Here is a 72,089-nt window from a genome sequence, read left to right on the forward strand (position 1 = left end):
TGTTAATATTTCATATGTGCTTGAAAAGAATGCATTCTATATATGATGCATTTCATATGTGCTTGAAAAGAATGCATTCTATATATGATGCTTACAACAAATTTGCTAATTCTGTGATTCATCTTCAATATCCCCAGTAATTTTGTACCTTTCTGATTTGTCAGTTTCTGAGAGATGTTAAGACCTCCCTCAGTCATTGTGGATTTTTTCACTTCCATGGAAATAAAAGGGTAGTTGGTCCGTGTCTTGCTGTTTTGTCTGTGAAGTGATTTATTTGGTTGAAGGCAAATTGTATGAGCTATTATTGTGTAAGGCGCCTCATATGTTCCATACTATGGGTTAAATTGTGTCTCCCAAAAATGGATTTGTTGAAGTCACAAAGCCTAGTCATCTCTGAAGGTGAAATCAAACATGACAACACCTTGATCATGGACTTCTAGCTTCCAGAACTGTGAGAAAATACAATTCTGTTGTTAAAGCCATCCAGTCTTTTGTTATGACAGCTCTAGCAAACCAATGTAAGCTATAAGAGGAAGAATGAGTGTGGATGGTAAATCCAAATTAAAATCTATATTTATGGACAAAGTCTTGTCCCCTCCACAATAGAAGAAGTACAATACATCAACTTTTGACCCATGACCAGGTAGTTTGTTAACTCCTAATCAGGTAACCAAGACTGGTTGTTCCTGCTGGAATATTGGTTAAGCTATGGTGGTATGTACTATGTCTGCTTAGGTGAAAGATATCGCCTGTTGTTAAGATTATATTTATCCTTTAATCTAACCAGTATTGATACTTTTCATGTGAGACCACTGAATTAGATAAGGAAAACACATGAAACATTAACAAAAATCATGACTATCCCAAAGGAATTATCAGTATTTTATTTTCCTAGAAGGAAAGATGGTCTCTTCTAAGATTCTATATTGATTGCAAAGTAGCAGACATTGTTCTTGTTGGATAATTAGGGACTTGGAAGGAACAAATGGGTGGATTAAAGATAAAAAAAATGCTGAGAAACAGATATGCAAATGAACATCAAGCAATATGTCCAGAGCCTGAGAAAATTCTTTTCTAATATGAATGTTCTGCTGGTTAGACTGCTCTCCTTTCTACTCCCTGGGATTTCCATGCTCTATTGTCCTTCAGGATAATTTCAAGGTGGGGCTATAACTTCCTAAAGTTCAGTTTTGAATGATGCTGGAATATTGCACAAACATATCTGTGAACCAGGCTCAAATGCTTATTTTTAATTCTCATTGGTAATTACCAGTAATAACTGGTAATATGAAAATCTTCATGAAACCACAAATGTCAGTTAGGGGAGAGACATAATTACAGTGTAAGTAAGGTTAGGAACCAGATATCAAATTGCCAACATCCACTGGATCATTGAAAAAGCAAGAGAGTTGCATAAAAACATCTATTTCTGCTTTATTGACTATGCCAAAGCCTTTGACTGTGTGGATCACAATAAACTGTGGAAGATTCTGAAAGATATGGGAATACCAGATCACCTGACCTGCCTTTCAAGAAACCTGTATGCAGACCAGGAAGCAACAGTTAGAACTGGACATGGAACATCAGACTGGTTCCAAATTGGGAAAGGAGTATGTTAAGGCTGTACATTGTCACTCTGCTTATTTAACTTATATGCAGAGTACATCATGAGAATGCTGGGCTGGATGAAGCACAAGCTGGAATTAAGATTGCCAGGACAAATATTAATAACCTCAGATATGCAGATGACACCACCCTTATGGCAGAAAGTGAAGAAGAACTAAAGAGCCTCTTGATGAAAGTGAAGGAGGAGAGTGAAAAAGTGGGCTTGAGGCTCAACATTCAGAAAACTAAGATCATGGCATCTGGTCCCATCACTTTATGGCAAATAGGTGGGGAGATAGTGGAAACAGTGACAGACTTTATTTTCTTGGGCTCCGAAGTCACTGTATATGGTGACTACAGCCAGGAAATTAAAAGACGCTTGCTCCTTGGAAGAAAAGTTCTGACCAACATAGATAGCATATTAAAAAGCAGAGACAATACTTTGCCAACAAAGGTCCGTCTAGTCAAAGCTGTGGTTTTTCCAGTAGTCATGTAGAGATGTGACAGTTGGACCATAAAGAAGGCTGAGCGCTGAAGAATAGATGCTTTTGAACTGTGGTGTTGAAGAAGACTCTTGAGAGTCCCTTGGACTGCAAGGAGATCCAACCAGTCAATCCTAAATTAAATCAGTCTTGAATATTCATTGAAAGGACTAATGCTGAAGCTGAAACTTCAATACTTTGTCCACCTGATGCAAATAACTCACTCACTGGAAAAGACCCTGATGCTGGGAAAGACTGAAGGCAGGAGGAGAAGGGGTTGACAGAGGATAAGATGGTTGGACGGCATCACTGACTCAGTGGACATGAATTTGAGCAAGCTCCAGGGGTTGGTGATGGACAAGGAAGCCTGGTATGCTGCAGTCCATGGGGTTGCAAAGAGTTGGACTAGACTGAGCAACTGAACCGAACTGAACAGGGACTCGTCCATTGCTTCTCAAAAGTTGTTTTTAAGAGGTAGAAAAAAAAAAGAGGTAGTATGGCTTTGTTCTAAAATCTTAATTGTTTGCAATATTATATGCTATAATTGAGTTTACCATAGGTTCCAAAGAGTATGCAAATATGCTAGTGACATTTTCATCACATTAGGATATGGCAAGTCATAACGGCAACTGGAAGAAACTTTCTCTTTTCTGGTTCTATATCCAGAATTCACGCTAAGCTGCTTCAGTTGTGTCTGGCTCTTTGTGACACTACAGATTGTAGCCCACCAGGCTCCTCTGTCCATGGGGTTCTCCAGGCAAGAATACTGGAATGGGTTGCCATTTCCTACTCTAGGGGATCTTCCTGACCTAGGGATTGAACCTGTGTCTGTTATGTCTCCTGCATTGGTAGGCAGGTTCTTTACCACTAGTGCCACCTGGGAAACTCCTTCTCTGGTTCCCACCTCCCCAGAATTTGACAGCATAAAAATGCAGTGTTACCTACAAAGAATGAAGAGGCTTATGCATTGGTATACACATTTCTTAGGGTCATAAGGTCCTTCTTTACCAGGAAGGAGATTGTCTTGACATACCTTCAGATTAGTGGGTTCCTGGGAATTTTTCTCTGTTTTCTTGAGATTCATTTTCCAAATATTTGCACATTTTCCCCAAGGCATTCAGGGAGGCTGCTAGTGTCTGTTTTCCTCTGTCTTTTCAGTAAGATATTAACAATGTAAGTGGCCAACATGGGTGTCCTACAGGATGGAAAAGGCAGTTAAGATTCTTCTGAACTAGGCATAAAGAGGAAAATGTTCGATTTGAAGTTTTGATTTGCTTTAGTAAGGAGATCACATCTTGAACTGCTACTTCAAAACCTCTATTTGATTAAGTTTGCCAACATCCAGTGCTATTCTCCAAGACCTATTGGACAACTTATTGGTGAAATAAGAGAATTATATAGTGTTATTATATGCATCAATAGGCTTAAATCTTTCAAGTCACTCATAATGGCAAATATCTTTGCAGTTTCCCTAAGGGAATACACAGTTTAATAGGTAGCCCTTGCTGCTGCTGCTGCTAAGTCGCTTCAGTCGTGTCTGACTCTGTGCGACCCCATAGATGGCAGCCCACCAGGCTCTGCCATCCCTGGGATTCTCCAGGCAAGAACACTGGCTCAATAGTCAGGAAGCCAAAATGGAGTTCTACCATTTGTTGAAGACATATAGCCTAAATAAACTCAGAAACAAAAGAAACTACAATATGCATTTGTTGTTACATGGTCAAATATGTACATATTCAACTGAGAATTCCAGTTATCATTGGACCTGTATGGTCTCATCCTGACTCATAAAACTGTGCAGTAGGTCCTCACTGTCTATATATAATTCAAGAAATGTACTCATTATAACTATGATGTCATACTAATTGAACCGCATGAACAAGAAGTACCTAGCCAATTGGAAATCTTGATTTTTATCACACTCTTTAAAAAGGGGGAGATACATCCAAGAATTTTAAGGAGCTGGACCTATCAGTAAAAATTTAGAGGCCCAGTGGTCAGGAGCATTTCAATATATTTCATCTGCTATGGGCTGAATTGTGTCCCCCACACCAATCCATATATTGGAACTATAAACCCCAGGCCTTCAGAATATGAGTGTATTTGGTGTTAGACTCTTAGAAGGCATAATTAAGTTAAAATGGGGCCATTAGGGTGGGCCCAAAGCCAATCTGGCAGGTATCCTAGGAGGAAATCTGGACACAGATACACAGAGAAGCAGCAGGGGTGTGAACACACAAAAGAAAGACCAAGTGAAAACACAGCAAGAAGGCACCCATCTCTGGGTCAAGGAGAGGGGTCTTAGAGAAAAACAAACTAACTAACCTTCTGATACATATGCCTTTTAACCTCCAGAACTGTGAGAAAATAAATTTCTATTGTTTATGCCATTCAGCCTGTGGTATTGGCTTACAGCAGCCCAAGCAAGCAAATACTCTATCCAAATTCAAGGATAAATTATTGCCACTTGCACCCTCCACAAACAAGGAAATATAATGCCTGATAGGCCTTTTCATGTTCTCTTAGTAGCATGTTCTATACCTGGGAAAACTGTTCCAACCCATGTGCCGGGTAACCCTGAAGTCAGCGAGCTTTGAGCTGGACCCAGAACAGGTAAGGCGTCTGCATCAGGTCCAAGCTGTGATGCAGGTGCATCTGCCACTTGGGCCTTATGATTTGGTGGACATATGCTGTTGGGGACATTAGTGGTGGCAAAAAGATGCCATGTGGAACTGCTCAAAGACCCAGTGTAAGAGTCACAAAATCGGCTCAGATATTCTGGAACAGGATCAGAATTTAGTTGCATGAGATTCCATACAAAATTGTGTCCAATCAGAAGACTTACTTTATAGCAAAGGACTAGGAGTGGTCACCCTCCAAAAGCTGCAGGTTTCCTAAACAGTGGAACAACTTCTTTTTTTTTTTTTCTTTTTCTTTTTTTTGACTCAGCTTGAAGCTTAATATAACACTATCAAGTAGCCAATTAAATGAAATCAATTTATAAGTGAAAATATGTACCATGAGGTACTTTAGTTATTTTCAGTATTCATCCCACTTGCATAATATCTAAGACAGAACTATGTCATACCATATTTTTTTTTTCTGAAAAATTTCACAATATAATGTTGATAGTTTACCATGAAGAAATTAAGAAAAGAGAATAGTTTCTAATGTTTATCCATGTATTGACTGTTCGTAGTGCTCTTTACTCCTTCCTGTATTTCCAAGTTTTGTTTTGATATTATCATCATTCATAAAGGACTTTATCATTTTTTATAGCTCGTGCATGCTTCCTTAGCTTTCATTTCTCTGAAGGTGTTTTCACCCCCATTTAAAAAGATACTTTCAATGAATATCTATTACAGAATTGACAGCTTTAATTTTTCAGCACTTTATTTATTTTTTTTTATTTGATAAATTTAACGCCTTTTATTGCCATACCTCATTTTACCGTGCTTTGCTTTAGTGAACTTTATAGATACATACATGTTTTTTTTTTTTTTTCCTTGTTAATTTTCTGTTTAGTTGATCTATCCATAAGTGTGAGTGGGGTATTAAAGTCTCCCACTATTATTGTGTTATTGTTAATTTCTCCTTTCATACTTGTTAGCATTTGTCTTACATACTGCGGTGCTCCCATGTTGGGTGGATATATATTTATAATTGTTATATCTTCTTCTTGGATTGATCCTTTGATCATTATGTAGTGACCTTCTTTGTCTCTTTTCACAGCCTTTGTTTTAAAGTCTAATTTATCTGATACGAGTATTGTGACTCCTGCTTTCTTTTGGTCCCAATTTGCATGGAAAATCTTTTTCCAGCCCTTCACTTTCAGTCTGTATGTGTCCCCTGTTTTGAGGTGGGTCTCTTGTAGACAACATATGTAGGGGTCTTGTTTTTGTATCCATTCAGCCAGTCTTTGTCTTTTGGTTGGGGCATTCAATCCATTTACGTTTAAGGTAATTACTAATAAGTATGATCCCGTTGCCATTTACTTTATTGTTTTGGGTTCGAGTTTATACACCATTTTTGTGTTTCCTGTCTAGAGAATATCCTTTAGTATTTGTTGGAGAGCTGGTTTGGTGGTGCAGAATTCTCTCAGCTTTTGCTTGTCTGAAAAGCTTTTGATTTCTCCTTCATACTTGAATGAGATCCTTGCTGGATACAATAATCTGGGCTGTAGGTTATTTTCTTTCATCATTTTAAGTATGTCTTGCCATTCCCTCCTGGCTTGAAGAGTTTCTATTGAAAGATCAGCTGTTATCCTTATGGGAATTCCCTTGTGTGTTATTTGTTGTTTTTCCCTTGCTGCTTTTAATATTTGTTCTTTGTGTTTGATCTTTGTTAATTTGATTAATATGTGTCTTGGGGTGTTTCTCCTTGGGTTTATCCTGTTTGGGACTCTCTGGGTTTCTTGGACTTGGGTGATTATTTCCTTCCCCATTTTAGGGAAGTTTTCAACTATTATCTCCTCAAGTATTTTCTCATGGTCTTTCTTTTTGTCTTCTTCTTCTGGGACCCCTATGATTCGAATGTTGTAGCGTTTAATATTGTCCTGGAGGTCTCTGAGATTGTCCTCATTTCTTTTAATTCGTTTTTCTTTTATCCTCTCTGATTCATTTATTTCTACCATTCTATCTTCTAATTCACTAATCCTATCTTCTGCCTCTGTTATTCTACTATTTGTTGCCTCCAGAGTGTTTTAAATTTCATTTATTGCATTATTCATTATATATTGACTCTTTTTTATTTCTTCTAGGCCCTTGTTAAACCTTTCTTGCATCTTCTCAATCCTTGTCTCCAGGCTATTTATCTGTGATTCCATTTTAATTTCAAGATTTTGGATCAATTTCACTATCATTATTTGGAATTCTTTATCAGGTAGATTCCCTATCTCTTCCTCTTGTGTTTGGTTTGGTGGGCATTTATCCTGTTCCTTTATCTGCTGGGTATTCCTCTGTCTCTTCATCTTGTTTAAATTGCTGAGTTTGGGAGTCCTTTCTGTATTCTGGCAGTTTGTGGAGTTCTCTTTATTGTGGCGTTTCCTCGCTGTGTGTGGGTATGTAGAGGTGGCTTGTCAAGGTTTCCTGGTTAGGGAAGCTTGTGTCGGTGTTCTGGTGGGTGGAGCTGTATTTCTTCTCTTTGTTCAGTCGCGCTATGGGGAGGGAGGGAGGGATGCTGCAAACAAATAACACTGGCGTGCGCTCGCAGTGCCTCAGCCACACTGGGTCTGCCCCCGCTCACGGCGCGTGTAGCCTCCCTGCCCACACTGCTCAGGCTCTAGGTTGTTCCGCCGGGAACAATCCGAGGCTGGCCCTGGGTTGCATGCACCTCCCAGGTCCAAGCCGCTCAGGTTCAGGCACTCAGGTAGTCCTCAGAGGCGCAGACTCAGTTGGGGCTGCGTTTTGTGCTCTTCCCAGGTCCGAGCAGCTCAGGTGATGAGGTGTTTGGCAAGCGCCAATGCTGCGACTTATCACCTCCCCGCCACTTGGTTATCTGGGTGTAAAACCGGCTCACCTTCTCAGGCAGATGTTGACCGTCCAGACCCCCAATAAGTTTTAGTTAGCAAAGAAGCCAGTTTTATAGATAATGTCTCTCTGGGGCTGCGATTGCCCCCTTCCGGCTCTGGCTGTCTGTCACCGGAGGGGGAAGGTTTGCAGCCGGCTACCTCTGTTTAGTCCTTTGTTCCGTGCGCGGGCTGGCGGTGTCTTAAGTTAGGGCTGGCTTTTCGCATGGTAGATATCCCACAGTTTGGTTTGCTAGCCCAAATTATTTCACTCAGATAGTGCTCAGGGTATTCAGGCCAGATTCTTACTCTCAGCGATGCAGCCCGCGCCGCGCCTCCCTGCCCAGCCCCCGCTTGCTAATGGCGGATGCAGGCATCTGCGCTGCTTCTCCGCTGGAGGAGTTACCGTAGGGCTCGCAATCTGCGAGTTTTAATTGTTTATTTATTTTTTCTCCCTGTTTTGTTGTCCTCTGTGCTTCCAAAGCTCGGCATGGATTCGGCAGTGAGAAGGTTTCCTGGTGTTTGGAAACTTCTCTCGGAACAACTTCTTAAAGACACAACTTAAATGCCAATACACAAGTGACTCCCCTATATAAGAATAAGGTGCCATCCTCAAGACAGTTTATATCTTGAATCAAATATATTTATATAATACTAGTCATCTGTATGAAGAATACATGGGTCTGGAAACCAAGGAGTTCTTACCATCAGTCCTAGAGACTCAGTTGTAAAAATATGTACAACCTGGTCCTTGCAACTCTGGGTTTTGCACATTTTGAGGCCCTCAGTTCTAAGTTATGAACATTTCTGCTTGAGGCCACAGCAGGAGTACTTGGTACTTCTTTACCACATTGTAATATTAAATGCAGTAATCTAGACCTGTAAAGAGAATGGTGACAAATAGCTGAAACTCATCACAAATCACAGTTTGTATCGGGCTGCCAGGTAGATCATCAATACTAGTAGAGTTTCAGAGAGAGAGGATTCTAGAATGGAGGGTGGAAGAGGAAACAATAAGTATCAGCTGTGATTTTGAGACCATCTGGGGCATTGGTAGTTGTTTATCCCACCAACCTTCTTTAAAGCTTCCTCCAGAAAGAGAAGACCACCAGAATCCTGGAGGAGCTGCTTGTGAAACCTGTGTGAAGTGAGCCTAAGCAGCACGAGGGGTAGACTATGATGGTTATGACTGGGATACTTGTAGACCCTTCTTTGAGGAAGGACTTGTTGATCCAACTACTATACAAACATTCTTCAGTTGTCCAGCCCTTCTGATACCCCTAAGCTGCAGAGATCTGCCTCACCTAGGGTCATGTCCCTTCCCAGGACAGCCCATATTCAATGAGTGATTAAAGCAGAAGTATGCTAGTCTTGTCATCTTGGCACAACTTGAGTCAATCTGAATGGCTATTCTAAGACTAGAACTTCTCATGGAGTTGCCTAAGATTGGGCTGCATCTTTGCAAGACCAGTTTTGCTTCCTTCTTCTCTAGTTTGCAAGTATTGATCCAAAAGTCACCATAAAAACCATTGTGTATATCCATCTCCAAGTTGGCTTTTGTAGAACCCAATGTCCAATAATTGCCTAACAATTGTGAAGGGAAGGGCATTTAGGGAAAATAGTAAGTTTTTCTTGCAAGGGATAAAATGACTTTTCAGGCATGTAAACTATACTTCTAAGAAATTCTGAGCATTTTTGGAGTTATCTCTATTTTCTGTATCCAACCATGTATCACCATTCTATTAGGATATTCAGTTCAGATCAGTTCAGTCGCTCAGTCGTGTCCAACTCTTTGCGACCGCATGAATCGCAGCACGCCAGGCCTCCCTGTCTGTCACCATCTCCCACAGTTCACTCAAACTCACGTGCATCGAGTCAGTGATACCATCCAGCCATCTCATCCTCTGTCGTCCCCTTTTGCTCCTGCCCCCAATCCCTCCCAGCATCAGAGTCTTTTCCAATGAGTCAACTCTGCGCATGAGGTGGCCAAAGTACTGGAGTTTCAGCTTTAGCATCATTCCTTCCAAAGAACACCCAGGGCTGATCTCCTTTAGAATGGACTGGTTGGATCTCCTTGCAGTCCAAGGGACTCTCAAGAGTCTTCTCCAACACCACAGTTCAAAAGCATCAATTCTTCAGCGCTCACCTTGCTTCACAGTCCAACTCTCACATCCATACATGACCATTGGAAAAACCATAGCCTTGACTAGACGGACCTTTGTTTGCAAAGTAATGTCTCTGCTTTTCAATATGCTATCTAGGTTGGTCATAACTTTTCTTCCAACACTTTCCTAATCACTGTGATAGCTTTGTCAATTAAGTGGTCCCAACAAAGACTGCATCCATCTTTGTGTTTGGTTTATAGCAATCTTAGCTCTAATATATTAAAATAAAAAGAAGTCTGACCTAGGAATCCAATAACAGTTCTGAGTTGTATTACATGTCTGAGGGAAGACTTTGCGATGTGAGATTTATCTGATTCTGTCAGAAATAATCATCTTAGCTCATCCCATTTAAAGTAGTTTCTACAAGACAAGGGTGCCCACTTTCACCATTACTATTCAACATAGTTTTGGAAGTTTTGGCCACAGCAATCAGAGCACAAAAAGAAATAAAAGGAATCCAAACTGGAAAAGAAGAAGTAAAACTCTCACTGTTTGCAGATGACATGATCCTCTATATAGAAAACCCTAAAGACTCCACCAGAAAATTACTAGAACTAATCAATGATTATAGTAAAGTTGCAGGATATAAAATCAACACACAGAAATCCCTTGCATTCCTATACACTAATAATGAGGAAACAGAAAGAGAAATTAAGGAAACAATTCCATTCACCATTGCAATGGAAAGAATAAAATACTTAGGAATATATCTACCTAAAGAAACTAAAGACCTATATATAGAAAACTATAAAACACTGGTGAAAGAAATCAAAGGACACTAATAGATGGAGAAATATTCCATATTCATGGATTGGAAGAATCAATATAGTGAAAATGAGTATACTACCCAAAGCAATTTATAGATTCAATGCAATCCCTATCAAGCTACCAACGGTATTCTTCACAGAGCTAGAACAAATAATTTCACAATTTGTATGGAAATACAAAAAACCTCCAATAGCCAAAGCTATCTTGAAAAAGAAGAATGGAACTGGAGGAATCAACCTACCTGACTTCAGGCTCTACTACAAAGCCACAGTCATCAAGACAGTATGGTACTGGCACAAAGACAGAAATATAGATCAATAGAACAAAATAGAAAGCCCAGAGATAAATCCACGCACATATGGACACCTTATCTTTGACAAAGGAGGCAAGAATATACAATGGATTAAAGACAATCTCTTTAACAAGTGGTGCTGGGAAATCTGGTCAACCACTTGTAAAAGAATGAAACTAGAACACTTTCTAACACCATACACAAAAATAAAGTCAAAATGGATTAAAGATCTAAACCTAAGACCAGAAACTATAAAACTCCTAGAGGAGAACATAGGCAAACACTCTCTGACATACATCACAGCAGGATCCTCTATGATCCACCTCCCAGAATACTGGAAATAAAAGCAAAAATAAACAAATGGGACCTAATTAAACTTAAAAGCTTCTGCACAACAAAGGAAACTATAAGCAAGGTGAAAAGACAGCCCTCAGAATGGGAGAAAATAATAGCAAATGAAGCAACTGACAAACAACTAACCTCAAAAATATACAAGCAACTCCTACAGCTCAACTCCAGAAAAATAAATGACCCAATCAAAAAATGGGCCAAAGAACTAAACAGACATTTCTCCAAAGAAGACATACAGATGGCTAACAAACACATGAAAAAATGCTCAACATCACTCAGTATCAGAGAAATGCAAATCAAAACCACTATGAGGTACCATTTCACGCCAGTCAGAATGGCTGTGATCCAAAAGTCTACAAGCAGTAAATGCTGGAGAGGGTGTGGAGAAAAGGGAACCCTCTTACACTGTTGGTGGGAATGAAAACTAGTACAGCCACTATGGAGAACAGTGTGGAGATTCCTTAAAAAACTGGAAATAGAACTGCCATATGACCCAGCAACCCCACTGCTGGGCATACACACTGAGGAAACCAGAATTGAAAGAGACACGTGTACCCCAGTGTTCATCGCAGCACTGTTTATAATAGCCAGGACATGGAAGCAACCTAGATGTCCATCAACAGATGAATGGATAAGAAAACAGTGGTACATATACACAATGGAGTATTACTCAGCCATTAAAAAGAATACATTTGAATCAGTTCTAATGAGGTGGATGAAACTGGAGCTGATTATACAGAGTGAAGTAAGCCAGAAGGAAAAACACCAATACAGTATACTAACACATATATATGGAATTTAGAAAGATGGTAACGATAACCCTGTATACGTGACAGCAAAAGAGACACTGATGTATAGAACAGTCTTTTGGACTCTGTGGGAGAGGGAGAGAGTGGGTTGATATGGGAGAATGTCATTGAAATACGTATAATATCATATATGGAACGAGTCACCAGTCCAGGTTAGATGCACGATACTGGATGCTTGGGGCTGGTGCACTGGGACGACCCAGAGGGATGGTATGGGGAGAGAGGAGGGTTCAGGATGGGGAACACATGTATAGCTGTGGTGGATTCATTTAGATATTTGGCAAAACCAATACAGTATTGTAAAGTTTAAAAATAAAATAAAATTTAAAAAAATAAATAAAGTAGTTTCTAGCACCAATTGCCTGACTTTCCAGAGCTTCACTTTTAGTGGTCTCCATCCCCAGGATACCTCAAGTATACTTCATTGCTGCTGCTGCTGCTAAGTCACTTCAGTCGTGTCTGACTCTGTGCGGCCCCATAGTCAGAAGCCCACCAGGCTCCCCCATCCCTGGGATTCTCCAGGCAAGAACACTGGAGTGGGTTGGCATTTCCTTCTCCAATGCATGAAAGTGAAAAGTGAAAGTGAAGTTGCTTAGTCGTGTCCAACTCTTAGCGACCCCATGGACTGCAGTCTACCAGGCTCCTCCATCCATGGGAGTTTCCAGGCAAGAGTACTGGAATGGGGTGCCATACTTCATTAGGTTCAGCTATACTCCATGACATAGTCTTCTATTCTAGTTTACCATTCTTGAATTTGAATGAGCATTTTACTGATTTACATTTAATCACAGCACAGTAAACTATTGTAGATATATTTTCTTGGGGGTCTGTTTCCTGGAGATATGATATTAAGCTATAAACATTAATTTAGGATAATTTAAAAGGAACAGAAGAAATTTATTGGAAAACAAGAGTAATTCAAATACTTAGAAGTGGGATAGAACAAACAACCCCCAGGATAGACAAAATCCAGAGCAGCTCTGAAAGATGTCAGTAACAGGAATTCATAAATCATCTTGAAATATTTCCTAAGAACTTCCCCCAGTGATTCTGAATTAGCAAATATTGAATATGACTTACAGTTTCGTGTTTTTTTTTTTTTTTTCACAAGAACTGACTGAGAGTATTGCACATAGTAACTTAGCATCAATCACCTCTATTCCTTTGTGTTTATAACCACGTTTAAAAATTCCAAACTACATGGAACTAAAAATATTCTACACAGAAAAGGAAAACATCCCAAAATACAAATGGGAGAATGGGAGAAAATATTTGCAAATCATGTTTATGATAAGGGGTTAATCCATAAAACATATAAAGAGCTCATACAATCCAGTAGGAAAAAAACAACCTGATTAAGAAATGGGCAACTTTCTTTATCCATTCCTCCATCAATGGACGTTTAGGTTGCTTCCATGTCCTGGCTCTTATAAATAGTGCTGCTATGAACACTGGACTGCCACGTATCTTTTAGAATTATAGTTTTCTCCATATACCCAGTAGTGGAAATGCTGGATTATATGATAACTCTTGAATAAATTCATATTCCCACAAACAGTGTTGAAGGGTTCCCTTTTTCCACACCCTCTCCAGCATTTACTGTGCGTAGACTTTTTGATGATGGCCATTTTGACAGATGTGAGGTGGCACCTCATTGCAATTTTGATTTGTATTTCTCTAATAATTAGTGATGGTGAGCATCTTTTCATGTGTTTGTTGGCCATCTGTATTTCCTCTTTGGAGAAATGTCTATTTAGATTTTCTGCCTATTTTTCAATTGGGTTGGGTTTTTTGTTATTGTTGCTGTTATTGAGTTGTATGAGTTGTTTGTATACTTTGGAAATCAAGCTCTTGCCGGTCGCTTCATTTGCAAATATTTTCTCCCATTCTGTGGACATGGAAGCAACCTAAATGTCCATCAGTGGAGGAATGGATAAAGAAGATGGGGTATATGTATATGTATCAATAGAATTTTACTCAGCCATAAAAAGAACAAAAATGCCACTTGCAGTGAGACAGATGGACCTAGAGATAGTCATATGGAGTGAAGTCAGACAGAAATATATATATCATATGACATTGCTTATATGTGGCATCCAAATAAATGGTACAAATGAACCTATTTACAAACAGAAATAGAGTCACAGATGTAGAAAAATAAACATGATTATCAAGAAGATGTGGGAAAAGGATAAGTTAGGAGGTTGGGATTGATATATACACACTACTAAATTATAAAATAGATAACTAATAAGGACCTACTGTATAGCACAGGGAACTCTACTCAATACTCTGTAATGACCTATATGGGAGTAGAATCTAAAAAAGAGGGGATATATGTATATGTATTACTATATCTGATTCACTTTGAAGTACAGCAGAAACTACACAATACTGTAAATCAACCATATTCCAATAAAAATTAAATAAAAAGTGGGCAGAGCATTTGAATACAGTTTTTACAAAGAACACATACAGGTAGCCAACAGGTACATAAAAAGGTGTTCAATATCACTAATCATTAGGGAAATGCAAATCACACCATAGTAAAATATTACCTTACACCTGTTAAAATGACGAATAGCAAAAGGACAAGACATAAAGTATAGCTTAGAATGTAGAGAAAAGAGAATACTTGTGTACTGTCAGTGGGAATATAAACTGGAACAGCTGTTATGGAAGACTATGGATTTGCCTTGAAAAATTAAAAATAGAACTGCCATATGAGCCAACAAATCTTCTGTGTATTTATCCAAAGGAAGTTAAAACACTGACTCAAAATGATATCTGTACCACCATGTTCATTGCAGCATAATTTACAATAGCCAGTAAATAGAAATGACAAAAATCGACCAATGGATGAATGGATAAAGAAAATGTGGTATATATATATATATACACTTGCATCTCCTTATGTTGAGCACTTATAAAAAAGAAAACACATGAGTGCTAGATATATTGACACATGGATGACACATGTACACATGTAGGGACAGCCATAATACATTAATTTTTTTAAAATGAGGGATAGTTTATATAGGATCTTTATAAAATAAACACATAACATACAACAGAAAGAACAGACCTATGAGTTTATATGCTCACATGATTATTCTAGTAATCACACAAAACTTGCATTTCTCCCCAATGAGGATACCTTTATCATTTTGACTATATTAATGATGATTTTACTTATTAAGCCAAATATCATCAAAAATGCAATTAAGAAAATAAAAGTTACCTGAAATTTTACCACCCTGAGAAATGTATTAGCATTGTAGTAGTACCTAACATGTTAGACACAAACACATATCCATGCTGCTGCTGCTGCTAAGTCGGGTCAGTCGTGTCCGACTCTGTGCGACCCCATAGACAGCAGCCCTACAGGCTTCCCCGTCCCTGGGATTCTCCAGGCAAGAACACTGGAGTGGGTTGCCATTTCCTTCTCCAATGCATGAAAGTGAAAAGTGAAAGTGAAGTCTCTCAGTCGTGTCCAACTCCTAGCGACCCCATGGAGTGCAGTCTACCAGGCTCCTCCATCCATGGGATTTTCCAGGCCAGAGTACTGGAGTGGGGAGCCATTGCCTTCTCTGGCACATATCCATAATTTCCTCTAAATGGAAAAACTTCTTTAAAAATCTAAATTAGGCAATTAAAGTGTTTTAGATGACTGGTAGTTCTAGATATATAATTCTTTCATAAGCAAGGAAGAAAGAGAGACAAAGAAGAAAAGAGAGGGAGAAAAAAGAGATAATTTCATTTCTCAGTTATCAATGTTTATAACAATCCTTTCTTATTTGAGCTATTATTGCATACCCTCTAGGATCTCCAAAATAATGTCAAATTACAATATTCTTGGCAGGGATTCCTGTCATGTTTTCTATTTTAATGGAAACTGAATTTTGCATTTTACCTTTTATGATGACAGCATTTTCTTAGGGATGACTTGTTTTTACTCTTTTGATAGGTTTATTTATATTTTTTGGATATTTTATAAGACTATGCTGAAATTTCTCATATTTTGGATTGATTTATGTTATCAGTTTAGTGAATTATGTTATTTCTTGATAGTATCAGCCAGTGTTCTCCAGAGAAACATTACCAATAAGGAGCATGTATACATATACATATATATGTACGGGTGTTTGTGTGTGTGATCTGTTTGCCACAGATCATAAGTCTGACCATTTCTCTTTCTAGGAAACATGACCATTCAGGTACACTGCTCAGAGTTCTGCCCACAGGTGGACTTCCTGTCACTACTTCCTTCAGGGATGTCCAAAAACAGGCTATAGAGCTACATCTATCCACATGCACGTGTTGCTTGCATATACAGAATGAACCATAAACTAGGTTCAAGGTTTCCCTTTCTCTGTCAACAGACTGCAGGAAACATCCTGTGAGGGCATAGGTGTAGGCTGGGAGAAAGAATGTAGTATAATAGGAGTAGGATCCACTCCTTCATGTAACTTACTTGTGCCTTCAGTGGTTACTCGAGCCCAATCATGTAACACGTATCACTTGCATTTAATGATGGAGTGCTGCTGCTCATGCCTGACTCTATGGCATGGTGGGCAACTCAGGCTTCATGGAAAGTTGGTGGCCAATAGTTAAGCATTCATTTTCTACTAGTGCCTACAGCAGGCCAAGATCTGTTTCACAAAAGTGAAGTCCTTTCCTACAGAGAGTGGTAGGGCTTTCCTTAAATTCCAAAGGGGCTGAATTGAGATTCACCTAAAGGGGCCTACCAGAGGCTCCAAAAAGCACCCTTGTCTGGTACTGTGTCTGTGAGATCACATGAACCAAGCAGCAGAGTAGTTCTGCACAGTAACCTGGACCTGTTGCTGAGCCTTTGTTGTTCTAGTCCCATTCCTAGTACCTTTTTGGATCACTTGGTAAATGGGCTGGAGTAACACAGGAAATGGCAACCCACTCCAGTATTCTTACCTGGAGAATCCCAGGGATGGGGTAGCCTGGTGGGCTGCCGTCTATGGGGTCGCACAGAGTCAGACACGACTGATGCGACTTAGCAGCAGCAGCAGCAGCAGCAACACAGGAGGAGAAGGGCATGACAGAGGATGAGATGGTTGGATGGCATCGCCAACTCAATAGAGATGAGTTTGAATAAACCCCAGAAGTTGGTGATGGACAGGGAGGCCTGGCATGCTGCAGTCCATGGGGGTCACAAAGAGTCGGACAGGAGTGAGTGACTGAACTGAACTGAAGAAGCCTGAATGAGGAATATATTGCCTCCAAAATTCACTATGCACTGTGCCTTTTTCTTTTTTTTTTTTGGTTTTAGGAGGGGTCAGATGCAACAACTTATTGTTCACCTTAGAAGAGCTATCTCAACATGCCCCAAATCAAGGGACTCCTAGAAATTTCACTGAGATAAAAGGTCTCTGAACTTTTACTGAATGAATGTATTTTCCATTCTCTGACACACACAAGTCTTACCAATAAATACAGTGTAGGTTATATTTCTTGGTTACTAGGTCCAATCAGCATGTCATCAGTATAATGGACCATGGTGAAGAAAAAAGGTGATCAAGATTCCTGCAAACTAAATTACAGCCTAGTCCTGGAGAGCTGCTATATTCCTAAGGTAGGACAGTAAAAGTGTGTTGCTAGCATATTGCTTCTGGGGTTCCTTATTGATGGAGATAGAGAAAAGGGCAATTGCTAGATCAATAACTGCATACCAAGTACCAGGGGATGTGTTAATTCACACAAGCAATGAAATCACATCTGGGATAGGGGCTATAATTGGAGTTACCATTTAGTTAAGCTTGTGAAAATCCACTGTCATTCTCCAAGATCCATTTGTATTCCACACAGGGCAGCTAGGGAGTTAAGTGGAGTTGTGATAGGAATCACCAGCTCTGCATCTTTCAAGTCCCTTTAACTATGGAGTACAGAAATATCCCAGTGTGAATTGAGAATTTAATGTGTAATCTAAATAGTATGTTAATTCAGGAGGAAAAATTTGTTTCTATTTAAAATGAGACTGTCTGAAATGTGTATCAACTTAGATAAAAAGTAGGCAGAATTCCTACCTCATACCTCACCAAAAAATTACTTGAAATGGATATAAGGATTAAAAATAAAGATAAATATAAAAATATTCAAGACCAGTATAGCTTTGGGAGTGTTTTATAAACAAGACAAAAGTTTTAAAAAGGATAATAAGTGTATTTAGATTTTCTGCTAAGTTGTGTCCAACTCTTTGTGACCCCATGGGCTGCAGCACACCAGGCTTCCCTGTCCTTCACCATCTCCCAGACTGTGCTCAAATTCATGTCCATTGAGTCAGTGATGCCATCCAACCATCTCATCCTCTGCCACTCCACTTCTCCTCCTGCCTTCAATCTTTCTCAGGATCAGAGTCTTTTCCAATGAGTTGGCTCTTTGCCATCAGGTAACCAAAGTATTGGAACCTCAATTTCAGCATCAGTCCTTCCAATGAATATTCAAGACTGATTTCCTTTAGGATTGACTGGTTGGGTCTCCTTGCAGTCCAAGGGACTCTCAAGAGTCTTCTTCAACACCACAGTTCAAAAGCATCTATTCTTCGGTGCTCAGTGTTCTTTATGGTCCAATTCTCACATCTCTACATGACTACTGGAAAAAAAATAGCTTTGACTACACAGACCTTTGTCAGCAAAGTGATGTCTCTGACAATCCTTTCATTAATCTTGAATTTCTTCTTTAATAATTAAGGTGATTTTTCCAGTTAGCATAGATTTAGCTGAATCACATAATATTATGAAAATAATTGTAACTAATTAATGATATTTAATATATTAAATACTGACATCTTTTTTGATCTAAGGCATTCTTAGTATGCACTTTCCTCAATATTAAGTATTTTTCTACTTTACATTTTATTGTTTATTTTGAATGGTAGTGGATTATTGTCAGGAAGCATTTAACAGGAGGCTTCCTGTGTGCTGTTTGGATCTGTCAGGAATTCTGTTTCTTATTAATTCCAGAATACTCAGGAATTAAGAGGAGAGGCAAGCCTCTCCCCGGGGCTGAGGAATCCAGGCATTTCCTTCATTATTTTTTCTATACAGTGATAAGTACCCTCTTCCTTCTTGTGAACCATACGGTAAAAGTGATTATTTACAACTCTCTCTCTCTTTAATATGGATCGCCTGTATTTTGTAAGTTTGGAATTTTAATCTTTATCTTTGCTGAGAATAACTACAGTATACATGCCCACACCATGTTGATTAAAACACTTTTGCTCCATCAGAGCTTTGGTCCCTGTGTCTTTCTTTCTCTCTCTTTCCCTCTCTCTCTTTTTCAGGCTCATCCCCTGGAGCACAGAGGCTCTCTGAGTTCACTTTCCTACCTGGGCTTCTAAGACCCTCTTGAGAAGGCGCTCTTCACCTTCACCCCAACGAGAGGGAGCCTAAGGCCTCCGTGAACAGAGCAAGCCCTGTGTCAGGGATTTTATTGGCTTTCTGCATAAACCAAGGAATATCAGCCTCTTTCTCTCTCCTTTACTTTCTTATTGGTCAACTCTGGACCACCAGGTTCCGGTACATTAAAGGACCTCAACAGATTATCATCAGAGAATGTGACATGAAAAGGATTTTACAATCCTTAAGGTTTATTTTGTTGCTAAGTGATTATTTTTGCAATATTCATGGACATACACAAGTATGTATTATTTTATGAAGCAAGTTATGTGATTATAATACATTTAATATATGTATAATACACACACATACATATTACATATATTATATATTACATATGTATATGTATATTATATATGTATAATACATATACATACAATACATATACATACCCATTACATATGTGTGCATAGATATAATATATATTAATGTATTATACAATAATGAGATCACTATATTATTTCTTATTTTTCATCTGATAGATCTATTTAATTATGAAAAAAGCATATTCCAATGTTCAAGCAAAATGACATTGTTTTCAATTCTCCTGACATCTGTAATGATTTTTGCTCTAACTTCTATGTGATTTGATACATATATTGATTGTCAGAGAATCCCCAGATGGCTCAGCCAGTAAAGACTCTACCTGCAATGCAGGATACCTGGGTTTGATCCTTGGGTCAGGAAGATCCCCTGGAGAAGGGAATGGTTACCTGCTCCAGTATTCTTGCCTGGGAAATCCCATGGACAGAAGAGCTTAATGGGCTACAGGCAATGGGGTCACAAAGAGTCAGACACGACTGAGCGACTAACACTTGATTGTCAGAACTTCCATGTAAACTACATATTTTTCATTGCTTGATGTGGCTTTCATTGTTTATTATAGCTAAAATTATACTTTGATATTTTTCATATTCATTAATACTTTTATTCATCTCATTTTAACATCTATATTTTTCTTTGTTCTATTTTATTATTAAAATTTGCATACATACACAAGTGCAAAATTCCTAAGTATACAGCTCAATGAATATTCACAAATTGAACACATCTGTTTAACCAGAACCTACATGAAGAAATAAAATGATAAATTGTCAGCACCCCAGATGCCTTCCCCTCAAGGAAAGCTGCCTGGATTTGTAATATCACAGATTACTTATGCTTTTTTCACATTTAGTTCTGCAATTCATCAAAATTGATTATTGCATATGGTTTGAAGTAAGAGTGTGTGTTTGTGTGTATGTTTCCAATTTTCCCAGTACCACTTCTTGAAAGATCCTTATCCCATTATATAGCAGTGATGCCTTTCTCATAAATCAGTTGATTTTATATGTTTATGTTTCTGTACTCTCTATACTGTTTCATTGTTCTATTTTCCTATTGTTATACCAACACCATCCTATATTAATTTTTTTAGTATTTTCAGAGGACAATGTCTGATCGGGTAAGTCCTTTCATTTTTTATTATTATTTTTTTTTCCTTCATAATTGCACTAGCTATTCTTGAACATTTTCCCATGAAATTAACAATCAACTTGTCAGTTTTCATGAATTCTTTATCACTTTTATGCCTTTTCTGAGGCATTATATGTTAACAATATCATTAAATCATTTTGAATTTACAGTTAGATGAGTTTTGTTAAGTGTATGCAGATTTACACCATTACAATAACCTAGTTTTAGAATACTTCAGTTGTCCCCAAAGCTTCCTCCTACACCTTTGCAGTTAATCCCCCTGCCCCTTATGTTGGGTCCAGGCAACAGCCAACTTGCTTTATATCACTATAGTTTTGCATTTTATAAAAATTACTATAAATGAAGTGAACAAAATTCTTCACAATCCTTCTCCATTTGGAACCAGAAGAATCCAAGGGCCTGTTTGCACCATCTTGGCTGCTTGCATGCTTAATTCAGGTGGGCTACTCCACTCAGGAGAGAGAATCAGATCAACGTTCAGAGAAAAGGACAGTAGAGACATGCATTTAGGCAGTTATTTTTCCCACACATATATTTATTAAATGTAAAAAAATCTAGGAAAAAAAGACTCTAATGGGATATAAATATGTACATCTATACAATGATTTAAGACAGATTAATAACTAGTATAAATAGGAAAATAAGACCCTAGATAAAATTTTAATTTAGAATAGCTAACAGGATACATAAAGTTATTGAGCTAAATGTTTTTTGGTGTATTGACAAATGGATCTAGAGCACCCATCCATCTAGCTAACTTCATCAAGATTAATTTGAAGCATCTCTTTTTGAGGGAGATTTTCTAATGTGACCATGATGAGTTGGTGTGCTTTCTTAATGCACATTGCCATTTAACTCATTATACACCATTACATTTTTTTTTTTTTACTATATATGCATATGCACAGTATGAACTGTGGTGTTGAAGAAGACTCTTGAGAATCACTTGGGCTGTGAGAAGATCCAACCAGTCCATTCTAAAGGAAATCAGTCCTGAATATTCATTGGAAGGACTGATGCTGAAGCTGAAACTCCAATACTTTGGCCACCTGATGTGAAGAACTGACTCATTTGAAAAGACCCTGATGCTGGGAAAGATTGAAGGCAGGAGGAGAAGGGGACAACAGAGGATGAGATGGCTGGATGGCATCACCGACTCAGTGGACATGAGTTTGAGTGAACTCCGGGAGTTGGTGATGGATAGGGAGGCCTGGCGTGTTCATGGGATCGCAGAGTCAGACATGACTGAGTGACTGAACTTTTTTTTTTTTTTTGAGTGACTGAATTTAACTGAGGCATATGTCTTCATGCTCGATTTCAATACATTTTTAACCTCAGCTATGTATTGAAATCACATGGGAGCCATTAAAAAAATAATAGCTAAGTCCCACCACAAAAGAACTTAATTTTATTTATCTGAGGTGTGTGTAACTGAGGCATCAGAATTTTTAAAATTTTCTAAAGTGATTTAAATTTGCCATCAGAGCTTGAGATCTTTGGTTCTGAAAGAGCACTAGTTCTCTAACCTGAAGGGTCATGAGAATTGCCTAGGGAACTTGGAAAAATTGATGTTTGGAGTCTGTCTCAGACCAATTAAACCAGAATCTCTATGGGTAGGGGATAGGCACTGTCCTATTTTGTTGTTGTTTCTGTTTTTTTTTTTTTTTTTTTTTTTTTCTTTTAAGCATCTCAGGTCATTGTAATGTTCATTTAGGACTGAGAAGCAGTGATCTATCATTTAGTAAACTGTTAATAAAACAAATTTCTGAAGCCCACCACAGGCAACTGAATCAGAGCCTATTATACAGAGTGAAGTAAGCCAGAAGGAAAAACACCAATACAGTATAATAATGCATATATATGGAATTTAGAAAGATGGTAACAATAACCCTGTGTACGAGACAGCAAAAGAGACACTGATGTATAGAACAGTCTTATGGACTCTATGGGAGAGGGAGAGGGTGAGAAGATTTGGGAGAATGGCATTGAAACACGTAAAATATCATGTATGAAACGAGATGCCAGTCCAGGTTCGATGCACGATACTGGATGCTTGGGGCTAGTGCACTGGGACGACCCAGAGGGATGGTATGGGGAGGGAGGAGGGAGGAGGGTTCAGGATGGGGAACACATGTATACTTATGGCGGGTTCATTTTGATATTTGGTAAAACTAATACAATTATGTAAAGTTTAAAAATAAAATAAAATTTAAAAAAAATAAATAAAAAAAAGAATATTCAAAAAAAAAAAAAGAAATTTCAGAGTGTTACCCAGTAATCTATGTTCTGACCATCTCCATAATTAATACAGATATACCTCTAAATTTTGAGAACCGCTGATGTAGCAAGGGTTATTCAACTTTGACAATATACTGGCAGCACCTGGGATGTTTTAAGAAGTACTAATGCCTGGTATTGCCTCATAAGCAGTCTGATTTAATGGTCCTAGAGTATGATCTTGACATTGGGATTTTTATAATATACTCCAGATGATTTTACTGTGTCACCAAGATTGAATACTTACCTTGTACATGAACTTCTTGAGAATGGAGATCATGACATAACTAGCTTTGTAGGTTCTGAATTTTGTACAGAAGGAAACTTGAAAAGGGGGGGGAACTTGAAAATGGGCATGGGGTGGGGAAGAGGAGACCAATCATGCTAAAAAGAGTAGGGTATTTTGATTTTTCTGTAAAGAATGCAGGCCAACTGTATAGACTTCAGTAGTCATCCAGAGATTCTTTCTTTGTATTAACTGAGATGTTCTTCATTTTTCTTTCCAAAAACAAAACATTGGCTCGAGAAAGACAATCTTTGGAAAATAGGAGATACTATGCTACTCCTTATTAATAATTAGAATATAAAATATATTCAAATGTGCAACCATCATTCAAGTTTATAAAAATATATCCAGCTGATCATAACTGGAAACCATTCAGCACTAAGTAAATCTGTTAAGAAAGTAAGAAATTTAAAATGCATTCACTCCAGGAAAAGACCAGTCATAATAATCTTTAATTATTTATGAAGACAGCTGCATTTCCTTTTTAAAATCTGTTTTGCAGCAAAACCCTTAAATTTCAAATTGTTTTAAACTAAATGCGATAAACAAATATTCCACTATCTTCAAAAAAGACAAAAAGCTTAATTATTAACCAAGTTTAGGACTTATTAAAGACTGTCTAACTGAAATTTAATTAATGCTCAAACCAAGAGGGGGAAAAATTGTACTTTGTTTTCAATTTGGTAATATAATGTTGAATTTTTTAGCACTTCATTTATCTAATAATTAGTATCAGTTCAGTTCAGTTGAGTTCAGTTTAGTATCAAAAAGGATTAATTTGCAATGTGCTGTTAAAATATTTTTTCTAAATTGCAATATCAAGATAATAGTCATGTTCAAATGAATACAGTGAAAACAATCAACTATGATGTTCTCCTATGCAGTATTTAGTTTCACAAAACAATAATCAAAATTTTATCAACAGTGTCTCAGCATCCTAATCAAATAGAGTTGTTTGCTGATTTTTTTAGAGATTTTACTCATCCTGGAGCTTGACTATAGACTCCTCAAGGGCCTGATTTTTCTCATAACCATGATTTGCCCTTCACTGATGCAGATGACTAATATATCCTGAACAGAGAAAATGACTGCATTTGTCTTCCAAGCATGATGGTCTTAGTAGATAAGAAGACCCATGGAGATACCAGCTCATCAGACAAATTGGATAAAATGGCTGATGGTTTGGTTAGTATAATACTGAATTCAGTGTTACAATTTTAATAAAGATCTAGATCACAAGCATTATCAGAATGTTAGAAATTGAATTAATTATCTTCCTTACAGTTATACAACCAGAGCTCTGCTTATTTCAAGTAAGTTTTAGTGTAATTGGTCAATGTGCTTGGACATGAAACTAATAACAGGTAAAACCTGAGGCAAAAATATAACTACCATTCAATTTAATACATTTCCCAAGAGCACATAAATGCTTGGCACTGTACTGTGAAAGCAAAGGGAGATAACTTTAAGTTTTCAGTCAAGATCACACTGTAAAGACCTTGAATGCCAGGCTTTTTAGCCTCTCAGTAGCATCTTCCATCAGAGAAAGCAATGGCACCCCACTCTAGTACTCTTGCCTGGAAAATCCCATGGATGGAGGAGCCTGGTGGGCTGCAGTCCATGGGGTCGCAAAGAGTCGGACACAACTGAGTGACTTCACTTTCACTTTTCACTTTCATGCATTGGAGAAGGAAATGGCAACCCACTCCAGTGTTCTTGCCTGGAGAATCCCAGGGATGGGGGATCCCGGTGGGCTGCCATCTATGGGGTCGCACAGAGTCAGACACAACTGAAGTGACTTAGCAGCAGCAGCAGCAGCATCTTCCATCGTAGGTAAATGCCCTTGGGTGGACCTTAATTTTTATAGTCTCCTTTCTGGGTTTGTTTTTTCTCCTGAGTATTGGCTCCAAAATTCTTCACTGCCCCATTAGTACTGCAATGACCTAAAGAAATTAAAAAAAAAATGTTATCCAGACCTTTTAGCTGTTCCCAGCATTATTGCTGGTCTTAACTACCTGCTCTGCTTTATTAAAAGGAGAAATAGACGTTTTTCCTTTTGTATTTGCTTATTGTATATTTCAATTCTAGAAGCCCTTTCCTTTTGTAAATTTGCTTGATCTATTTATGATTTCTTATTTCCTGACAACTACAAACTTATGTGTTATATTGTATAATAACAATAGTTGTCTTATAATATCTGATTATTCCAACATAGAAGTTTATTTTGTTTATTCCTCTTCACGACAACTTACATGTTAGGTTATCCTTGATTCAGTTCAGTTCAGTCACTCAGTCGTTTCCGACTCTTTGCTACCCCATGAATTGCACCACACCAGGCCTCCCTGTCCATCACCAACTCCCGGAGTTCACTCAAACTCACCTCCATCGAGTCAGTGATGCCATCCAGCCATCTCATCCTCTGTCGTCCCCTTCTCCTCCTGCCCCCAATCCCTCCCAGCATCAGACTCTTTTCCAATGAGTCAACTCTTTGCATGAGGTGGCCAAAGTCCTGGAGTTTCAGCTTTAGCATCATTCCTTCCAAAGAAATCCCAGGGCTGATCTCCTTCAGAATGGACTGGTTGGATCTCCTTACAGTCCAAGGGACTCTCAAGAGTCTTCTCCAACACCACAGTTCAAAAGCTTCAATTCTTCAGCATTCAGCTTTCTTCACAGTCCAACCCTCACATCCATACATGACCACTGGAAAAACCATAGCCTTGACTAGACGGACCTTTGTTGGCAAAGTAATGTCTCTGCTTTTGAATATGCTATCTAGGTTGGTCATAACTTTCCTCCCAAGGAGTAAGTGTCTTTTAATTTCATGGCTGCAATCACCATCTGCAGTGATTTTGGAGCCCAAAAAAGTAAAGTCTGACACTATTTCCACTGTTTCTCCATCTATTTCCCATGAAGTGATGGGACCAGATGCCATAATCTTCGTTTTCTGAATGTTGAGCTTTAAGCCAACTTTTTCACTCTCCTCTTTCACTGTAATCAAGAGGCTTTTTAGTTCCTCTTCACTTTCTTCCATAAGCGTGGAGTCATCTGCATATCTGAGGTTATTGATTGTGTAATGCTTATTGGCACTGAAAAAATGTCAATATTGAGAATTTTTGTAGAACAAAATGATGTCCCATCCACAATGATGTTGGTATCCTAATATTTGGAACCTATGAATATGTTAAGATTTTGGCAATGGACAATTAAGACTGAAAATAGAATTAAGATTGATAATAATTGGAACTGAAAATAGAGATAGTACTATGATTTAATGAGGTGGGCCTAGTGTAATCACACAGATGTCTAAAGCTGGAAGTCTGTTGCAAAAGAAAATATCAAGAAGATACAACTGTCAGAAAGAAGTTAGAACAAAATGGTCAAAGAGGTGCAATATTGCTGGCTGCAAAGGTTCATGAGTCAAGGAACATAGGTACTGTATAGCACAAGGAAAGGGTAAGGGAATGGCTTTTGCATAGGAAGACTACTGTTGGACTTCTAATACATAGACTCTATAGCTATAGTTAGGCTTCCCAGGTGGTGCTAGTGGAAAAGAACCCAAATGCCAATGCAGGAGATATAAGAGAGGCAGGTTCAATTCCTGGATTGGGAAGATACCCTCAAGGAGGGCATGGCAACCCACTCCAGTATTCTTCCCTGGAAAATCGCCATGGACAGAGGTGCCTGGCAGGTTGCAGTCCACAGGGCCAGAAAGAGTTGGACATGACTGAGAGACTAAGCACAGCACATAGCTATAGTTTATTCTAGTCTCATCTAATATATAGAAATTTAGATAAATTTGTGTTGTTTTAGGCCTCTAAGTTTGTGGTAACTTGTTAAAGTGGCCATAGAAATGTAATACAGAAATTCCTTGAGATTTCAGGGTAAAATAGCACCTTCCTCCAGAGAACCTTTGCGTTTGCATCTATCAGGTGCCTGGAAGTGATACCCATCCCGGGATTCCTTAAAGCAAGTGAATACTTTGAGCTTCCCTGTAATCATCCTAAACCAGTTTGCAAATGTTAGCTCTATTCATCAACAAGAAAGCCTTTCCTACAGTTCCATGTTGTGGAGAAGAGGAGATATGTTACAAGCCATTGAATCATGTACTTTAAATCTGTGAGTTGTATAGAATATGAATTATATCCCCTAAAGCTGATATTTTAAAAATGTGACTGTGGTTTTCTGCTTTTCTAGTCCTCTTATTAATAGGTGCCTGTTTTCATTCTGATATTGGCACAATTTTTCTATTTTTATAAAATGTTTCATGGGTTAAAAAAATTATACATGAACACATATTATAATTTCATTTTTTCCCAAATGTCAGGAAATAAAATAGCATGTGGACTTTTCTTGTATCCATATATGTGTGTGTGTGTAGTCATCTTCTCAAAGCTGGTACACTTATTTTAGTTTATATACCATGGTCAGACTCCCACCCATTCTTTTACTCATGCTCCGTATACCCTCCAAGATAATAACTCTACCTTTATTTTGTTTGGTTGTATATTATGTTAGCATTTTTTCTTTAGTCCTTAAGGGTTAAGGCAATAAATGCTGTATAAACATGTATTGAAATGAAAAGTCTAGCCATTTCTATTCAAAAATCATTGGGATTTTGGTAAAGCACTACAGAAAATATTTCCAGGCACAGAAAGATGATGAATAATATTCATGCCTGGTTTTCATTAAATTCCCACTGACATCTCTTAGGAAATCATTTATAAAGAAAGCAAAGTGATTTTTCTTTTAATTAGGAGACTTTTTCTAAAGCAGTGTTAAGTTCAGAAAAAACTGAAGACATAGTACAGGGAGTTCCCATATAACTCCTTCCCCTGGCACTTTCCCCTATTAGTTTGGTGCAAAAGTAATTGCAGTTTTGCACTGTTGAACTTTGTCATTTGATATTGGAATACATTCTTAAATATGGTTATGTTATACATCATAATGTACATTTATCACTTTATATTTTTTGTTAATGACTTGCTACTTGTTTATTTTATATTTATGTTAGACTAGGGAAATAATGTTAAACAAAAAGCAAATGCGAGTGGTTTTCTTATTCGAGTTCAAAACGGTCGTAAAGCAGAACAGACAACTCACAACATCAACACATTTGGCCCAGGAACTGCTAAGGAACATATAGTGCAGTTGTGATTCAGGAAAGTTTTCAAAGAAGACAAGAGCCTTGAAGATAAGCACAGTGGCCGGTCATCAGAAGTTGACAATGACCAACTGAAAGGATCATTGAAGCCAATCCTCTTACAACTACATGAGGAATTGCTGAAGAACTCAACATCAACCATTCTATGGTCATCTGGCATTTGAAGCAAATTGGAAAGGTGAAAGAGCTTGATGATTGGGTGACTCACAAGCTGACCACAAATCAAAAACAAAAACAAAAAATCACTGTTTTGAAGTGCTGTTCTTCTTTTATTGTATGCAACAACAAACCATTTCTTGATCAGATTGTGACATGTAAGGAAAAGTGGATTTTACGTGAAAACAACAACAAGCAGCTCAGTGCTTGGACCAAGAAGAAGCTCCAAAGTTCTTCCCAAAAAAGGTCATCGTCACTGTTTGGTGGTCTGTTGCTGGTCTGATCCACCACAGCTTTTTGAATCCTGGTAAAACCACTGCATCTGAGAAGTATGCTCAGCAAATCGATGAGATACACCAAAAACTACAATGCCTGCAGCCAACACTGGTCAACAGAATGGGCCCAATTCTTCTCCATGACAATGCCTGACCACATGTCATACAACCAACTCTTAAAAGTTGAATGAATTGGGCTATGAAGTTTTGCCTCATCCATCGTATTTACCCGACCTCATGTCAACCTACGACCACTTCTTCAAGCATCTTGACAACTTTTTGTACGGAAAACACTTTCCAAATGTTCAACAAATCCCAAAGCATGGATTCTTATGGTACAGGAATAAACAAAATTATTTCTTGTTGACAAAAATGTGTTGATTGTAACAGTTTCTATTTTGATTAATAAAGATGTGTTAGAACCTAGTTATAATGTTATAATAGTTATAACCTAGTTACAAAATTCACTGTCTAAAACTGCAAGTATGTTTTCACCAACTTAATAACATCTTCTGTAGTGTGGTACATTGGTTACAATTGACTAACCAATGAAAGTAAAAGTGAAAGTCACTGAGTCATGTCTAAATTTTGTGACCGCATGGACTGGAGCCTGCCAGGGTCCTCTGTCATTGGAATTCTCCAGGCTAGAATACTGGAGTGGGTAGATGTTCCCTTCTCTAGGGAATCTTCCCAACCCAAGGATTGAACCCAGGTCTCCCTCATTGCAGGTGGATTCTTTACAGTCTGAGCCACCAGAGAAGCCCTGACTAACCAATATTGATACATTATTTTTTTAACCAAAGTCCATAGTTTATATTAATGTTAATTGTTTGTGTTGTACATTTCTATGAGGTTTGACAAAGGTATAGTGTCATATTATCCTCCATTACAGGGTTTGAAAAATGCCCTGTGTGCCAACAAATCTATTCCTTGCTCCCTTCTTCAGGAACCTTAGCAACCAATGATTTGTTTAGCATCTATAGCTTTATTTTTTTCTAGGATGTCATATAATTATAACTAATTTCTGGTCTGAGAACATGCTTTGCATTATTTCTATATTTTTTAAATTTGTTAAGGTATTTTTATGGCCCAGAATTTGGTCTATTACAGTGAATGTTTTATGTGAGCTTGTGAAGAATATGTATTATGCTATTGTTGAATAACTGTATAAATGTCAATTAAATCCAGTGCTATTCAGTTCAACTACATCCTTACTGATTTTCTGCCTGCTGGATATACTAAACCTTGATAGAACAGTGTTAAAGTCTCCAAATATGATACTGAATGTGTCAATTTCTCCTTGTACCTCTATCAGATTTTGCTACAAATATTTTGATGCTCTATTGCTATGTTAAGTCATGTAGGTTAAGGGTTTTTACGTCTTCTTAGAGTTAAATCTTCATTATGTTATGTCTTCTTAAAGAATTCACACCCTTCTCATTATATAATTCCCTTCTTTATCCATGATACTTGTCCTTATTATAAAATATGATTTATTGGAAATTAATATAATTATTCCCAATTTCTCTTGATCTTGGAATAACTTTTTCTATCTCTTTACTTTTAATGTAGTTGTGTTTTTACATATATAGTGAGTTTCTTGTAGCAGTATATAGTATGGTCTTGTTTTTGATCCGCTCTTAAAGTTTCTTTTAATCAGTGTATTTAATCATTTACACTTAAAATGATTATTGATACGGTTGAATTAATGTCTACCATACCTGTAATTGCTTTCTATTTGTTGCCATTGTTCTGTCTTTTCTTATTTTTCTGCTTTCTCAGGTTTTAGATACTTAATATAATTCCATTTTCTGTCCTTCATAGAACATAATTTTTACTTCTTCTGTTACATGTTTTGATGATTTTCCTAGAGTTTGAAATATACATTTATAATTAATCTTAGCCTGCTTTCAAATACTACTATACTGCTTCAGAGGTAACTTAGAACATAACATTCTCTAGTTCTCCCTCCTGTCCCTTATAAGATTGCTGTCATTCATTTTACTTATTCATAAGCTTTACTCATCCAACACATTGTTATTGTTATTATTTTGAATGAATGTACACATGATTTTTAAGAAAGCCTGAAGTATATACTAATTGATGCTTAGATAACACAAGTACTGCCTTCAATAAAATGCACCACTCGATCTCATCAGTTCAGTTCAGTCACTCAGTCGTGTCCGACTCTTTGCGACCCCATGAATCGCAGCACGCCAGGCCTCCCTGTCCATCACCAGCTCCCAGAGTTCACTCAGACTCACCTCCATCAAGTCAGTGATGCCATCCAGCCATCTCATCCTCTGTCGTCCCCTTCTCCTCCTGCCCCCAATCCCTCCCAGCATCAGACTCTTTTCCAATGAGTCAACTCTTCGCATGAGGTGGCCAAAGTCCTGGAGTTTCAGCTTTAGCATCATTCCTTCCAAAGAAATCCCAGGGCTGATCTCCTTCAGAATGGACTGGTTGGATCTCCTTACAGTCCAAGGGACTCTCAAGAGTCTTCTCCAACACCACAGTTCAAAAGCATCAATTCTTTGGCACTCAGCCTTCTTCACAGTCCAACTCTCACATCCATACATGACCACAGGAAAAACCATAGCCTTGACTAGACGGACCTTTGTTGGCAAAGTAATGTCTCTGTTTTTGAATATGCTATCTAGGTTGGTCATAACTTTCCTTCCAAGGAGTAAGTGTCTTTTAATTTCATGGCTGCAGTCACCACCTGCAGTGATTTTGGAGCCCCAAAAAATAAAGTCTGACGCTGTTTCCACTGTTTCTCCATCTATTTCCCATGAAGTGATGGGACTGGATGCCATGATCTTCGTTTTCTGAATGTTGAGCTTTAAGCCAACTTTTTCACTCTCCACTTTCACTGTAATCAAGAGGCTTTTTAGTTCCTCTTCACTTTCTGCCATAGGGGTGGTGTCATCTGCATATCTGAGGTTATTGATATTTCTCCTGGCAATCTTGATTCCAGCTTGTGCTTCTTCCACTCGATCTCATAGTCACTATTAAATGGACCATAATTTCACATTCAAAAAAGTGTATGCATTCATTCACTACAAACCTGAGTGAATGTTAGAATTTATAGAAACATAATTTATGGAGAACTTGGCATGCTCCAGGCACTGTTTCAAGTGTCTTACATACATTATCACATTTCCTTTTCACAGAATCCTTCTATGCTCTTCACCATTTTATAGTTGAATAAACTAGAGCACAAAATACTTAGAAAACTCGCCCAAGGTCACAGGACATGTAAGTTGTGGTAATTGCAAAGGTAAAATTTGAACCCATGCATTGTGGTTGCAGAGCATGTTTTCTTTTATATTATACTGCCTCCAAGTATAGGAGAGGAAATATAAAATGATGAAAGAAATGAAACTCAATATTAACTAAGCAGTTACAATGTGCCAGAAATTATGCTTATTATTTTGCATATAAAATTTCATTTAATTCTAACAACAACCCTAGTAGATTATTTTTTATCACCATTTTACAGATGAGGAAATTGAAGTTTTGAAAGTAATTTGACCAAGCACACAGGCCCACAACGTGGTAGGGCCAGTATTGTAACTAAATTCTGTCTGGTTTCAGATCTCATGCTATGTATATATACTGACTGGAAAATCACCTCAGATTTCCCAGTCAGGAAGTATTTGTAAGATACCTGTCAGGTTATTATGCATTTGAAAATAACAAGGCTTTAAAAACATATAACCCTGTGAAAAATATGAAGGATCCAAGACACACTAACAGAAAATCATGGAAAAGCACTTTGTTATTCTTTAAAAGACCACTGCTGTCATCATCACCACCACTATCCTTATCTTCATCAGTATCATCATCGATTTGGCAATTATTAATTTCCAAATTTCCTTGTCTTAATTTCCAAGCCTTAATTTTCTTGTCTTCTAAAATGTGATTTATTGCAGTGATAGACTAAGCTAGTTATTCCATTAAGAATAAAATATTTTTCTGAACTTATTTTAACAAACACATATTAAACACCATATAAATGATTGCATCTTTTTCTCCTCTAAATGTGAATAATTTCAATCTCTTTTTCCAAAACTTTATTAGCTTGATTTAATGATTGTTAAATCTATTTTAACCTTTGAATGCATATCCTCAACTGTTTTCATGTCAGTATCTTAAAGTTTAAGTTGTGAGAGATACTGACATGAAAACAATTGAGGACATGCATTCAAACTTTAAAAAGTCTCAATTCAGGGCAGCCTTTGCAAAATCACCAGGTTTTTTTTCCCCCTTCACAGAAACAATAATGAATTTTAAAGCCAAGGTGCAATAACTCATCCTAGTTTGTCAGAATCTGGGCTCAACTCTACAGGTTTTAGGGCAAATTGTTGAATTCTCAATATCACTTACAGTCTTCTGCTACTTTTATCAAAGACCAGTGATTTAAAGAATAGAGAGACCAACATATTTTATACCTAAGTGTTTTAATATTTGTGCAAAAAAAGATATATAGCATAATGTCAACTTTGTGAATATTTTTAAACACCAAAACTAAAATTTTAAAAATCAGCAAAAAAAAATTTATCTTACTAAATACCATATAATAATAAAAATTACCTTACCTAATCTTTACAAGGATGTATGGGATATCTATTAATTTAATCTCCATTAAATGGAGGTAGTTGACACTTTGCCTTACCCAAAGCAATATAGGCTCTATTGGAGCTACAATTTGAACTCAGGTTTCTCTTTTACCAAAGCCTATGCTCTAAATACTGGTTTTACTAGCCACACTGAGTATATAGTCTTGGTTATATAATACAAGGTCTCTTCCTAAAATAGTAAATTTTGGTTCCATCTCTTTACTTCTCTATTCAAAAACTGTACCTCATAAGAGAACCCAATTAACTCGGAAATAACACTATTGGTAATAAACATTCTTTTACACTGATGGAAAAAAAAGCCTCTGCCACTTTACTTGTTTTCTTGTTATGTAATATGAATAGCTAAGGAAAGAAGAGAAGTTAAAAAGCAAAGGAGAAAGGGAAGATATACCTGTTTGAATGCAGTGTTCCAAAGAATAGTAAGGAGAGAGAAAAAAAAAAGCCTTCCTCAGTGATCAATGAAAAGAAATAGAAGAAAAAAATAGAATGGGAAAGACTAGAGATCTCTTCAAGAAAATTAGAGATACCAAGGAAACAATTCATGCAAAGACGGGCTCAATAAAGGATAGAAACGGCATGGACCTAACAGAAGCAGAAGATATTAAGAAGAGGTGGCAAGAATACACAGAAGAACTATACAAAAAAGGTCTTCATGACCCAGATGGTGTTATCACTCACCTAGTGTCAGATATCCTGGAATGTGAAGTCAAGCAGGCCTTAGGAAGCATCACAACAAACAAAGCTAGTGGAGATGATGGAATTCCAGCTGAGCTATTTCAAATTCTAATAGATGATGCTGTGAAAGTGCTGCACTCAATATGCCAGCAAATTTGGAAAACTCAGCAGTGGCCACAGGACTGGAAAAGGTCACTTTTCATTCCAATCGCAAAGAAAGGCAATGCCAAAGAATGTTCAAACTACCGCACAATTGCACTCATCTCACATGCTAGTAAAGTAATGCTCAAAATTCTCCAAGTGAGGCTCCAACAGTATGTGAACCATGAGCTTCAAGATGTTCAAGCTGGTTTTAGAAAAGGCAGAGGAACCAGAGATCAAATCGCCAACATCCGATGGCTCATCAAAAAAGCAAGGGAATTCCAGAAAAACATCTGTTTCTGCTTTATTGACTATGCCAAAGTCTTTGATTGTGTGGATCACAACAAACTGTGGAAAATTCTTAAAGAGATGGGAATACCAGATGACCTTACCTGCCTCCTGAGAAATCTGTATGCTGGTTAAGAAGCAACAGTTAGAACCGGACATGGAACAACGGAATGGTTCCAAATTGGGAAAGGATTATGTGAAGGCTGTATATTGTCACCTTATTTAACTTCTATGTAGAGTACATGAGAAATGCTGGGCTGGATGAATAAGCTGGAATCAAGATTTTTGGGAAAAAATATCAATAATCTCAGATATGTAGATGACACCACCCTTATGGCAGAAAGCAAAGAGGAACTAAAGAACCTCTTGATGAAAGTGAAAGAGGAAAGTGAAAAAGCTGGCTTAAAACTCAACATTCAAAAAACTAAGATCATGGCATCTGGTACCATCACTTAATGGCAAATAGATGGGGACACAATGGAAACAGTGACAGACTTTATTTTCTTGGGCTCCAAAGTCACTGTAGATGGTGACTGCAGCCATGAAATTAAAAGACACTTGCTCCGTGGAATAAAAGATATGAGTAACCTAGACAGCAAATTAAAAAGCAGAGGCATTACTTTGCCAACAAAGGTCCATGTAGTTAAAGCTATGGTTTTTCCTGTAGTCACGTATAGATGTGAGAGTTGAACCATAAAGAAAGCTGAGTGCCAAAGAATTGATGCTTTTGAATTGTGGTGTTGGAGAAGACTCTTGAGAGTCCCTTGGACTGCAAGGAGATCCAACCAGTCCATCCTAAAGGAAATCAGTCCTGAATATTCATTGGAAGGACTGATGCTGAAGCTGAAACTCCAATACTTTGGCTACCTATGTGAAGTACTGACTCATTGGAAAATACCCTGATGATGGGAAAGGTTGAAGGCAGAAGGAGAAGGGGGCAACAGATGATGAGATAGTTGGATGACATCTGCAACTCAATGGACATGAGTTTGAGTAAGCTCTGGGAGTTGGTGATGGACAGGGAAGCCTGGTGTGCTGCAGTCTCTGGTGTTGTAAAGAGTTGGACACGACTGACTGAACTGAACACGATGTCCAAGAAGCCTTTAAAATCACAAAAAACACAAAGTAGTAAGACTAGAAGATGTCTTTTGGACAACTACATAATTTCCATCCAATTCAAGTTTCTTTTCTTTCATTGGTACTGTGGTTCTCATAAATAAATTGAAGATGGAATTCAGAAAATGATGGAAGTTGAAGGCGAAAAAAGAACAAAACAACCCGATTTCCACTGATGGTTTAAAAAATGCCTGAAAGAAGTACTAAGTTGAAATGTTCATGAATGTAAGGTGAGCCTAAGAAAAAGCCATCATACAAGGATGGTGGAAGGCCATGAGCTGTAAATTTACTTTATGAATTCACCACAGTGTTAAATGAGAACTAGGTCAATCATACTCGGTGATCTTTGATAACTCCTATCTCAGCAGACACAGGCATCTTTTTCAATGTTAAACCACAGAAGAGAAGTGAGTTTCCAGAAAATAACATTTTTCTATGATTTATCCTTTTAGTTAAAAAAAAATAGTGTAAACTGGAGCTCTGGGATTTAAAAATAGCTTGGTATATGAAATATTAAGGAGCATATGAACTAATGACAACTTTTATATCTCATAGACAATATAAGTAACCTATGAAAATAAAATAAGGAAATATCTGGTTCACACCTTCATCCATTTTGTAGATGAAGACACACAGACCCAGAGAGAGGTAAATACATACATATTCATATATACTCCTCAGCAAAACACTGTGAAAGAAATTCTGTTATTAGCACTTTGGACAGCTGAGGAATCTGAACTAAGGAGGATGTACTGCCTTTTGTGAAGTCACATAGCTAGCAAGTGATGGAACAGAGATTTGAATTCAAGCATCCTGGATGTAGTCTGTAACACATAACTCCTTTACTGTTTTGTCTTTGTAGTTTCCAACTTGAATCTTAAAAGTAACTGATATTTTAATCAAAAGTATCTTCGAGTGATCAATTATGGATGAACGTCTAAGTGTCATTACCTTTATTTGGTTTCTTGTTGAAGAGTGGGTGTAAATATACATTGACACTCAAAGTGCCATCATACTAACCCTAACCTTCTCAGTTTTCTTTCATATGGAAATGAAAGAAATCATAAACGACTCACTCAAGCTATAGGATGAGACAAAAATAATTCCAATATTAGAACTCAAACATCCCTACTAACCTATGGACCAATACCAGGGACTCCCAAAACACAGAGGTTTGTCTGCCCCAGGGCAGGACCACAGAAGGGAAGAGACCTCTAATATGCTTAAAGGCCATGTACATGGAAGTTCATCACAAAATCTCTAAGCCCCCAGATATACTGTAAACTATTCTCTCAATAATTGAAGAAAGTTACTTTTCCAGGTGGTCTCTACTGGGAAAAGTGCGGCTTTTGTGAAAAAGTCCCCTGAGGTCTGATTTTGTTATTCTTTCACTCATTGTCTAACACATGATTTTAAATCTGAGAGTATTATTTATATTAATCAGCAATGAGACTTATGCTTGAAGATTAGTGAAACCATGGTTTAACAATGTTCTCATTGCTTCTTTAAATACACATTCTCAAATATATATTCATATGTGCAGATACTATGGAATTTTAATAAGGTGGATTGAATATGACAAAATGTATAGGGATATGTCATTCTGAAAACAGTCATCATGATAGATTTCAGATTTGCATAAATAGTATATGGAAACAAAATGTCTATTATGCAATGCTTATAATACCTATTTTTTGTCTGTATCCTATAGGCATGATGTATTCACAAGTGTCAGAGAGACAGAAGAAAAGACAGGTATTCCAGGAAAAGGACATGTATAAGTCTTATACCTAGCTAAGAAGTAAAGATTCTTTCTCTCTCAACCCTTCCTCACAAGCAACACAACTAAACTTTTTGGAGTTTTATGAATGCCTGAGTCCAAAATAACTTTAAAAACACACTTATATGATGATTGAATGTCCTCTCCATCCTGTCTTCTCATCATCACTCCCATAATCTTCCCATTTCTACTTGTTGAAATCTACCCACATTTTAATATAGAGATCAAATGACATTTCTTCAAGGAATTCAGCTGCCATTAAGCATAACAATGCTCATCATATTTCCCATGAAATACTTTTTGCTTTCTCCTCTGTGCTACCATATTACCTTTCTCAGAACATCATTATAGCACTTATGCATATTTAAATCAAAACACTAAAGAAAAATTCTCAATGAAAATCTGCCTTGATTGATAGGAAATCAGGGCTGATCACTTTCAATGAAAACTGACCAAAAGGAGCAGGAGCAATGTTCTTTGGGACACCAACTTCACATTTACTTTTATTCTACATATAGGCTTTCATTTATAGGTGCTAGCCCTCTTTGATGGCATTTGACATGTTTTTATGACTTTCTTAGGTTAAGGTGCCAAATGTAGTTCTACTCATGGGGCCAACCTGGTTCATTGATTTGAATAAAAGAGAAAGCTCATTTCCAAGAAACATGGTTTGTGTACCTGCTGACTGCCAAAAGGAGTGAAACAAAGATTAAATCATTGCTACCTTAGGCCCCAAAAAGCTGATTTCTAATGATAAATATGAAAACCTTTCATTTCCTGAGTTGTAGCTTGAGCAATCGGAAACCAATTTCAGCTAGCGTCCTCCCAAGGGCATGGTGGTAAAAAGTAGGGTAGCATGTAATTAGTTAGGCTGTTGTAATTGCAGTAATCAGAACTTAGAAGGCTATCTTGCATTACCTTTTAAAAATTGGATACAGAATTCAGGGAAGAAGGTAAAATTTTACATTTAGTTTGCAGAATAAGGACAGTGCTTTTATGTATGTCACTGTTATCCTTTGGCAAAATTAAGAATAGGCCATTTTTAAAGGCGATGGCTTATTCTTCTCTGGGATATAAACTCACTTTGTAACATGTCTACAAAAGTTCAAGCCCAACTACATTAGTTCATTGGCATTTTCAGTGTCAACTGCAATTATTAATCACTTAAGCAGAACAATGAAAGCGTATTTACTAGGTAATTTGGAAGCTCATAAAATAGAAGTGATATTTTTAATTTAATTCTCACAGATTTATGGAGTTATAATTGAGATACAATAAACTTCACATGTTCCTCAGCGATCAATGCAAAGAAATAGAGGAAAATAACAGAATGGGAAAGACTAGAGATCTCTTCAAGAAAATTAGAGATACCAAGGGAACATTTCATGCAAAGATGGGCTCAATAAAGGACAGAAATGGTATGGACCTAACAGAAGCAGAAGATATTAAGAAGAGGTGGCAAGAATACACAGAAGAACTGTACAAAAAAGATCTGCATGACCCAGATAATCACGATGGTGTGATCACTCACCTAGAGCCAGACATCCTGGAATGTGAAGTCAAGTGGGCCTTAGAAAGAATCACTATGAACAAAGCTAGTGGAGGTGATGAAATTCCAGTTGAGCTATTTCAAATCCTGAAAGATGATGCTGTGAAACTGCTGCACTCAATATGCCAGCAAATTTGGACAAATTTGGACAGCAGTGGCCACAGGACTGGAAAAGGTCACTTTTCATTCCAATCCCAAAGAAAGGCAATGCCAAAGAATGCTCAAACTACCACACAATTGCACTCATCTCACATGCTAGTAAAGTAATGCTCAAAATTCTACAAGCCACGCTTCAGCAATACATGAACCGTGAACTTCCTGATGTTCAAGCTGGTTTTAGAAAAGGCAGAGGAACCAGAGATCAAATTGCCAACATCTGCTGGATCATGGAAAAAGCAAGAGAGTTCCAGAAAAAAACATTTATATCTGCTTTATTGACTATGCCAAAGCCTTTGACTGTGTGGATCACAATAAACTGTGGAAAATTCTTCAAGAGATGGGAATACCAGACCACCTGATCTGCCTCTTGAGAAATCTGTATGCAGGTCAGGAAGCAACAGTTAGAACTGAACATGGAACAACAGACTGGTTCCAAATAGGAAAAGGAGTATGGCAAGGCTGTATATTGTCGCCCTGCTTATTTAACTTATATGCAGAGTACATCATGAGAAACGCTGGTCTGGAAGAAACACAAGCTAGAATCAAGATTGCTGGGAGAAATATCAATAACCTCAGATATGTAGATGACACCACCTTTATGGCAGAAAGTGAAGAGGAACTAAAAAGCCTCTTGATGGAAGTGAAAGTGGAGAGTGAAAAAGTTGGCTTAAAGCTCAACATTCAGAAAACGAAGATCATGGCATCTGGTCCCATCACTTCATGGGAAATAGATGGGGAAACAGTGGAAACAGTGTCAAACTTTATTTTGGGGGGCTCCAAAATCACTGCAGGTGGTGACTGCAGCCATGAAATTAAAAGACGCTTACTCCTTGGAAGGAAAGTTATGACCAACCTAGATAGCATATTCAAAAACAGAGACATTACTTTGCCAACAAAGGTCCGTCTAGTCAAGGCTATGGTTTTTCCAGTGGTCATGTATGGATTTGAGAGTTGGACTGTGAAGAAGGCTGAGCACCGAAGAACTGATGCTTTTGAACTGTGGTGTTGGAGAAGACTCCTGGGAGTCCCTTGGACTGTAAGGAGATCCAACCAGTCCATTCTGAAGATCAGGCCTGGGATTTCTTTGGAAGGAATGATGCTAAAGCTGAAACTCCAGGACTTTGGCCACCTCATGCAAAGAGTTGACTCATTGGAAAAGAGTCTGATGCTGGGAGGGATTGGGGGCAGGAGGAGAAGGGGACGACAGAGGATGAGATGGCTGGATGGCATCACTGACTCGATGGACGTGAGTCTGAGTGAACTCCGGGAGTTGTATCATTTGATGGTTTTAAGATATGTATACATGTGAACCATCATTAGAACCAAGATAATGAACAGAACCATCACCGCCAAAAGTTCCCTCACACCCCTCTGTAAATGTCATCTCCCCCTTTCTTTCCCCCTATTTCCGGGCAATCACTGATCTGAGTTTGCCAACTAGTTTCCATTTTCAGTAATTCTATAAATAAACTGAATGGCACTTTGTTTGCATCTTTCACTCTGTGTGTTTGCATTGAGATTCTACCAGGTTGTTGTATGTTGAAGGACACTTTGTGTATTTCCAATTTAAGCCCTTTGCAGAGGCCCCAGAAGAATTAGTTTCCCAAATTTGTAAGAAGAGCCCCAGGTGTTTTTCATGTACATTGTAAAGAACTGATATATAGCTTAACACTTACAGGATGAGTTGCTTCTATCTGAGAATAATGGTGACTCAACCTTATCAATCACTATTTTTTTCAGTTTTCTTATTGCCATTGATGTAATTTTATAGAACTGTGTTGGGTGAATTTTCAGCTAACAATGTAAACTATGGCCAACAACCCACAATTCTGCAGGATCCCAGAACCTCTGTGTTCACTCACATTGGTTGTTTCTTGTGATATCTTTTGTGGTATGGGATTTGATCATATTGTAAGTATGCACCCTTCTATCATCTTGAGGTGGTTGCTCCTTTTTGTCCTTGACATGTACAATATCCTTTTAAATATAATATCCATTTTGGTAGGTTCCAGTCTTTTTTTTTTTTTTTTTTTTAATCAATGGTTGTTCAACAGTTAGTCGTGATTTTGGTGTTCTCCTGGGAGAGGAGATGAGCTCAAGCCCCTCCTACTCACCATCTAACAGAGCTCTTATTACAACAAGGATTCTAACTCAGTGCCTCTGATGTGGGGCTGAGGCTCTACATTTCTGACAAGCTCCCCCAACATGCTGAAGGCACTGGTCCTCTGGCTACACTTGCATAGCAAGTCCGTAGACTTTCTGACACAGGTTTAAACAGGAAATATATAGTTGACTTACCTGGACCCAAGTCATGCATGTAGGTGGCATTAGAACCTTCCAGCTGAGATGCACAATCTTATCAGAAAATTATTCATTTATAGATGAAAAACACCAAGTAGCACAGACTCTTAGAGTGCTGATGGAGACAGAGTTGGGGTTGAGGGGTCTGGAAACTTGTATAGAAGTCAAGAAAGAGAGAGTGGCCAGCAGTCATAGAAACAGCAACAATGTTGTTCAGCTGAGTAAATAACCCATGTTTGAAAAGCAGAGAAGGTAGCCTGGGGTATCTGAGGACTGGCTCTGGAATGCCTGTCTCAGGACACTAGACTCATTGGCACAGAAAACACAAACTGCAAGTCTTAACAAGCCATGGAATGAAATGAGCACAGGCAAACCAAAAATGCCAGAGTGAGCACAGGGTCACACACGTCCAGAAGATAAACAGATGGATTCCCAGATGTGGAAAGTGAACTTACCTGCTCGTCTTCAGCTTCCAGAAAGATCCGAGGAGGGAAAATCCAAGTGTCCTACTCCCAGAGGAAACAGCATGTCCAGCAAGGAATCCAGGAAGGGATGAGGGACCTATGGGAGCTGGAAAACTCATCAAGGGCTCAGCTCTGCTACCCACATCAAATCTGCTGTAAAGTTATGCCACCCTACTGAATCAATGAAAGGCCTGTATTCCTCCCAATGGGCGTGGCACAGAATCAACAGGTGTGAATTGAGTGGCTCCAGCTGTGACAACTGGCATGAAGCCTGCTGGTAAAGGCCCAAATCTCCAAGTGAGGACCCAGATCAGCAGTACCAGCATCACCTGGGATCCTGTTGCTGCTGCTGCTGCTGCTAAGTCACTTCAGTTGTGTCCGATTCTGTGCCACCCCACAGACGGCCTCCTACCAGGCTCCTTTGTCCCTGGGATTCTCCAGGCAAGAACACTGGACTGGGTTGCCATGTCCTTCTCCAATGCATGAAAGTGAAAAGTGAAAGTGAAGGCACTCAGTCGTGTCAGACTCTTAGCGACCTCATGGACTGTAGCCTACCAGGCTCTTCCATCCATGGGATTTTCCAGGCAAGAGTACTGGAGTGGGGGTGCCATTGCCTTCTCCAGGGATCCTGTTGCTGCTGCTGCTGCTAAGTCGCTTCAGTCGTGTCCGACTCTGTGCGACCCCATAGACGGCAGCCCCTGGCTCCCCCATCTCTGGGATTCTCCAGGCAAGAACTCTGGAGTGGGTTGCCATTTCCTTCTCCAATGCATGAAAGTGAAAAGTGAAAGTGAAGTCGCTCAGTCGTGTCCTGTTACTGCTACTGCTAAGTCACTTCAGTCGTGTCTGACTCTGTGCGACCCCATAGACGGCAGCCCACCAGGCTCCCCCGTCCCTGGGATTCTCCAGGCAAGAACACTGGAGTGGGTTGCCATTTCCTTCTCCAATGCATGAAAGTGAAAAGTGAAAGTGAAGTCGCTCAGTCGTGTCGGACTTTTAGCGACCCCATGGACTGCAGCCTACCAGGCTCCTCCATCCATGGGATTTTCCAGGCAAGGGTACTGGAGTGGGGTGTCATTGCCTTCTCCAAAATTCTCAGCCCCATTCGCTCCAAACCTACCAATCAAGCTGTGCGGAGACACCTGCAGCCTGTGTTTCTAGAAGCCCTCCAGGTGATCCTGATGCAGGCTCACTGCAGTAGAGTCTATGGGGAGTATGGTGGAGAGACAAGGCCAGCTGTGGCAAAGGACAGTCATTATCAGCGACCTTGATAATTAATGGTTCTTTCAAAGAGCTAGTCAAGAACAAAGCCTATTTATAGTAAGAAGAAAACCCAGTAGAGATTATGTATAATAGTAATAAATAAAAATGCTCAGTGATCAACAAAGCAGGCAATGATATTCCATGGTAGAGTTTTATCAATGTTGAGGAATCATGTGTAGGACAATGATGTTTGATGCTGATAATGAGAAACATCATGAGTGCAACTCAGAATATATGTTTGAAAATTCTCTCAAGATGTATAATATTTTGGAGAAACTCACCAAAAAGTACTGCCATTTGGTACCCTTGCTTGTGAAGAGGTCTTCCCAAAGGGGATAAACAAACTTAAGAAACATAGCTTGGCAGTCTAATGGGATCTGTTGCACAAGAACATTGAGAAAGAATTTTGTTTTTAACTATGAACACAAGTGTAAGACACAAAACCCCCCAAAACACGTAGGGCCCTTAATTACAGGCACACCTTGTTTTATGGTATCTTTCTTTATGGGGCTTCACAGACACTGTGGTTTTTACAAAATGACTGTTTCTGGCACCCCTACATTGAGCAAGTCTACTGGCACCTTTTCCAATAGCATTTGCTAAATTCATGTTTCTGGGTCACATATTGGGAATCCCCACAATGTTTTAAGGTTTTCATCATGATGACACTTCTTATGGTGTCTTTGGTATTACTCTCTCTCTCTCTCTCTCTCTCTCTCTATATATATATATATATATATATATATATATAAAATTTTGTATATTTTTGTATATAAAATTATATATAAATTTATTATGTATAAGCATATATATAAATATATATATCAAAAGATTGCAGCTCACTGAAGGCCAGCTGTTGGTAAGCACACTTCAGCAATAATTTTTATTTAAAGATAAACCTGTAGCTATATTCTATAATATGTATATATTTTATAATGGGTCTTCCCTGGTGACTCAGTGGTAAAGAATCCTCCTGCCCGGTGTACGAGACAGCAAAAGAGACACTGATGTATAGAACAGTCTTATGGACTCTGTGGGAGATGGAGAGGGTGGGAAGATTTGGGAGAATGGCATTGAAACATGTAAAATATCATGTAAGAAACGAGTTGCCAGTCCAGGTTCGATGCACGATACTGGATGCTTGGGGCTAGTGCACTGGGACGACCCAGAGGGATGGTATGGGGAGGGAGGAGGGAGGAGGGTTCAGGATGGGGAACACATGTATACCTGTGGCGGATTCATTTTGATATTTGACAAAACTAATACAATTATGTAAAGTTTAAAAATAAAATAAAATTAAAAAAAGAAATAAACTGAAAAAAATAAAAAAAGAAAAAAAATAGGATGAATAAAAAGCATTTGGTAAAAGTGAACAACTATTCATGATTGAAAACTCTTATCCAACTACAAAAAGAAGGTATAAGGGGCATCTCCAAAAACCCACAGCCAATGCCAAAGTTATCTCTCCCAAGAATCAGGATCAAGGCAAAAATATTTGCTCTTATAAATTCTATTCAACATTGTTTTAGAGGTGCTAATTATTTCAATAAGAAAGGCATAAAATAAATACGAACTGGAAAAAAGAAAAAAAAAAAAAAAGAATCCTCCTGCCAATGCAGGAGACACAGGTTCAATCCCTGGGTTGGGAAGATCCCCTGGAGAAGGAAATGGCAACCCACTCTGTATTCTTGCCTGGGAAATCCCATGGGCAGAGGAACCTGGCTGGGCTCACAAAACAGTGGGACATGACTGAGCCACTAAATAACAACAATAACCTTTGTGATACTTCTACTAGATTAAGTTCTTAAATTGTTTAAATTCTATAGAAATCTATTCATATTCATTGTGCAAATTCAAGTCATTATCTTGGTTCTAACTGTGAACAATTACATATTGGTGAAAAATTATTAAAATTTCTCCTTTTCAAAAAAATATTTGGAAGAGTATAATGAGTCAATCCTATCGCAAGAAAAAGAGCTGGATTAGATAATAGACAACTTTCTGCCTAATGAATGTATGATTTAACACTCAGAATAATCCAGTAAATTCCCCAGTAAACCAATTTTGAAACATAGCCAACATCTTCTTTTATTGCCAATACTACCTCCCTCATCTGGACAGAGTCTTGTTTTTTTTTTTTTTTTTTTTTTTTTAACCAGTGATATGTGCTTCATTTTATTTCCTTGTTTGTTTTTCCTGCAGTGAAGTTGGAAATGAGAGATGCAATGCATCCCAGCTGCACATGGGTGTCTGGAAGCTCATTTCTATTTAGGAGTCAAAACCACAGCAAGAAAACAAGAACTGAGAAACGAGACGAGAATATGATCATATTGTCTGCTCTATAGATATCCACGGAGAAGGCAATGGCACCCCACTCCAGTACTCTTGCCTGGAAAATCCCATGGACGGAGGAGCCTGGTAGGCTGCAGTCCATAGGGTCGCTAAATGTCGGACACGACTGAGCAACTTCACTTTCACTTTTCACTTTCATACACTGGAGTACGACATGGCAACCCACTCCAGTGTTCTTGCCTGGAGAATCCCAGGGACAGAGGAGTCTGGTAGGAGGCCGTCTATGGGGTCGCACAGAGTCGGACATAACTGAAGCAACTTAGCAGCAGCAGAAGCAGCAGCAGCATACATATCCAACATATATTAAGTCAGTCTCTCTCTCGCTCTATCTCTAAATACACGCCTTGCTAGGATATAAAATCAGCTTTTCCAAACTTGTTGAAATGCAACAATACATTTGAGAGATCTTTTGAGTTAATTCTGAAACACACATCACTTCCCCAGGAACACAGTGCGATAGTAACATGGTGATCAGCAGAATGGCTGCTAAAAACTGTCAAAATGATCTCCTCTTGCTTTTAGTCCCTGACAGATTTGACAGGTACAATTTCTTGGAGCTTCTTTCATTATTTCAGAACATAGATGGGCTGAAATGAAATCCCCAACCTGTCTGGCTGCCTGTAGCATGTTCCAAAAATATCTAACCTACCTCTAGGTTCGCAGGGAATTGAAGAGTGAAAGTTCCTTTCATACAGATGTCTTCTTACAGGTGCTGCCTTACAAACTGCACCCATCAGTGGTTGTGACCCCTTGGTGGGAATCAAGATGGTGGTAAGTCTTTTTTCTTTTTTTTTGAAGGCTTCTTTCTATGAAATAGATCTTTTAATTCTGCTCAGACTTTGCTAGAGTAAATGAGAGCCATATCTTGCCACTTACCTCATTATTTTTTTCATTACATAAGACCTCTGAGAAATAAAGCAACAGAGATGACAAGTCATCCTCCAATCTATGACATGACACTTCAATCATTCTCTGTCTCTAATTCATACCCAGGTGCTCCCATAACATGCTGTGCCTCTAACTGCATTTGCCAACATCTGACCAGTATTATAGTTCTTGCTATTATCTTATAATGTCTATATATCATAATATCAGCTCATCTGTATATTCCTAGTGTTTGGCACATAATAGATGCTGAAAAAAGTATTATTGAGTCATGTTCAATAAAGTAAAACATAGGGTCCTAATAAGTTATCTAAAGGATGCTAATACTTCTCCACACAACAGTGGTGAACTGCTACATTAATTTAAATAAAATTTTATAAATGTACCCTAAATGAAGTTTGAGGCATCCTAAGATATCTTGGGGTTGGAGGAAGTGTGAGAACTAAAAATCAATTGTAGTTGCTTTCATTTCTTCTCATTGCTCGTACCCCGCTCAAGGCTCTTGTTTTACAACTTATTGAAGGTTTCCACTCCATTATGCTTATCTAATTCCTGGGCTAACCAGTCAAATGAGGAACTAACATTAGGTTAACCTAAAAGTTAACAAGGATAAAAAATGGAAAGTAAGGTGAAAGTTTCCTGGTCTAGCTAATTTTAGCATGTGATGATTAGGATACCTAAGACCTATACCGGGTCCCCATGATTTTGAGCTGAGGCACACAAATTGTGTAACACCCATCCACTGAGCTGAATGAAAAACAAGAAATAAGCCCTTTTATTACAAGGATAAATATCAAGTGCTTCTTTATCATCTGAAAGAGTTTCATTCAGATGCAATCAAGACACTTGGACTCAAGTGTGCTGGACAGGAGTAACTAAAATCTGATTCTATTCTTCATTCTTGTGTAGTCTTATTGGCAATAGCTGAGGATAAACATGATAGCATCTAACACCTAGAAGTATCAAAATATAAGTTTTTCTTTTTTAGTTATTGTTATTTTTTTAACCAATCCAGTACAAATGGAATCTCAGCTTGTCCTTTTGTGGGGGGAAAAAAGATACTTTTTTTCAATATTTCAAGTATATTTTCTTCATGTGTCCTATCAAACACACACACACACACACACACACACACACACATACACATATCAACCACAGTATGTTTGGTGTGGTCTACCACATCATAGACTTCTTCAGTTCCTGAACTGTACTAATTCTGTGTCATCACTGGGACTGTTCTAACATCTTCCAATTTTTCTGCCTTCTCCCTTCAATTTTCAAATCACATACTAATTTCTCTGTGACCACCTCTCTAAATACCCTCTGTAACTTAGAATACTCCCCTAATCTGCACCCTTAAAGCACTTTTTGTGTTTATTATATAAATTATAGCACTTTGGGCTTACATCATATTTATATCTTAGTAAAGCTATTTTAGACTTCTCAGGTAGCTAAGTGCTAAAGAATTCACCTGCCAATGCAGGAGACACAGGTTCGATCTCTGGGTGGGGAAGATCCCCTGGAGTAGGAAACAGCAACCCAATCCAGTATTCTTGCCTGGGAAACCCCACGGACAGAGGAGCCCTGCGAGCTACAGTCCATGGACCTGCAAAAGAGTCAGACACGACTGAGCATACCCACATGCACATGCACAGCTATTTTACCAACTCCATGTCAAGTTCCAGCGAAGTGGGAACACACTTGATCACTTTTGCATTCCAGTGGCAATTAGCACCTTGTACTTCAAGTACTAGTTGTTAAATATACATGGTTGGAATAATATTAAATAGCCATGTTTTCTTTTATGAGATACCCATGGTTTTAATGGTACTAAGTTCACATTTCCCAATTGTATCAACTCCGATAAACAGATTTGATTTTCTTGACATCTTGAAGTCCTTCTGTATATCTTTGCTACCCAAGAGAGTTAGCTACTTCAGAAAATTCAGAGACTTAGCCATATGAATAGTGTCTTTACTCTAAATGTCTGTAATCCAACCAAGTCTCTTATGAATGAAGCAGACCATTTCCAAGAGGGGCATCTTCTATTAGAGTTGGCCCTCATGTTTATACTGTGTAGAATTGAATACACAGTACTTTTATGCAAGATCTATGTAAATTTTAAAGGTTAAGATGATGTGGTTGCCATAGAGAAAATGGGTGTAAAATGCTTAGAAAGGGAAATAAATGAATATTAAAAATGAAGAATAACACTGCCACTGTAATATTCTCATATCGAGCCAACAGCTGCAGAAACTCAGTGAACTCTATGTGCTATTGATAATTGACATCAGTTTTATGCCATAGATTCTATTATAATATTGTCAGCAGTGACTTTCATGGACTCATTCCCTCATGGTTTCTAAGAGTAAACTTGTAAAAGTCATGGTGACTAAGGTGAGAAAATGTTTTTTAAAAATCAAAACACTGAGGAACCACTATTGGTTTGAGATTAGCATTCTCAGACTCAACTACTAAAATGGCTCTTATTCAGCCAGAAGATTGTCCAAATTATTCAAGCCAAAAACAGATAGTAAAGCAATTATAATAACTCCAACACTTATTGACAGTTTGTGCTAACATATCATACTAGGAATACTGAACTGAGCTGATATTTTGTAAGGACTGATGGTTAAATACTTACACTAAATTATTAGTGTTTTTCATATGTTCTATTTAATTGTATTATTATTAAATTAATATGTGCTGTGCTGTGCTTAATCACTCAGTTGTGTTTGACTCTGCGACCCCATGGACTGTAAGTCCGCAAGGCTCCTATGTCCATGGGGTTTCTCCAGGTAAGAATACTGGAGTGGGTTGCCATGCCCTCCTCTAAGGGATATTCCCAACCCCGGATTGAACCCACATCTCCTGCATTGCAGGTGGATTCTTTACGATCTGAGCTACCAGGAAAGCCCAAGAATACTGGAGTGGGTAGCCTATCCCTTCTCCAGGGGAACTTTCTGACTCAGAAGTCAAACCGGGGTCTCCTTCATTGAATGCACATTCTTTACCATCTGAGCTATCAGGGAAGCCCTAAATTAATATAGGTGCTTAATTTTAAAGTCAACCCTAAATTAATATAGGTGCTTAATTTTAAAGTCAAACTATTTTAACTGAAACAGCAATCCCAGTACCCAGGCATATTCTTGCCCACCCCTGACTCCCACCATCTACAGCTAACTTCTATCACCTAATAAGTTAAAAAAAAATCTTCCAGTATATTTATCCATATTTAAAATAGTAATCATACATTTTTGAGTTTTTATAGATATAAATAAACATATTCTTTTGACTCCCTACTATGCACAGAAAGTCTATCAGTCTTTTATCACTACACTTACCCATCACCCACCCAACATTCTTTTAATCACCATCATTTGGATAAAGGTATACAACCATTTTTGGTTAGATATTCAGTTTTCATTTTATTATGACTAATATATAAATATTTTTGCACCTGTACCGCTTTGATTATATTTTTTTTCTCATACACAATTTCCTTTTTCTTCAGGGAGTTAATTCTTATATTTCTTGTGTGTTTCTTTGCTTAGTCATCAAAGTATCAGGAATGCCCCTGATACTCCTAGAGCAATGGATATAGATATAGAGATATAGATATATCCTTCTCTGTACAAACCAGTTAAATTTCTTTTCTAAGTCATTTCTCAAATGGTTATCTGTCCTCTGGCTCCAATGGACTGGGTTAATCTCTGGTACTGGCACACAGCTGTCATTATAAAATGCCTTTTTATAATCATTCTATAAATTTACTTCACCTCTTTCTTGTACTGAGTCCTATTTATTTATTATTATATTTTTTCTTAGTTTTTGCCTTCAATTTTTTGGTTAAAAGTATCTTTTAGCAACTGGTTGAGAAAGAATGAATGGGAAATAATTTTTTGAGAACTTGTACTGTCTTAAAATGTCTGTATGTTATTGTCATACCTGACTGAAAGTTTGGACGGTATGGGATTCTTGGTTGGAAACAGGATTTCACTTACAAAAATGTATAGAAGTTCTAAGCAGAGGCAGGTTAGTTGCTCATTGAGTGTGTGGGAGGATGTATGGAGGAACTAGGAAAGGATAGGAAAGAATTTGGGAAGTATAATGGCTATGTTCTCTATCTTGACTGTGATCATGGGTGTCTGTGTGTGTGTGTGTGTGGTGTGTGTATATAATGTCAAAAGTTACCAACTTGTACCTTTGAAAGATATGCAGTTTATTGCATGTCAATCATGCCTCAATAATGTTGTTAGCAATATTGCTATCCAGCCTTTCATTAAGATTGTAGAATAGAGTTCCATGGCCTGAATAGGCCTTATCATACTCCACCTCCAAGGCTCTATCAGTTAGCAAGCTTTTGTTAGTAATCACTACAGGGAACCAGAGGGGAAGTAATCAAGTTATGAACATGGTATATTACAGATTAAAAAAATAAGGCCTTTGATAGACATTTTTGTGACTTAATCTATAGATGTTATTTTTAAATGCTGATGAAGGTGGAATTCTTCAGATGTTCAGTTTTTTTTTGAGATATCTTCAGGATTTTTGGCTTGAATAATTTGCTAGAGAGCAGTGCATTTACCCATAAGTAGATGACAGGAGAAGTAGGCCTTGGTGAGAAAATGATGTGTTTGCATTTTGTGTTTAAAGGAATGATTTACAAATTATCCAGTAGGAAATTGGATGTGAAAAAGCATGACGATTTGTGTGAGATTCCTGGGGATTCATTGTGGGATCTGCCACATTCTAACTGCATATCTGTAGATTTATATAAGTATTATTAGCAAGTATAAATTTATTTACATTTAAATCGAGTTAAAAGTAACATTTATAGGGTTGAATGTGAGGATTGAAAGAAATAATGGGGTCGCTAGGAGTCGGACACGACTGAGTGACTTCACTTTCACTTTTCATTTTCATGCATTGGAGAAGGAACTAGCAACCCCCTCCAGTGTTCTTGCCTGGAGAATCCCAGGGACGGGGAGCCTGGTTGGCTGCCATCTATGGGGTCGCAGAGAGTCGGACACGACTGAAGCGACTTAGCCTCAGCAGCAGACAAGTCATTGCTGTCAAGGCAAAGTCCTAATTCCTTAACAGATCATGCTGGGCCCTTCATGGTTTGCCCCCAGCCTACATTTCGAGTCTCTTCTACTCCAACTTACTTGACCACTCCCCAGTCTGGAAGTCAGCCTCGCCACAGCCACAGTCTCTTCTCCTCACAGCTGCATTCCATATTTTCCTTTCAAACATGCTCTTTACACATGTATCTCAGATCAAGAATTGTCTTTCCTTTAAGAATTGAGTGTGAATGCAGTTGCTGCTTCTTTCTGACTCTTTTGTTATTGGCGGACGTTTGAACCTCTCTGAGCCTCTGTTTCCTCATCTATAAAATATGAATAGGAGAGGGTTGCCATTCCTTTCCCCAGAGGATGAAACATGGGTCTCCTGTACTGCAGACAGATTCTTTACCATCTGAGCCATCAAGGAAGCCCAAAACAGGAATAATAACACCTAACTCATAATAACCTGAAGGAATTATCAAGTATGGACAGATAGATACAGTTAGTTGTGTAACTCAAATGTAATCCACAGCCCTCAAAAATACTTGCATTGTATTTATATTGGAGAAAGAAAAAGCCTCTTGAAAACATAAGCATACTTTCACAATTAGCTTCTATTTTTTACTTTATGGGATGCCATTCAGCATGTGGGGATCTTAGTTACTTGACCAGAGATTGAACCCACACCCCCTGCACTGGAAATATGGAATATTAATTACTGGACCACCACAGAAATCCCCACAATTAGCTTTTGGAAACTGCAGAGCTAAATCAATCTTAATTATTGTCCTACCACTTATGAATTTGGTGACTTTTTCCAGTTATCAAATGTTTCTGAAAGTTTAAATTACCTCCTCTGTAAAACTGGGCTGTTAAATGAACCTATCATATTAGGTTGTTGTAAAGAATTAAAAAGTTATACGTGCATGTCATTACAAATGATTCAACGTCGTTCCTTTTTATGTCTATCATTCCATTGTATATGTAGAAAAATGGTATTGAGGAGCCTATTTGCAGGAATAGAAATGCAGATGTAGAGGATGGACATGTGGATGCAGCAGCAGAAGAGGAGGGTGGGATGAATTGAGAGAGTAGCATTGACGTGTTAATATGTACACTGCCATCTGTAAAACAGATAGCAAGTGGGAAGCTGCTATACAGCACACAGAGCTCAGCTCAGTGCTCTGTGATGACATAGAGTGGTGGGTGGGAGGGAGGCTCAAGAGGGAGGGGATATATGTATACATATGGCTGATTCATGTTGCTGTACAGAAGAAATTAACACAACATTGTAAAGCAATTATATTCCAATAAAAAAAGAAGAAAATAGTCATGAATGTAAAGTGCTTAGCAGTGTTCTTGGAAATTGTATAATCATTATTATGATTATTAGTTAGAAGCCAAAAAAATACGTGAGTCAGGAGTGGAGCTGCTTATGTCAAAGGATTGAATTATGACATCATAAAGCAAAATTCACAAAGTACACTGTTAACATTTAACTACTGACAGTTACTCAAGATAGAAGGAACTACATTTTTTGGTTTAATCCAAACATCTTTTCCCACAAGAAAGAAAATTTAGATGAGAATTTTTTTTGCAATTCCATATATCAGTCTATGTTAGAATAAGGATTTAATCATAGGAAACAGATCATGTGAAGGAGCTTGGGATGTAAAAGTTTGGAAAGGTGAGTTGGATCAGACAAAAGTTGCTCACCTACCCTGGCACAGAACAATCAGAGCTTACAGAGAAATCTGGATTGATCTCATGAAAGAAGCTATTATAGAAGTCTGTTCAATAATGTTGATTCTTTGTCTAAACAGCTCTACACATTCTCAGGGATGCTCTGGTGGTGGGCCTGGGTCACCTCTGCCAGCAGGACTGGTCATCTGAAAAGAGAGCTGGTAATAGCGTGGGGAGGGTAGAAAGCAAACCAAGAGCTGCCAGCACCTCTGAGTCTGTGTCTTACTGCAGCTCCACAATAGCTGTCACTTCACTTCTGCATCTCAAATCTCTCACAACTGCACTTTTGGCTAATTCTAACCTTGAGTCATATAAGGAAGGGGGTTCTGAGAAATACAGCTCCTACTGTAACAAATTTGAAAATAACAGTTCAGCACAGTTTCTAGGTTAGTATTTTCACCTGTTGTTGTTAGGATAATGGGTTATAACTTGTAATACTGATTCTATGTACATTGTCTGCCTCAATATAATCACACATACACTTTGGTGGTCTTCCTTAATAAAAGGTGTTTTTAATACTGTTATATATATAATACATATAACATTATGCTTGTGTGCTAAGACACTAGTGTCTGACTCCTTGTGACCCTATGGACTGTAGTCTTCTAGGCTCCTCTGTCCATGGGGATTCTCCAGCCAAAAATATTGGAGTGGGTTGCCGTTCCCTCCTCCAGGAGATCTTCCTCACCCAGGAATCAAACCCATATCTCTTATACCTCCTGCATTGGCAAGTAGGTTCCTTTCCACTAGAGCCACCTGGGAAGCCTCAATATTTTATATATATATATATATATATATATATATATATATATATACACACACACACATACATACATACATATATATGTATATACATATATATATAACTTAATCCTATTATATATGTAAAATTGGCCTGCTATTACCAATACCAATACTATAATAATTAACAAGTAGTATGATCAATTGTTCAACCGTCCTGGATAAAACAAGAGGTGAGACTTCCAGCACTAAATCCAGGAAAATTTCAGGCAAACTGGAATGGCTGGTCACTCTGTAACAAGGCTTAGTCAGAATTCACGTTCAATAACAAGTCTCTTTCTATGATTCCCATGTGTTCCCAGCCTTTATTTTGTTTTTGGATTATTAGACATATGGGAACTACTGTAAACTTTTCTAAACTCCATAGTGAATGGATACAGTGCCTAGAATCAGGTGAACTGTGGACTTCCATAAATTGCCCCTTTGACTACAAGCTCCAGGAAGTCAGTGACCATGTCTCATTTGTTCACTGACACATTCTAAGCATTCTGCCCAGTGCATGACACATGATAGATTGTTGAATGAATGAATTATAGAATTCTGTTCTTCACCAAAGCTTCAGTGTAAGGAGATAATAATAGGCACCAGTTCCCCCTGCCCTGTGAACACTGATTCTAAGTAAACAAAATATATACATATACTTAATATCTGCCCTAGGTATCCTTGGATATGTTTATTGTCTGTCTGTACCACAATACTAAAATCTATGAATACATAAACTCTATTTTATTTAGCTTTTTACCGTCAGCATCTAGTTCTGATCCTAAAACATAGTAGATGCTCAGTAAATATTTATGGAAAGAAGAAATGTATAAGTAAGTAAAACACCTTTTAAATATATAACTATATGATGCAAATGGTATTAAGTTCATGGAGGTAAGTCAAGGGAAACCTGGTTACACTAAGAAAGATAAAGTTTGATACTACCCAAAACAATCTATAGATACAATGCAATTCCTATCAAAATAATAATGACATTTTTCACAGAACTAGAATGAATACTCCTAAAATTCATATGGAGCCACAAAAGAACCCAGATAGCAAAAGCAATCTTCAGAAAGAAGAATGGAAATGGTGGCATCATGATCCCAGACTTCAGACTCTACTACAAAGCTACTATAGTCAAAACAGCTTGATATTGGCAAAAAAACAGACATATGGATCAATGTAACAGTATAGAGTGCCCAGAAATAAACCCACACACCTATGGTCAATTAATCTATGACAAAGGAGGCAAGAATATACAATGGAAAAAAAAAAAAGATAGTCTCTTCAACAAGTGGTTTGGGGACAAATGGACAGCTACGTGTAAAAGAATGAAATTAGAACATTCTCTAACACCATATAGAAAAATAAACTCAAATTGGATTAAAGACCTAAATGTAAGACCAAGCATTATAAAACTCTTAGAGGAATACACAGGCAGAACACTCTTTGACATAAATCACAAATTTTGTGATTTGAGGGTAAAAATCAGCAAATTTTTTTTTTTGGATCCATCTCCTAAAGTAAAGGAAATAAAAGTAAAAATTAAAGAATGTACCTAATTAAACTTAAAACGTTTTACACAGCAAAGGAAATCATTTATATAATGAAAAGACAACCTGTAGAATGGGAGAAAATACTTGTAAATCTATGACTTACAAGGAGTTATTATCCAAAATACGTAAACAGGTCATACAATTCAATATCAAAAAGCAAACAACCCAGTTTAAAAAAAAATAGGTAAAACACCTGAATAGATGTTTTTCCAAAGAAGATATACAGATGGTCAACAAGCACTTGAAAAGAAGCTCAGCATCACTAAGTATTAGCTGTGTGTGTATATATGTGTGTGTTCAGTTGTCTCCAACTCTTTGTGGCCCCATGGACTGTAGCCTGCCAGGCTCCTCTTTCCATAGAATTTCCCAGGTAAGAGTACTGGAGTGGGTTGCCATTTCCTCCTCCATGGGATCTTCCCAACCCAGGGATCAAACCCACGTCTCTTACATGTCCTGCATTGGCTGGTGGATTCTTTACATTAGTGCCACCTGGGAAGTCCAATTAGATAAATGCTATCAAAACGACAATGAGATACTACCTCACATCTGGCAGAATGGCTATCATCAAAAAGTCTACAAATAACTAATGATGGAGAGGATGTGGAGGGAAGGTAACCCTCCTATACTATTGGTGAGAATATGAATTGGTACAACCACTATGGAAAACAGTACAGAGATTCCTCAAAAAACTTAAAATAGAACTGTCATATGATCTAGTAATTCAGCTATTAGAAACACTAATTAAAAAAGATACATGCACCTAAATGTCTGTAGCAGCACTATTTCTAATAACCAAAATATGGAAGCAACCTAAGTGCTCATGAACAGAAGAATGGTTAAAGAAAATGCAGTATTTACAAATACAGTGGAATATTAGTCATAAAAAAGAATAAAATAGTGCCATTTGCATCAACATGGATAGACCTAAAGAATATTAAGCTTAGTGAAATAAGAGAAAGACAGATACGGTATGATAGGAGTTATATGTAGAATCTAAAAAATAATACAAATAAGTGTATATAGCAAAATAGAAACAGTCTTACAGTTACAGAAAACAAACTAATGGTTACCAGAGAGGAGAAGGAACATAGTAGGGGCAAGGTAGAGGTATATTATTAAGAGACACACACTACTATTTACAAAATAATTAAGCAACAGGATATAATATATCCTGCTATAATTCCCCAGCACAGAAAATTATATCCATTATCTTGTAATAGCTTTTAATGATATATATTCTATAAAATATTGAATCACAATTCTGTATATCTGAAACTAATGCAATACTGTAAATCAACTATACATTGACAAAAATTAATTAATTAATTTTAAAAATCTTAGCCATTTCCAGGGAGAATAACAAAGAAAGATTAAGTTTGTAGTTTTTAAATTGACATATTTGGCAAAACTAATACAATTATGTAAAGTTTAAAATAAAATAAAATAAATGTAAATATCTTCAAAACAAAAAATAAATTGACCTAAAGCATCTGTCAGACTTTATTTTTCTGAGCTCCAAAATCACTGTAGATGGTGACTGCAGCCATGAAATTAAAAGACGCTTACTCCTTGGAAGCAAAGTTATGACCAACCTAGATAGCATATTGAAAAGCAGAGACATTACTTTGCCAACAAAGGTCCGTCTAGTCAAGGCTATGGTTTTTCCTGTGGTCATGTATGGATGTGAGAGTTGGACTGCGAAGAAGGCTGAGCACCGAAGAATTGACGCTTTGGAACTGTGGTGTTGGAGAAGACTCTTCAGAGTCCCTTGGACTGCAAGGAGATCCAGACAGTCCATTCTGAAGGAGATCAGCCCTGGGATTTCTTTGGAAGGAATGATGCTAAAGCTGAAACTCCAGTACTTTGGCCACCTCATGTGAAGAGTTGACTCATTGGAAAAGAGTCTGATGCTGGGAGGGATTGGGGGCAGGAGGAGAAGGGGACGACAGAGGATGAGATGGCTGGATGGCATCACTGACTCGATGGACATGAGTCTGGGTGAACTCCGGGAGTTAGTGATAGGCAGGGAGGCCTGGTGTGCTGTGATTCATGGAGTCGCAAAGAGTCAGACACAACTGAGTGACTGATCTGATCTGATCTGAAAGCATCTGAGAGCTATCGTATATTTAATTGTGTAAAAGATACTATTTCCAAAGAAATAAGAGTAAGGAAATTGGAAAATCCACTCCTCCATTAAAATAATAGGAATGTGGGCATGATTGTCAAAATTAACTTTTCACAACTCTGAAAATTAACCAAGTTCTTGTAGCAATTGAAGGAGCTTTTATTCAATAAAAATGCCTGATTCTTTATAAAAACAGGGCTTTGTGACTATATATTACTTGCACTCTTCATTTCCCTCTCAGCTCTGTGGTTCCCTGAAATTCTGGAATTTGATGGCAGTGATGATTGCACAGTACTATAAATATATTAACAAACAATGCATTGTACACTTTAAATGTGTCAGTTGTATAGTATGTGAATTATATCTGTTTAAAAGTGTTATTTTAAAAAAGGAAGCACTGTTTCCCAGCATCTCTATGAATGGGAACTGGAGAGTGACAGCTAAGGATGCAAAGGATTTCTTTTAGGATGATGACAATGTTCTCGAGTTAGACTGTGGTGATGGCTGCAAAACTCTGTGCATATACTACAAACTACTGGATTACACACTTTAAAAGAGTGAATTTAATTTTATATGACTTATACCCAATAAAATTATTACAAAAATAAGTCATTTCCTACTCATACTAAATGATGAAAACTAAGGTATACTTTTGAAAGGCTACATTGTCTATATCATTCCAATGAGCCTAAGGTTACCTCAAATGCTTAGAGAGAGAATACTAGTAGTATAGAAACTAAATAAAATAATGTCAATACAATACTTGACAACTGAACATGTTTATACTCTGGCTTCTGTACTTTCAAGGTTGGCTTGAATTTATATGACATGGTATGATAACTCATCCAATTTTAATATCTAATTTTCTACCTAGACTCTGAATTCCTTCATGGTAGAATGACCTATCCTGAGCCATCATAGAAAGTGTTGAGCATAATGATACATTTTTATGGTTTCAAATTTGTATTCTTCCATTTCTTATCTATGTGACTATCAGCAAATTATCATCCATGCCTCCCGCAAATGGAGATAATGATAGTCCATAATTCCCAGGGTGGTGGTTAAGATTTACAAGTTAATCCACAGAAAGTTGTTGGACTGGTACCTGGCACATGTCAACAATCCATACATATTAGCTCTTATTCCCAATAGCTAGCACAGTATTTGGCACATGGCAGGCACTCAGTGAAATTTGATGTGAGTAGGATACATATCTACCAGGGATTCCCTGGTGGCTCAGACAGTAAAGAATCCTCCTGTAATGTGGGAGACATGGCTTCAATCCCTGGGTTGGGACGATCCTCTGGAGAAGGGAATGGCTACCCACTCCAGTATTCTGGCCTGGAGAATTCCATGAACTGTATAGTCTATGAGGTTGTAAAGAGTCAGACACAACTGAGCGACTTTCAATTTCAAGATACATTTCATATTTGTTTTAGAGGCTGCATGGGAGAAGTTGAATATATTACATGATTTGAGGAAATCTGGACACAGAGGCAGAGCTCTGAACTTGCCTGAGCCACCCTCCAGGGCCAGCTCAAGCAATCTCAGTTGGACAGGGCTCAGAAGGCTGAATCATATGCTTCTATTTCATTTGAAGGGCTTCCCTTGTGGCTCAGCTTGTAAAGAATCCACCTGCAATGTGGGACACCTGGGTTCGATCCCTGAGTTGGGAAGATCCCCTGGAGAAGGGGAAGGCTACCCACTCCAGTATTCTGGCCTGGAGAATTCACTGGACTAAATAATCCATAGGGGCCTCACACAGAGTTGGACATGACTGAGTGACTTTCACTTTAATTTCATTTGATTCCTTTTACTCCCTAATAGTCCTGCTTTGGCTGGTGAAAACACAATCTCCAGTTTAAAAATTTGTCTCAGTCCTCACTTCTGCTCCTCTAAGTGGCACACCATGTGCAATGGTTGTGATGCTAAGTCTCTTCTGGTAACAGTCAACGATAGTTGGCATTATTGAAGTGTGAGGAGCTTAAGATGAAGCTGACTGATCACTTACTTGAGTAATTAAACCCAAACAAACAGAAACAACTCTAGTTAGGCAGAAAGCTTGTTTGTGCTAAGAGACATGTACAGCTATATTTTGTGTCACCTGTAATTCATCATAAAAGGCCATGATACATTTCCTTCACTTACAATAGATTGCATAAAGAACTTGGTAAAGAGTCCTAATGTTTGCTTCTAGAGATTGTGTATGTGAAAGCTGTTCAAAGGACAAAGTTCCAGTTCTTTTTTTTTTTTTTTTTGTAAAAGAATCTAGCCCTCTCTTTGTACAAGAAAATTCTAAGCCTAGAATTGAGTGCCTTCCAAAAAACAGCTTTACACCATGTGTTCTGACATCGACTCCTTCAGCCACCATAATTTATGGACATCAATTAGATAATGGACTGCTTTGCATGTTTTTATGAAAATGCCAATCGGAAACCTTGGCATTGATGGCAAAAGCCCTCTATGCTGTGCATGGAAGGTGGCCAGCCAAATGGTCTGCATGGAATTCCTTCATCGATCTGTAATGTCAGGTCATAAATGATTCCCTCTGAAAACCATGATCACCTGATAGAGGCCTCACTAAAGAGGTGTGCAGCTCTTTATTCACACCTTTGCAACCAGGCAGAAAACTCATGGCTTTGGCATTATGGCCAGACAAGGGGCCCAGAGAATCAAGGTCACTAATTAGATCCCATAGATCATCACGCTGACCTTCAAATTACTGCCTCCCTTTAATTAAGACCCAGCTAGATATATAAAACTCACTATGCCTAGATTATTCTTCTCTTATAATAAATTCTGTTTTAAGAAACTCCCCACTCAGACCCCACCACCAAAATAATGCTATTGAGCTCAAGCCTCCAGTCTCTAGGCTTCCCCAAACGTGCATGGGAAATTAGGCATAACTTAGATTCATTCTCAACCTCCTACTCATTAAATGCCTTAGCCAAACAGACACCTCCTGCTTCTCTCCAAACACATTGCCTCCAGCTCTACGGAATTACTCGTAGTTCACAGAGAGCAGCATACTTTTACACACAGTGGCCCCTGCTTGAGATGCTCGTTATCCTTCTCATCTTGTCTGCCTACAAAACTGCTTATTTTTCAAGATTTCTCAAGAATCATTTATACTCACAAACCACCTCTGACTACTCCCACCCAATCTTATCCCTACTTCTCACCACATGTGTATGTGCACACATATATGCACAAAAATACACCCAGTTAGTGTTTCCTTCCCGTGTGCTTCCAAAGGGATTATAATTGTTGCATGCTGTTTCTAAAGTACTTTCTGTCTTTTAACTCAATTAATCATCTTGCTCACTCTGTGAACAAGGTATTAATATTGCCTCTGTTTTACAGATGAGGAAACTGAGGCTCAGATAATTTATTGAACTCAAATATTGTTGTTGTTCAGTCACTCAGCTGTGTCCAACTCTTTGCAATCCCATGGACTACAGCACGCCAGACTTCTTGTCCATCACCATTTCCCGGAGCTTGCTCAAATTTATGTCCATTGAATCGGTGATATTATCTAACCATCTCATCATCTGTCATCCCCTTCTCCTCCTGCCTCCAATCTTTCCCAGCATCAGGGTCTTTTCCAATGAGTCAGCTCTTTGCATCAGGTGTGCCAAAGTATTGGTGCTTCAGCATCAACATCAGTCCTTCCGATGAATATTCAGGGTTGATTTCCTTTAGGATTGACTGGTTTGATCTCCTTGCTGCCAAAAGGACTCTCAAGAGTCTACTCTAGTACTACAATTAGAAAACTTAAATTCTTCAGCGTTCAGCCTTCTTTATGGTCCAATTTTCACATCCATACATGACTACTGGAAAAACCATAGCTTTGACTGTGTGGACCTTTGCCTGCAGTGACGCCTCTGCTTTTTAATACACCTTCTAGGTTTGTCATAGCTTTTCTTCCAAGGACCAAGTATCTTTTAATTTCATGGCTGCAGTTACTGTCTGCAGTGGTTTTGGAGCCCAAGAAACAAAGTCGGTCACTCTTGCACTTTTTTCCCTTCTATTTACCATAAAGTGATGGGACTGGATCCCACAATCTTACTTTTTTGAATGTTGAGTTTTAGGCCAGCTTTTCCATTCCTCTTTCACCTTTATCAAGAGGTTCTTAAGTTCCTCTTCACTTTCTGCCATTAGAGTGGCATCATCTGCATATCTGAAGTTATTGATATTTCTCCCATCAATGATTCCAACTTGTGCTTCATCCAGCCTGGAATTTCACATAATTTATTCTGCATATGTTAAATAAGCAGGATGACAGTATACAGACTTGACATACTCCTTTTCAATTTTTGAACCAGTCAGTTATTCCATATAAGGTTCTAACAATTGCTTCCTGACCCACATACAGGTTTCTCAAGAGACAGGTAAATTGGTCTGGTATTTCCATCTCTTTAAGAATTTTCCACAGTTTGTTGTGATCCACACAGTCAAAGGCTTTACCATAGTCAATGAAGCAGAAGTAGATATTTTTCTTGAATTCTTGTGATCCAATGAATGTTGGCAATTTGGTCTCTGGTTCCTATGCGTTTTCTAAACCCACCTCATACATCAGGAAGTTCTCAGTTCGAGTACAGCTGAAGCCTGGCTTGAAGGATTTTGAGCATTACCTTGTTAGCATGTGAAATGAGTGCAATTGTATGGTAATTTGAATATTCTTTGGCATTGCCCTTCTTTGGGATTGAAATGAAAAATGACCATTTCCAGTCCTGTGGCCACTGCTGAGTTTTCCAAATTTGTTGGAATATTGAGTTTCACAGCATCATCCTTTAGGATTTGAAATAGCTCAACCGGAATTCCATCACCTCCACTAGCTTTGTTTTTAGTGATGCTTCCTAAGGCCCACTTGCCTTCACACTCCAGGATGTCTGACTCTTAGTGAGTGACCACACCATTGTGGCTATCCTAGTCATTAAGATCTTTGTGTATATTTCTTCTGTGTATTCTTGGCACCTCTTCTTTTTTTTTTTTAATTTAATTTTATTTTTAAACTTTACATAATTGTATTAGTTTTGCCAAATATCAAAATGAATCCGCCACAGGTATACATGTGTTCCCCATCCTGAACCCTCCTCCTTCCTCCCTCCCCATACCATCCCTCTGGGTCATCCCAGTGCACTAGCCCCAAGCATCCAGTATCGTGCATCGAACCTGGACTGGCATCTCATTTCTTACATGATATTTTACATGTTTCAATGTCATTCTCCCAAATCTTCCCACCCTCTCCCTCTCCCATAGAGTCCATAAGACTGTTCTATACATCAGCGTCTCTTTTGCTGTCTCGTACACCGGGTTATTGTTACCATCTTTCTAAATTCCATATGGATGAAACTGGAACCTATTATACAGAGTGAAGTAAGCCAGAAGGAAAAACATCAATACAGTATACTAAGGCACCTCTTCTTAAACTCGTCTGCCTCTGTTAGGTCCTTACTCTTTTTGTCCTTTATCATTTCCATTTTTGCATGAAATGTTTCCTTGATATTTTCAATTTTCTTGAGGAGATCTCTAGTCTTTCCAATTCTATTGTTTTCCTCTAATTCTCTGCATTGTTCACTTAAGAAGGCTTTCTTCTCTCTCCTTGCTAGTCTTTGAATCTCTGCATTCACTTGAGTATATCTTTCCCTTTCTCCCTTGCTTTTCACTTCTCTCTTTCTTCCGCTATGTGTAAATCCTCCTCAGAAAACCACTTTGCCTTCTTGCATTTCTTTTCCTTTGGGATGGTTTTGATCACTACCTCTTGTACAATGTTATGAACCTCTGCCCATAGTTCTTCAGGCACTCTGTCTACCAATCTAATCTTTTAGTAATTTCCACTGTATAATCATAAAGAATTTGATTTCGGTCATACCTGAATGGCTTAGTGGTTTTCCCTACTTTCTTCAATTTAAGCCTGAAGTTTGCAATGAGTTCATGATCTGAGCTGCAGTCAGCTCCAGGTCTTGTTTTTGCTGACTGTATAGAGCTTCTCCATCTTTGACTGCAAAAAATATAATCAGTCTGATTTTGGTATTGACCAATTGGTGATGTCCATGTGTAGAGACAACTCTTGTGTTATTGGAAACAGGTGTTTGCTATGACCAGTGAGTTCTCTTGGCAAAACTCTGTTAGCTTTTGACCTACTTCATTTTGTATTCCAAGGCCAAACTTGCCTGTTACTCCAGGTATCTCTTGACTTCCTAATTTTGCATTATAATCTCCTATGATGAAAAGGACATATTTTTTGGTGTTAGTTCTAGAAGATCTTATAGGTATTCATAGAATCATTCAACTTCATTTTCTTTGGCATTAGTGGTTGGGGCATATACTTGGATTACTGGGATGTTGAATGGTTTGTCCTGGAAACAAACTGAGATCATTCTATCATTTCTTAGATTGCACCAAAATACCACATTTCAGACTTTTTTGTTGACTATGAGGGCTACTCCATTTATGCTAATGGATTCTTGCCCAGAGTAGTAGATATAATGGTCATATGAATGAAATTCACCCATTCCTGTCCATTTTAGTTCACTGATTCTGAAGATGTCAATGGTTAGTCTAGCCATCTCCTGCTTGACCATGTCCAATTTACCTTGATTCATGGACCTAACATTCTAGGATCCTATACAGTATTGTTCTTTACAGAATCAAGTTTTACTTTCACTACCAGACATATACACAATTGAGCATTGTTTCTGCTTTGGCCCAGCCACTTCATTCTCTGCACTTCTTCAGTAGCCTATTGGACACTTCCCAACATGGGGTGGGGCGGGGCGGGCTCATCTTCTAGTGTCTTATCTTTGGCCTTTTCATCCTGTTCATGGGGTTATCATGCCAGGAATACTGGGCTGATTTAACACTCCTTCAGTGGACCAAGTTTTATCAGAACTCTCCACTATGACCCATCTGCCTTGGGTGGCCCTGCATGGCATGGCTCATAGCTTCAGTGAGTTACAAAAGCTCCTTCTCCATGACAAGGTTGTGATCCATGAAGGGGGGAACTTGTATATGGTTACTCACTTGTATATGGTCACTCACAATATGTTGTATAATCAGGATTGAAATGTTAGCAAGCTAATCACTTCACTATATGGAGAAGCTTTATCAGACATGTATGTACATTTGAAACATGCATTGTCAACTGGTAGAGGTCTTGTGGGAAAACAGGGGTTATCCTTTCTATTAGTGAGTGACTGAGTGAGTGAAAGTTGCTCAGTTGTGTCTGACTCTTTGCAACTCCATGGACTGTAGCCCACCAGGCTACTCTGTCCATGGAATTCCTCAGGCAAGTATACGGGAGTGGGTCACCATTTCCTTCTCCAGGATCCTTTTTATTAAACTAACAAAAACATATATTGTTCCTCAGGTGGCCCAAGAGAACAGAATATGCCCTGTGAGTTCCAAGTTATTACCCAGGCTTGTTCTGTCCCATAGTCCTATCTGCAACTAAAACATCTCGCTTTTTGAAACAACAAATGTCAACCACCATAAAATTTACAAGACACAATTCTAATCAGAATCATTGTTTGCTGTGTACATTCTCTCACTGAAGTATAAGGTTAAACTGTTAAATGACTTGAACTTAAAAGAAAACAAAATCAAATGGAACAAAGTAGAGCTTTAGTACAAAACAATATTGACATTATTTTCTTATTGATCAACTAGTCACATTCTTATTATAGCACCTGTGTGTCAAAGAAGATAGAATGTCAAAACTCTAACTGATTTAACCCATTGGATGCTCTCTCCTGAATATTATTGGGTAGAACAAAAATAAAATTACAATTGGCTCTTTGGACACTTAAGTTTTGGAGAAATATTTTGTTCTTTGCAAAGCCTTGGTATGGAATACAACTTTAAAGTACCTAAGGGGCTCTAGGGGATCTAAGTGTGGGGACCCATAGGACTATACCAAAAAAAGGAGTATGAAGATAAAGGTTTTCATTTCATCCTTGTCATGTGTTTCCACAGTCTTAAGGTATTTGAGTACATGAGTTAATACAAAATATACTGCATTAGTCCTGAAGAAAGATCTTTTAAAATGTGGCCCTGTTGCCTAAAATGAAGAAATCTTCTAGAAAAGGATATATATATATATATATATATATATATATATATATATATTTCTTTCTTCCTTTATTCCTGCTCTCATTCTTTCCTTGCTGAATATTTCACTCAAAAAGCCTTTAGGCATGCCATAGGAAAGAAGGTGGCAAGTGGGATAGCAGAATGAGAGGTTCTGGGGATTAGTCACATTCAAGGGGATTAAGTAAAGAAGTAAATATATTAACCTAATGGGATCCATGCTTTTCACTGAAAGGATTTAACTTTATGGTCAGGGAGAAAAATTAGAATGAACTCTGTGGTATAGTATTAGACTAGAATCAGAGGTGTGAAGTTATGGTTTTTAATATATAGAAAGAATTAGAAATACATATCTCTCTAAGATTGTAAATGCATAAAGTACACTTAGCATCCAAATCTTTGCTTCTAATTACCCCTCTCATCACTAAAAGGAACCAGGGCTTCTTGAAGAAATAGCTGATTCCAGAGTTGAGCTGAGGAAGGTAAATAAGCACGTAAATCCCTGGGTTGGGAAGATCCCATGGAGAACGAAATGGCAACCTACTCCAGTATTCTTGCCTGGAGAATCCCATGGACAGAGGAGCCTGACAGGCTACAGTCCATGGGGTTACAAAAAGAGTCAGGTATGACAGCGACTAAACAACAATATCCCATTGTGCCAGGAAGAAAGGGATTGCTTTAATAGAAAAATGTCAAAAGAACATGTTCTTAGAATATCAGAGGTACTCCTACTGGTCAAATCTTAGAAAATTTAAACTTAAAAAAATAATGTTAGTGACAGATTGCAAAAGTTTATCTTGTGGTATAAAGTAGAAATCCATGAGTCCCCACTGTAATAAATAAATGAATAAATAGGAGAGATGGGAAAGTTCTTCCTTAGAGTAGAAAACAAACAAATATTGAAGCAATGATGGAATTAGAAAATCACCACTTGGTAATCATCATGGTAGTAAATAGTTCAGTCAGGAGCAAATACATGTGAAAATCAGTGGGTGAAAGTAGGGACAGAAAAATAATATTTAAGCAGTCTCAAAGTATCTTCCTATAAATTGCATACTAATGACAAGATAAAGGTACTTTATACCAAGAATCCTGCAGACAACACCTTATTCATGTGATCCAAATTATCATCAATGATGGAATAAATGTACAAGATGAGATAAACATATATTGTGCACTTCAGTATTGCTTCTGTGATGTTCCTGCCAAACACATGAATCTAATTGTGAGAAAACATCATGCAAATGTCAATTGAGAGACAGTTTAAAAAATAGCTGGCAGATAATCTACAAGTCTTATGGTCTTAAGGTCAAGGAAGAACTTGAGAACTGTTCTGGATTGAAAGAGACTGAAGAGATATGACAACTGGGTGCAATGCATGAGCTTTTATTGGATTGTTTCGCTACAGAGGGCATTACTGGTAGGGTTGGTGAAACCTGAATAGGGACTCTGGATTTTTTATACTGTTCGATCAACTCTCTGCTTGAAATTATCTCAAAATAAAAAGAAAAGATACAATCTGCAATATTTCATGATTTATAAATAAAAATGAAACAATTACTTTACACTAAAATATGTATAAAATATCTAGTATGTGCCAGATACTGAGCTTGACCCTGAGCATAGCAATATAATGAAGACTGAAAACTCATTTGAAGGACAGAGGTGGGTTTGAGGAGGAGAGGAAGTTTGGCAGATATGAGAGAAACAGTATGGAAGTGGAATAAGAAGCTTGACTCCACCACCCAGAGTCAAAGATTTTAAACTCCACCTCTACCACCATGATCACACCCATGTCATCTACGAAAAACTACTTAATCTTGCAATATGTGAGATTGCTCATCATATAATCAAGACCATAATAGTAACTCATCAAGTTGGTTTCAAAAATCAAAGATGATGACTATCTAAAGTGTCAGAGTTCCTAGATCTTAAAAGGTATTCAATAAACAAAAGCTACTAGTTGCAGTATAAAAATAATAATAATGCAATAATACTGTCTAGTCAGTGGTTTTAAAAAACATGAAATTTGAGTATAATATAAAACATCTTAAAAGACATATATCAAGACATATACATTGGATGTTAACTAAATTTATTGTGATAATCATTTCATAATATATACATATATCAAATCAATATGGTATACACTTTACATTTATACAGTTATATGTCAATTATTATCTCAATAAAACTGTAAGAAAAAGGCACACAACTTTACTTTCAGTTCAGTTCAGTTCAGTTCAGTCGCTCAGTCGTGTCCTACTCTTTGCAACCCCATGAATTGCAGCACACCAGGCCTCCCTGTCCATCATCAGCTCCTGGAGTCCACCCAAACCCATGTCCATTGAGTCGGTGATGCCATGCAACCACCTTATCCTCTGTCATCCCCGTCTCCTCCTGCTCTCAATCTTTCCCAGCATCAGGGTCTTTTCAAATGAGTCAGCTATTCTCATCAGGTGGCCAAAGTATTGGAGTTTCAGCTTCAACATCAGTCCTTCCAATGAACACCCAGGAGTGGTCTCCTTTAGACTGGACTGGTTGGATCTCCTTGCAGTCCAAGGGACTCTCAAGAGTCTTCTTCAACACCACAGTTCAAAAGCATCAATTCTTCGGTGCTCAGCTTCCTTCACAGTCCAACTCTCACATCCATACATGACCACTGGAAAAACCATAGCCTTGACTAGACGGACCTTTGTTGGCAAAGTAATATCTCTGCTTTTTACTTTATCCATGCCTTAATCCACATAAAAGCTTAGATGTGCCCATGTTCAAACCTAGTACCATATACGAGATATATGTTGGCAATGTCCAACATGTGTCTGGACACAACCACCTAGACAAGCACAGTAAACATCTCCAACTCACTTATACACTAACCTTCTAGGTGTCAATGAGGCTGCATTTGTTTCTGGAACTCCAGGTCCTCCTCAAATCTCATGTGGTTGTGGCAGAATTCGTTTTTTTGAGATTTAGAAATGAGTACCCACTTTCCTACTGGCTATTGGTTGGGGATCACTGTCAACTCATAGAAACTGCATTCAGGTCCTAGTCATGTGAACTTCATACAACACGCAGCTTGCTTCTTCAAAGCCAGCAGGAAAATCTCTTATTCAGTCTGCTAAAACAGATTCATATATACCATAATGCAATAACAGGAATCTATGCCATCTCTTTGACATATTCTATTGATTAGAACCAAGTCACAAATTGTAACTGCATTCAAGGTGAAGAAATTACACAAGGACCTCTAACTCAATCACTCATTGTCTGCAAGCTTCACCTACCACAGTATGTGCTAGCATTATATCAGAAAAGGGAGTACATTTCTGTGTGGTCCTATATTTTGACCATAAATTAGACTATAGGATATAGGGATATGAATGAGTGAGTCTGCTGCTGCTGCTGCTAAGTCGCTTCAGTCATGTCCGACTCTGTGCGACCCCATAGACGGCAGCCCACCAGGCTCCCCTGTCCCTGGGATTCTCCAGGCAAGAACACTGGAGTGGGTTTCCATTTCCTTCTCCAATGCATGAAAGTGAAAAGTGAAAGTGAAGTTGCTCAGTCGTGTCCGACTCCTAGCGACCCCATGGACTGCAGCCCACCAGGCCCCTCCATCCATGGGATTTGCCAGGCAAGAGTACTGGAGTGGGGTGCCATTGCCTTCTCCAATGAGTGAGTCTAGGGGGATATATATGGATTTTGGAATTGAATATGGCCATGGCTATTTGTTGCACACAACTCTCAGTATGCTTTAAGGCATGATAATTAATAAAGAGACAGGACTTTTATTCCTTGTATGAAGGTGTGTATGCATGTCTGAATAGAGACATGTGTGAGTTCAATCATACACTAATAAGCACGGCTATGTCTAAAGGTAGGATCATTACTGGTGATAATAGAATAAAAATGAGTACTTGAAGCTGAGCCTGAATATATGGGTATTATTTCAAGTTTGCCTTTGAAAAAAAGGAAAAACTATGTATTGGCTTTTTTAATCATTTACCACGTTGGGATATATAGGCATAGTCCCAAACTAAGCAGGAATAAAAATAATCTGGAAAAGAATAAAATGAAGAGACAGAATTTAAAGTGATTAATTTATACACTGTTTGTTCCATAGAGTACATGGTTCTGAAAGATATAAAGACTGACTCTGCAGAGGTGATTATAAAAAAAAAAGTTGCTCACCCTTTTATTTCTACATTTGGTCTCTATTACTACCCTAACACCCACTCCAGTGTCCTTGACTGGAGAATCCCAGGGACAGGGGAGCCTGGTGGGCTGCCATCTATGGGGTCGCACAGAGTCGGGCATGACTGAAGTGACTTAGCAGCAGCAGCAGCAACTGACCCTAACCTTAACTACAAACCAGTATATATTTTTACAAAACCAGGATGCTATGGCCAAGTAATATGGTACCATGATGTGATTTTGCAAAGTGACATCTGCTGCAAAATGTGATCTCTCAAAAAATAAAGGTGGGAGGGTGATCACGCCATCTGTGTCACTTCGAGGGAACTGACAATTAATTTTAAATTACTTTCTGTCAGACTTTCAAGTATTACAAGGTATTTTTTACTTATACATACAAATTTTCAATGCATGAATATTTTAATATAGTGTATTTTTAGGTCCAATGCAAGAAATAACCATTTTCAGCAACTCTACTGTCTTTCACTGTCTAGTTAGAGATGGTGAACCAATTAAAAAAAAAAAAAAAGATTTCCTTCACAACTCAATAGGTCTGGAATATGGACTTGGCCTAAATTTGAAAACCACATTACTATAATACAAATATATTATTTATTTGTATATTTATTGAATTATTCATCAAAAGACCCCATTGAAAATGTGAATGCCTTGATGGTAAAATTTTAGCACCATGGAAAATGTATTCATATGGAAAGAGCATCATGAGAAATTTATTAAAATGAAAATGGCATTGATTACAATACTGAAATACAAAGATGAATTTATACAGAATCACATGTCCCACAAATGGCTTTGCATAAGTTTTCTCAAAATCTGGTATGTGGGATCAAGATGGGGGCATAGGAAGATCCTGAGCTTCCCCCTGCACTAGCACACCAAAATTACAGCTATATTCTCTGAGTCTCTGAAGACTAGCAGAAAAGCTCTTTGACAATTATGAAAAGAAAGGAAATAAAACCACATCAAAGCAGGTAGGAGGGGCAGCATGTACACCCTAGTGTGGTGACCCACAAGTGGGAGGGATATCACAAACTTTTAGGTTCTCCCCTAAGGAGTGAGGGGTTCAAGCCCCACCTTGGGCATTCCAGCCCTGGGCATGAGCGAAATAGGTGAAGATAATTAAGAGGTACAAACTTTCAGTTATAAAATATGTAAGTCACAGGGATATAATGTACAGTTTAGGGAATATGGTCAATATTATAAAAACCTTATATGATGACAGATGGTAACTATACACATTCCGGTGATCACTCTGTAATGTATAAAAATATTGAATCACTATGTTGTACCCCTGAAACTTATATAATATTGTAAGTCAACTCTACTTCAATAGAAGCAAAACATAAAACAAATACAAACATTTTTTTGAAAGATTTATCAAAATCTGAAGATACAGATTTAGAAAATGCCAAGAAGTCTTTTATAGGCAGGCAAAATTATTGAGTCACATAGTTCAGGCCACTGGCTTCTCTTTTTCTATTAGGTAATAAATTATTTGGAAGTAGTATATCATATGGAGAAGGCAATGGCAACCCACTCCAGTATTCTTGCCTGGAAAATCCCATGGATGGAGGAGCCTGGTAGGCTGCCATCCATGGGATCACACAGAGTCAGACACGACTGAAGTGACTTAGCAGCAGCAGCAACAGCAGTATATCATGATGTGTATTAAGAATGTTGTTCTTCACTCATGTCAGAGTCTTTGTGACTCCATGGAAAGCAGTGTGCCAGGCTTCCTGTCCATCACCAACTCCTGGAGCTTGCTCAAACTCATTTCCCTTGAGTTGATGATGCCCTCCAACCATCTTGTCCTCTGTTGTCCCCTTCTCCTCATGCCTTCAATCTTCCCCAGCATCAG

The 72,089-nt window shown here is 38.0% G+C and overlaps 1 long non-coding RNA gene across 1 annotated transcript; it reads right to left on the bottom strand.

The window, feature by feature from the left end:
- Positions 1-23,881: 23,881 nt before the first annotated feature.
- On the bottom strand, positions 23,882-43,984 carry LOC147341239 (uncharacterized). Its single transcript, XR_015159508.1, has 2 exons — positions 42,144-43,984; positions 23,882-25,387 (listed from the first exon to the last, which is right to left on the bottom strand). It is a non-coding gene; the product is annotated as an uncharacterized LOC147341239 (long non-coding RNA).
- Positions 43,985-72,089: the final 28,105 nt, after the last annotated feature.

This window comes from Bos grunniens, chromosome X, assembly GCF_055505025.1.
Source record: "Bos grunniens cultivar Pamir isolate PY7600 chromosome X, Bosgru_T2T1.0, whole genome shotgun sequence".
Lineage (NCBI taxonomy): Eukaryota > Metazoa > Chordata > Mammalia > Artiodactyla > Bovidae > Bos > Bos grunniens.